General features: G+C 37.7%; 6 protein-coding genes and 1 pseudogene across 6 annotated transcripts; 5 read left to right on the top strand and 2 right to left on the bottom strand.

Moving 5' to 3' along the window:
- The first annotated feature begins 6,363 nt into the window (after positions 1–6,363).
- On the top strand, positions 6,364–7,314 carry LOC125146547 (olfactory receptor 4P4-like). Its single transcript, XM_047823258.1, has one exon. The coding sequence runs from the start codon at positions 6,364–6,366 to the stop codon at positions 7,312–7,314; it is 951 nt and encodes a 316-aa protein (XP_047679214.1).
- Positions 7,315–15,424: 8,110 nt separating this feature from the next.
- LOC125177160 (olfactory receptor 4P4-like) lies at positions 15,425–16,360 on the top strand. Its single transcript, XM_047879248.1, has one exon. It carries the CDS (start codon positions 15,425–15,427, stop codon positions 16,358–16,360), a length of 936 nt encoding a protein of 311 aa, XP_047735204.1.
- Positions 16,361–24,509: 8,149 nt separating this feature from the next.
- LOC125176760 (olfactory receptor 4C46-like) lies at positions 24,510–25,436 on the bottom strand. The gene has a single exon (XM_047878570.1). It carries the CDS (start codon positions 25,434–25,436, stop codon positions 24,510–24,512), a length of 927 nt encoding a protein of 308 aa, XP_047734526.1.
- A 10,523-nt stretch (positions 25,437–35,959) lies between these two features.
- Positions 35,960–36,889, top strand: LOC125146787 (olfactory receptor 4P4-like). The gene has a single exon (XM_047823622.1). It carries the CDS (start codon positions 35,960–35,962, stop codon positions 36,887–36,889), a length of 930 nt encoding a protein of 309 aa, XP_047679578.1.
- Positions 36,890–50,710: 13,821 nt separating this feature from the next.
- Positions 50,711–51,646, top strand: LOC125177071 (olfactory receptor 4P4-like). The gene has a single exon (XM_047879100.1). The coding sequence runs from the start codon at positions 50,711–50,713 to the stop codon at positions 51,644–51,646; it is 936 nt and encodes a 311-aa protein (XP_047735056.1).
- Positions 51,647–57,587: 5,941 nt separating this feature from the next.
- Positions 57,588–58,762, bottom strand: LOC125146548 (olfactory receptor 4C16-like; annotated as a pseudogene).
- Positions 58,763–70,654: 11,892 nt separating this feature from the next.
- Positions 70,655–71,584, top strand: LOC125177036 (olfactory receptor 4P4). Its single transcript, XM_047879049.1, has one exon. The coding sequence runs from the start codon at positions 70,655–70,657 to the stop codon at positions 71,582–71,584; it is 930 nt and encodes a 309-aa protein (XP_047735005.1).
- Positions 71,585–72,089: the final 505 nt, after the last annotated feature.

Raw genomic sequence — 72,089 nt, forward strand, 5'->3', positions numbered from 1 at the left:
GCAACAAATACCTTGGGTTCCAGTCCTGATATTACAGGTCACTAACTTTATTCATCTGTCTGCTCTACCCACATACGTTACTCTGGATAACGATGCATATTGGACGGTACCGCGTGTGTTTGGCTCTGTTTGTCTCTCCCCAAGTCAGATCTTTCTGAAGCTACTATAAAAGGAAAATTCCAAAATGGAGCAAGCAAGCCTACTTAAGATAGTCTCTTTTTACAAATAGGATCAGGAGGCCATAAGTAAGGAAGCGTTTAGGCACATCCGCATTGGAGAAACCATGAAGATTTTTGAACTTTTCAGAGAGCCTGCATTCTTTAGCCTGGACTTAACGTCCTTCCTCCTCATGACACCTGAGTCATCAGCATTCTTTGCTTCTAAAAGTGTTCCAATCCTTCATTCGCATATTAACCCAACCAATCCCAGTTACCCCAATTCCAATCTCTGTTTTGCAGAAGGGACCTGAATGAGAATTACACTCATAGCCTTTTGCCTCTATAACTCTGCCTCTCTTTGTCTTCCTGGGAACGCAGTTTAGGTTCCTACCAGAATCTGTGCCTCCCCAATTACAATTGCAGTTGCCCAAATAAATGTTTCTATGTTTTAATTTTCAGTGAATTTTTTCTTAGTCAATACTAGCTTAATACTATTCCACGCTATATTATTTTTCTTCGGAAAGTAAGACGAACACAAGGCAGGCAGAGCTTCTGAATTGCTCTCTCTGAATAGAGCATTGGGGAACCTTCAGGGAAACTGCCGGACACAGGCTAACACAAAGATAAGAAGTAAAGGGGTACTAGGGTGCCTTTCTCAGTTAAGAGTCCAACTCTTGATTTTGGCTCAGGTCATGAGATCAAGCCTCACTTTAGGCTCTGCACTAGGCCTGGAACCTGCTTAAGATTCTCTCTCTCCCTCTCCCTCTGACCACTCCCCACCCCCCCACCACCCTCACTCTCTTTATCTCTTAAAAAAAAAAGATAGATGTAAAAAGGATAAGACGTAACGTTATATCCAGAAGATGCCCAAATGCCCACAGGCACCAGGGCCAGTCTCATGGAGAGCAATACAGAGGCCTTTGGTGAAGATCTGTTCAGGAATGCCTCTGGGAATGTAATTTCTTAAGACTTTCAAAGACCTATAAATTCTTGTGTTGTCATATGTTATATTCTGCTTTTCCAAATCAGCTTTCCTTTAGGGAAAGGTATCCTATAGGCATACAATAAATGACATTCTAAAACTTAAAAGGTGTGTTTGTTTTTGTAAGAATTTCAAAATACTTCATATTTTTCTTTTCTTTTCTTTTTTTTTTTTTGTAGTCTGAAGGTCCATTTCTTACATCCCTGATGGTTAATGAATACTTAAACTCCACCCCCCTCCCCTTGCAGATGTATAAAATGTTCTAAGACATGCTAAGATTCTCAAGATAATTTTGGAGAATTGACCTACACATGTTTGCATGACTGGTGTATAAATCTCTGCCTTTTCTTTCATCTTTAGACACTGGAGAAGAATCAGTAGAGTGAGTACCTCAGGAGGGTGCTCTCCTGATTTGGTCTAAAACTAATCTTACAGCCCCTGAGATCTAATGATCAGTGAATTAACCATGCCGCTTCCTTTGGAGATGCTCCACTACCTGCTTTGAGGTGATTCTATGCTATTTAAGTTTATTCCATTTAATTTCATTCTTACACTGTATTTTCTGTGGCAGCACAAGATAATTTGATTACTATAAAAATAATGTAGCTAACTTTAGTCTTATTGTACATTATTCTCAATGTACAATTATTTCAAAATGATTTGGAATCAAGAATTCCACGGGTGAACAAGAATAGGTGAGTCGAAGTGAAGGAAATCTTCAAGTTTCAGCAAAATTTATTGAGTCCTTTTCTGGTGCTTTTATATATTTCCCCCATATTCTTATGAAGGAATAGCCCAGCTTTTATGACTGCATATCCCAATGATGAGTTATTTTCTAACTTTCAAAAATTTTGCCACCCTAAAATGGACTAGATTTGTTTGATTGAATTAAGTTAACTTTATAGCGGGCCATATTCTGGTATCATTAGGAGGAAATATGAACTTACAGTGGAAACTACTTTGAGAGCAATAATTCTTGTTTTAATAGCACAGTCAAAATGCAGCATTTTAATGCAATACGACCAAACTAATAAAGTAATAATCTGATTGGATTTTTAGAGTACAGGAAAATTGCATGCTAATGGTTAGCATTAAGAAATGACCAAAGACCAGAAGCTTTAATGTTGATGGAGTCCAATTTACCAACTTTATCTTTAATGGATTGTGTTTTTGGGTCATTCAGATTTATATATTACATACTTTTCTATACTTTGCTAAAAAGTTTTAAACACCGAAAAAAGAAATGACTAAAGACAACTAATTGTTTAGAGTAATTTTGTTTCTTTTTACTAAAAGATTGCTCCAAACTGAAATTTATCATGGTCATCCTCATTAACATATAGTGATAGTTTCAGGTTTCTTGTTTCCTTGTTAGACTGGTTATATATGTATGCATGGCAATTTCAGAAACTCCTCACTCAAAAAAAGAGAAAAAGTATAAGGAAGATAATGTGTAGTTTTGAACCACGTATGACCCTGGGGTATTTCATATTATTTTTTATTCCTCATTATATTTTTGCATTATGTAATAGTTTATCGAATCTATAAATGTGGGCCGAGAAGCTTTAAGAGGTTAGCAATAACTTCAATGTTCATAAATGACATGGAAGGGGAGACAGTGAATTCTGCTTATGAGTTCTTCTTAGAAGTTATTGGTCTATAAGAAAGGAAGACATTAATAAAGTTAGTAAGAAAAATGTTTGCATAGTGTCTTTACTCAAATGGGGTGATTGACTTCTCACAGAACATGGGCCAGATTACCCAGATTTTAAACTCTACGCTTCAATTCTAAATAACTATATTTAAAGTGAAATAAGGCAAATATAAGGGCACATTTCACTTCATATTGTAGACATATTTAGGTAATTGGTTTTCTTTTTACGTTCAAATTATTACTGTATAGAAGCACAATTTGAATCAAAACAGTTCACCATTCAGTAATTATACTTCTCCATGTTTCTACATCTTTCTTGTTCTGTGATTCCAACCACCTTTAGAAGGAGTGCATAATATTTCTTCCTCTCATCACTTATGATTTCAATTATTTGACAAATTGGAAGATGTGGTCAAGAATCTACTGCATGTTTCAATGACAATAATCCTCTCACTGGACTGCATCCACATGTCCCTTTTACTTCAACTAATAGCAGTGATTATAATAGCACGTTCCCCAGATTTCAGGATCAGAGTTTAAGAGCTACTGTGGATGAAACATCTGTGATAATCTAGAAAACAAGCCAAAATCCTATCTGAAGGAATACACATTTTGCTAAAAATGACCTAAAATTATTTCAAAATTATTTGGAATCAAGAAGGCTGGACCCCATGTTTATATCCCCCCAAATATTCACAAACAGACTCGGTGATTGGTAATCTGTGACCTTGCATACTTTTTAAAATTGGGACGCGATTCAAAGTGTTTCCCCTCACTGCTGGCCTCTGGGACACCCTGTTTTCTTGCTCTGCTCACAAGTGTGGGATACAGCCCCTGACTGACTGGGAATCCAGATATCTGTCCTCCACAGAATATTACTTTCTGATGTTAATAAATTACTTAGAATATCTTGATCTGAGTCTCTTTTATTGAAAATCAGCGGTTTGGATACGTCAAGTGATATCCATTTTACGTTGTTGACCAACCGACTTATCTCAAATTAACTTTAAGTCAATTTGTTTTAGGAAAACACATCTATCTGTCAAGTACACAGCATGCCATCTGCTACATTAGGAATCAGCATTAACTATAATAAGGTAAGGAGAAAATTGATCAATAAATCATAAAATTATGAACCTCTACTTAAGAACAGGTCACTATTGAACACGATGAACTTGATAATTATTTTTGGTTTGTTAAGAACAATACAGAGGTTAAGAAGCCTTGTAGCAATAATAAGTCATCGCGGGAAGAGACTGAGTTTTTTTCTTCTTGATGAAATGAGGTTGAATGGTAATTTAAAACAGAATTCGTTTCTCATAGTATAGACCATTTTAAATGCTACACCAACTACCCACTCACCATCTAAACTGATCTTAAGGACAAAAGTTTGAATTTGTGTGTCATGGGATTTGATGGCTTCTAAATAGTTTTGCTACAGTAGCATTTGGTGGTTTTTTTAAAAATGTTTATTTATTTTTGAGAGAAAGAGAGAGAGAGAATGAGAGAGAGAGCAGGGGAGGGGCGGAGAGAGGGAGGACAGAGGCTCTGAAGTGGGCTCTACGCTGACAGCAGAGAGCCAGACCCCGAGCTCACACTCGTGAACCGTGAGATTGTGTCCTGAGCCCAAGTCAGACACTTAACCAACTGAGCCACCCAGGTGCCCCTATAGTCTCTGTTTTCTTAATAGTCATCCAGAGTGCCAAGATAAGGTGGCTACATCAGGTCAGACAAAGGTGGAAAGTGTGGAATAGTGTTTGCATCTCATGGACTGTCAGGTCAGTCCTCAGCACTGGAGAAAACGGCTCCCGGAGCACACTCTCTCTATCCTAAACACTATTTCCCCCTACATAAATAATATCTCAAGGTTGTCCAAAAGATGCAAATTTGCGAATCTTTGATCCATTCATTAATACAACATCTAGTTGCTGAGTGTTGAAACAAATCTGTCTTGGAGCTACATTCTGTATCATCTTCCTTTGTTGAATTTTATCGCCTAGAGTGAAATTCTTAGGAAAAGTCATGAAATATGAACAACGCACGTATGCTTGGGCAATTTCTTTTTATCTTCCATTTATCACTTGCCATCACAAATTTAGATTAATTTTAACCATTTTTTAAATTTTAACTTGTAAACTGTAAGTTGGATAAATGAATAAATTGGCTTTATTTCTTACAACTTTAATCCATTGTCAGTCTATTTGCTGCTTAGTGTTCAACCTTTCTTTGCTTTTAATGTACCTAAAACAATTTTAGTATAAGGTGTGCAACTGGTATGTTTATTGACAGGACAAGGAAGTTCATCCTTTAAACAAATTAAACAATTCAAGCTGATGTATTTCTTTCCTTTTTTTTTTCAAGCTTTTTATCAAATTCTAATTAGTTGACACACAGTGTAATGTTAGTTTCAGGAGTAGAAGCTAGCAATTCAACATTTACATACAACACCCTGTGCTCATCACAGCAAGTGCCGTCCTTAATCCCCATATGTGGAATTTAAGAAACAAAACAGATGAACACAGGGGAGGAAAAAGAGAAAACCAAGAAGCAGACTCTTAACTATAGAGAACAAACTGACATATTTTTGATAAATTTTTATTCCCAAGGATACCCCGAAATCAAACAGGAAATTTGTCCAGATCATTCTGAAAAAAAAAAAAAAAAAAAAAAAAAAAGTTGACCCTATGGATAAAAGCATGCATTTTAAAATGTGCACAATTTTTTATAATTTTTTTTTTCAACGTTTATTTATTTTTTGGGACAGAGAGAGACAGAGCATGAACGGGGGAGGGGCAGAGAGAGAGGGAGACACAGAATCGGAAACAGGCTCCAGGCTCTGAGCCATCAGCCCAGAGCCCGACGCGGGGCTCGAACTCACAGACCGCGAGATCATGACCTGGCTGAAGTCGGACGCTTAACCGACTGCGCCACCCAGGCGCCCCTAAAATGTGCACAATTTTTTAAAGGATGTAAATTATACTCTTTTTGTTATCTAATTTACAAAATTAACAATAGCTCATTTTTTAACATCAAACTAACATTTAAATGTTCCATAGTCATTATTGTTAATGTTGAAAAGTTAACATCATTTTCTCCATTATAGAATTATTTACAATAGATTTCTAAAATAAGAGAAATAGGTGTGCCTGGGTGGCTCAGTCAGTTATCATCTGGCTTTCGCTCAGGTCATGATCTCACAGTTTGTGAGTTCAAGCCCCACGTTGGGCTCTGTGCGGACAGCTCAGAGCCTGGAGCCTGCTTCGGATCCTTGTCTCCCTCTCTCTCTCTGCCCCTCCCTTGCTTGTGCTCTCATCCTCTCTCTCTCAGAAATATTAAATGAATAAACTGAAACTAAACTAAACTAAACTAGACTAGACTAAAATAAAATAAAAAGAAGTGTAAATCTATGTATCAGGAATAATTAATTTTACTCATTCAATGGCGTCAATTTACTTTTTTAGTGAATTTTAATTATTGTTGCCATGCTAATTGTTTTTATAAAGATTCATATTTTCTTTCTTTTCAGGTGTTTAACCCATTCGTTTATAATATACGCCAGTCTGAAACAGATGGAGAGTCAGAGGAATGTCTCAGAATTCATTCTTTTGGGACTTTCGTATGACCATCGCACACAAATATTTTGCTTTGTGTTCTTCTTATTCTGTTATGCTGCTCTCTTGGTAGGAAACCTTCTGATCCTTATCTCGATTCGATGCAGCCCTCTTTTCCACCAACCAATGTACTATTTCCTCAGCCACTTATCCTGTATGGACATCTGCTTCACCTCTAGCATTACACCCAAATTCATTGCTGACCTCCTAGTGGGAAGAAAAGCCATCTCCTATGGTAACTGTATGTTACAAGTCTTTACCATGCACTTCTTCGGAATGATTGAAGTCTTAATCCTCACCGTCATGGCCTTTGATCGCTACGCTGCCATCTGCAAGCCTCTCCACTACCTGCTTGTCATGAACAGAGCAAGGTGCAATCTCCTCGTCTTAGCTGCTTGGGCTGGTGGGGCCGCGCACTCCTTTCCTCAATTTTTTCTGGTAATCAGGTTGCCCTTCTGTGGTCCTAATGAGATTGATCACTATTTTTGTGACATTTTTCCTTTGCTAAAAGTTGCCTGTGCTGACACCTATGTCACCGGTGTCCTTTTGGTTGCCAATTCAGGAATGGTTACCTTAGTGGCATTTGTGGTCTTGTTTTTTTCTTATGTCATTATATTATTCACTTTAAGAAATCATTCAGCCAAAGGAAGGCGCAAAGCCCTCTCTACCTGTGGGTCGCATATCACTGTCATAGTTTTATTTTTTGGGCCTTCGATCTTTGCCTACCTTCGGCCTCCAACCACTTTCCCTGAGGATAAGGTATTTGCTCTGTTTTACACCATCATCGCTCCGATGTTCAATCCCTTCATCTACACTCTGAGGAACTCAGAGATGAAAAACGCCATGAGAAATGTCTGCAATCAAACACTGGAGCTCAATATCTTTTATAAAAAACAGAGGGGCAGCTAGATACGGATAGGGGAGACAGGAAACCATCTCACAGAGTAATTTTTCCATTGGTAACATTTTATGAGTGACAGAAATAGGACTTGGAGTTTCATAGTGACTAAAAAGAAATAGTAAGTCATCCATACAAAATATAAGCTTAAAACTTAGTTCATCTTGCGGGCTTTGAGATGTTATGAACAGGTTGACATGCACAAAATCAGTTATATGCATAGTTAAGACAATATTATAGGAGCCGAGAATTGTGATGTGAAAAAGAAAATTGGAGTTATCTTGCATTAGAAAATGCAGGTTTGGTGGCTAGACCACACGATGAGCCCTTCTGTATGGCAAAGAGATGGTTAAAGTCCATGATTTTAAGACCAAACTTGGTTTATGATAGGATCGTCACCTAAATGAACTCCAGAGGTATTTAGAAATTAATTACATAGCAAGAAGTGGGCATAATGAAATATGATTTAAAGTGATTCTGTGGTTTTAACTCTGGACTTCACATTGGAAATAAAAATAAACTAGTAAAGGGGCACCTGGGTGGTGCAGTCAGTTGGGTGTCTGACTCTTGGTCTCAGCTCTTGTTGTGGTCTTGCCGTTTATGGGTTTGGGCCCCGTGTTGAGCTCTGGGCTGGTGGTGTGGAGCCTGCTGGGGATTCTGTCTCTCCTCTCTGCCCCCCGACCCCAACCCACCCCGCCACTGTGCTCACTCTCTCTCTTTCTCTCTCTCCAAATAAATAAATACACTTAAAATTTTTTTAATGATAAGAAATAAACTAGTAAACAGAGTGAAATCAATTACTCAAGATATTAAAAACACACTCACTGATTTTCTACATATTGGTCCATTAAAAAAAAATCCATACAGGAACTGAATCATAAAATGCCAGAAATTAGGAGGACGGACACTGTTTATAAGATCCAGAGTCTTTCTTATTTACACAAGAAGTGAGTTCAAACAAACAAACTTCAATCAAAAAACCCTCTGATACAAATCATGGACATGAGTGGAAATGGTCGATCATCTTTGAAACGAACATGAGGATTCTCTAGAAGAACCTGAAACAAACTTGATGAAATGTGTTCATTTGTATCTCTAATAAGATGCAAAAATAAATGCTTTCTTTGAAAACAGGAAATATCACAAAACGGAAGAGATTGTGTAACCAGATTATATGAACAGAATGACAATGAAAATACACGAATAGTTTTAGCCTATGTAAATGCAATACTAAAATTACAATGATTATAAAGGCCTTATATACAGAAGGATAGAAAAGTAGAAAACTTTATGAGGAAGATGTAATTCAATAGAGTTTTTATAACAGAGAAATTGGACAGATAATCAGTTTGTCACGTTACTAATAAAACAAAAATATTGCCAGATTTAAAAGTTCAAGCTTTACCCTTTATTTAACGTGTTGCTTTTAACCAAATTTACTCAACTTACCTTTTGGGGGTCCTAACCAGGTAGATCACCACATCTGTGATGTGAAGCCCCTTTTGAAACAGGTATGCAAAGATATTTGTGTGGTTAGTGTCTTCGCGATTGCTAATTCCGGGATGTTGGTGGCAGACATTTTGTTGCCCTGCTGGCTTACCTACTCGTGTGATTTAAACTTAAAACCCGCTCCTCTTCAGGGTACTGCAAAGCTCCACCTGCAACTCTCACATAATGGTGGTAGTTTTGTTCTTTGCCCCCTGTGTCTATCCTTATGTTCTACATGTGGGGTTTTACACAGTGATTGCCTCCATGCTGAATCGTCTCATCTCTACCCTGAGAAACATGGAGATGAAAACCAGCATGCGGAAGGCATGGTCTAAAATGGCCCATTCAGAATTCATGTACATGAGTGATATTCATCGTGCTTTTGATCCTGTGTAGCAAAGGCATTTAACATTTGATGTGTTGTAGAAAGTACATAAGCTTTGACTGGACACTTGGGCTAAATTACCCATGACTGCTGTCACATGAGCCAAAGAAACAAGTTACTGGGAATCAGATTACAATCTGTACCTTAAAAGGTCCAGCTGGTTCCACGTGTGCCCACTTGCATGTGAGGAAGCTAAAAATGTCCTGAAGCATCTCTCTGATCCTATCACTCCCCTCTCCAAAAGTTTGTAAGAAATCCCATTTTCTTTGGAATGAAATCCAACCTTCCTGCTTGTTAGAAATCTTCCATAAGTTATCTGAGTCTAATTTGCTGATCTCAGAAATCACTAGGTTGGTAGAAAGTGTGTTATTACAATGATAGGCTTTAGGGTCAGGGAGAGCTGGGTGATTCCTGACAGCTTTTATCTCTGGGTCTTGACATTGTGCTCTAATTATATTAGTCTCTCTTTTAAAACGATGTTGTAATTCGCAAAGATGTAATATTACTTTGGCTAATACGTGTGAAGTTTTAGCACGCCACGTGGCTACCCGAACCTCATGTGAGTTATTTTTCTTTTGTTTGCTTTTCTCTCTGTGTGTCCCTAAGCTCAGAAGCTTTCATCCAGGTACACTGGGTCCACGTCCATTCTCCAAACATATTCTAGAACCTATCAGCTCTGTGGCTTTACTTCAGCCATTCTTCTGCTTAGGATTCCCCACCCTCAGGCTCGAGGGTCCATGTCTTACATGTAATTCACACTCGTGGTGTCATGTCATTCAGGAAGACTAGATGTATGAATGCAGTATGAATGTTATGTGAAATGTAAAGGTATAAGACATGTAGAGTAACACGTAGAAGATCTTTGTGACCTTGAATTGGAGACAAAAATTTTCTAAACGTGTGGAGCAAAAGTGTCTGTAAAAAAAGATGATTTGTGCTTCATCAATATTAAGACTATGCAGAGGTACTACTATATAAAGACAGATGAACTAAATAATGGCAGATGTAAATGCAACTAGTAGCTGTCTCTGAAGGTGTGTACAGGGCAAGGTTAGAGATGCGACTGGCTATCTCCTGCTGTAGATTGCTACAGGCTAGCTCTTGAGTACAGCTCGGTCAACACTGGGCATAATGTTGAGGTAGACCAGTTGGAAATCACTGGGTCCTGATGTCCTTGATGCCGAAGTTGTAGAATCTTTCATTTACTCAGGGTTCTTAACCTTTTAAAGCCTGGAAGCAAGCACTAAACTTAGAACAACACGTTTTCTTGCTTTAGATCTTTACTGGCTAGTTGAGCTAGTTACTTAATCTCCAGGACCTTCCGTGTTTTTATCTAACAGTAAATCTAATAATATTTGTGTTAAAATATGTGTTATTATAAGCATTGAATAATATGATGAACCCGATCCGCCCAATCATCTCTCAGTGTATTTTTGCTACTGTTTGGCTAAGTTGTTGGATCTGAAACAGATTAAACATTATAATATTTGATTTTCTGACATTTTTTGCGTGAGAAAACTTTACATGAATGGTAGAGAGAGACTGTCTGGTTTCAGTGCCTGCAGATGAGACTGAGTCTGAACGACATGTGAAGAGTCAGTGAGCAGAGAAAGAACCGGATGTTAAACACAATAAAAGCTCTGTGGTTCTTTGCTCCCTTCCTCTGATTTTTCCATATCATGTTTGTTTTTCCTCCTTGCCAAGTTATGAGGAAGAGATGTTTACTCTTATCTTTTCTTTTGTCTTCCATTTTTCAACATGTATGTCATCAATGGTAACCTCATACCAAGTATGATATCACAAGTCATTGATTTTATTTATCTATCTGCTCCGCACACCAAGGATCTTGATAATCCCCGCAAAAGGACTGTAAGCGGCCATCTTTGGTTCTCCTTGTCCTACCTCATCTCAGATTTTCCAGAAAGAGAACCTGACCCTAGTACAGCCTAAACTTTCCCTCCTATTCCTCAGAAATTTGGAAGAACACAGGGCAGCCAGGGTTTCACGAATTGCTTTGACTGTAGCCTTTTTGGGCCTGCAGGGGAAACGGGCCAAGTTGTTTTCCAAAGAGGCAAATATGGAAAGTTCATACCCAAGAGCACCAAACACCTTACTATCGACGGTGGCTTTGGCAGCACTTGGGCTAAGATCGGTCTAGAAATGCCTTTGGGAATATAATTACACAGAGCTTTCAAAGACCTATTAATTCTTGCCACGTCAGTTTGTATTCTGTTCCTCTGAACCAAACTGTCCTCGGGTGTAGACATAAAATAAATGCACGATTCCTGGGACCTAAATACTTGTGTTAGCTTTTGCAGGAATATAAAAATACATGTTGCTTATTTTTTCTTCCGAGCTCTTACGAAGAAGTTAAATCAGCCTTCAATATTCCTGCTTTTCTGGGGGCTGAAGATCCACTTCTTCATCACTTCGTCTTAGTGAATATTTGAAGTCCGCTTCCCTGGTAAACTGTAGAAAGTTTGAGACATGTTGAAATTTTCCTGATATTTGCAGAGAATTAACCTGAACGTGTTCGAATTATGGGTTTGTAAACGCTCTGCAATGTATTCCAGATTTCGGTGCTAGAGACAAACTGGCAGAGTGAGTGTCCGAGGACGGAATGCTACCTGATGCATGCCCAAGCTAACCCGACAGCCACTCGATCTCATGGCTAGTGAATTACCCTTGTCACCTTGGTTTGGGAACGGTCACACAACACATGTGCTAGGCTAATTGTGTGTGCATATGTGTGTGTGAGACAGAGAGAGAGAGAGAGAGAGAGTTTTTAAGTATTTTGTTTGTTTCTTTTGTTTTTTGAGAAAGAGGGAGTGGGGGCATCGGAGAGGCAGAGAGAGAGGGAGAATCTCAAGCTGACAGCACAGAGCCCAATGCGGGGCTCGAACTTACGACACTGAGATCATGACCTGAGCTGAAATCAAGAGTCAGACACTTAACTGACTGAGCCACCCAGGTGCCCCAATTATGTGTACTTTGGATTTATTCTATATAATTTCATTTGAGGGCTATAACTTCTTTTGCAGCATAGGATAATTAGATTACGATAACAATGTTTTGGCATCCTTTAGTTTCAATTGCGCATTACCTACAAGCAAAATCCCCTTTCTGGGGAATAGGAGTAGAGCTAGATAAAGCATTTTTAAGTGGGCAGTGAATTTCATCGTGTCCCCAACTCTTGTTTAACGGCACCCTTCATATTACTATTAAGAAACAGACCAGCTTATACTTGAATATGTACAATAACAAATTGTTTTCTTTTATTTCAAAACATCTGCCTTCCTAAAATAGTTTTATCTGAGTCAACTATTGTGAGTTTATTTACATTCTGTTACACTAAGAGAAGATTTGAACATATGATAGTAACTTGTAGTTACATATAAGACCTTCTATTCCTTTATGGACAGCACGATCCAAAAAGTACACATAATTTGGATTCAATAATACCAAAAAATAAAGTAATCGTTTGAGCACACTTTGTAGACAAACATGCTAATTGTAACATGCTAATAATGTAACAAACAAATTGTTGTTTACCTGATCATACTTGTCAAATCCATGTTATGTATCTTCTTCTTTATTTCCTTAGTTTTTCTGCTGGTTGAATGTGTGTGCATGACAATCTGTGGTTCTAACCTAATCGCTCGGAGAGGAAAGACAGTGAGAGAAAAATGTTTTGAACCACACGTGTCTTGGGCTATTTCATATCACCTCATGTATTCCTCATCAAAATTCTGATTTTTGTAATGATATGTCAGTTGTAACATGAGTGTGATGATGCTTAAAGAGATTAAAGAATTCACTCAAGGATTGCCCTGGTCAGTTTGAGATTCCAACTCTTTCTATGTTGCTACTGTTTCGGCCACTTGTTCAGTGGTTGCCCGAAGTCCTTTATTTATCCTTTGTGATTTCAGTTTTCCCATAAGAGGGTTCCTTAGTATCGCTATATTGTTTGATGATAGTAATTCTCCTCAACTGATTTTTTCCCCTCTTCGCTTTCACCCCTGCTAACAGCATTGATCATACAGCATGGGCAGGGTTGCGCACTATTATAGATTAAATTCCAATAATGATCTAGAAAAGAAGCAGGCATTTTTTTTAGTTTATTTATTTATTTAGAGAGCCTGCACAAGTAGAGGAGGGAGAGAGAAAGAGAGGGAGAAAGAGGGAGAGAGAGAATCTGAAACAAGCTCCAAGTTCCCAGCTGTCAGCACAGAGCCTGATGTGGGGCTCGAACTCACAAACCATGAGATCACGACCTGAGCTGAAGTTAGACACTTAACTGACTGAGCCACTCAGGTGCCCCAGAAAACAAGGAGGAATCTTGATGAGGAATTTGCATTTTTGTAAGGCTGAAGGCAAAGAATTTCAAATGTTTTAGAATCAGAGGATTCTAGAATACATATCTATCTTAAATACTCCCTATCTCTTTACTTACAGAAATACTCGAAAGACACATGGGGTATCTGTGAACCCATCATCTTGCATATTTTTTTCTACTCCGATGAGGAATCAAAACAGTCTTTTCACTGCTGCCCTTCATGGCATCTCTCAGCACTCTGCTTTGGAACATAACCCCAGATTGAGGAAGAAACGGGATTTCTGACTTTTAACATTCATAGTGTATTACTTTTCAAACCTGAGAAATTACTTAGATTCTCTCGATGTTTCTTCTATCTAGAATCAGAGATTTGAATCGGTCAAGTGATTTCCACATGTATATTGCTCACAGTCTACTGAAATAATGGTTGCCTGTAAATCAATTTGTTTTATATCAAGAAGTGTATCTGAAAATTAACATTCTTTCTACCTAGTATCAGAGGCAACAGGTAGAAGGTGGGCCAATGCCCCTCACACTCCTAAAACTTTTCAGTGCTCCTTAGTGACTGCTAACTTCCGGACACTGTCACAATAATTATTTTACTTTGTTATATCAAGGGGGATGGAGAATCCTTGTTAGTGATTCTGAAAGCAAAGTAGGAACAAACTGAAAACTTATACTTTTAGGAATGCAGAATTTTGACTAGTAATTTAAAATAGAATGGATGTCTTACAGTACGGGCCATTTTAAAAATGCCGTAACTGTCAACCGTTGGCCATCTAAAATCTTGTCAAAGACTCTGAATAACATAGATATTAAATTTGTGAGTCCCTATATATATATATATATATATATATATATATAGGAGGAGTAGAGAGTGAGGGACATGTAGAATCTGAAGCAGGCTGCAGGCTCTGAGTTGTCAGCACAGAGGCCGATGCAGGGCTCAAACTCACGAACTGTGAGATTATGGGCTGAGCCGAAGCCAGACACATAACTGACTGAGCCACCCAGGCGCCCCAAGAGAGACAGAATTTTAAGCAGGCTCCACACTCAGCATGGAGCCCGCTGTGGGGCTTGATCCCATGACCCTGGGATCATGACCTTAGTTGAAGTCAAGAGTTGGGTGCTCAACCCACTGAGCCATGTGGATGATATGACAGTATATATTTTTGAAATTGTATTTAACTCATAAAATATAAAAATGATAAATGAATAGATTTCCTGAGTATTTTTCACAATTCCAGTCATTAATTGACATCTTCCTTTTGCTGTATAGTTTTCAAACACTCTTTGTTTTTTAATGTAAGAGCAATTCCATTTGTTTAACATGACCCATTGGCAATGTTTGGCCAAAAAACAATGTGTAGTATGCTTTACACAAATTAAACTCCAGGAGTTCAAACTGGATGTTTAAACAAATGTGAATCTCTTTGGGATTCATTTCCAGAAAATTAAGGAAGTGTACTCAGATAATTTTAAAAGAAGGAAAGTAGATTTTATCAGTAAGTTACAAGAATTGAGAAATACAGGAGTTTTTTTTTGTTTTAGGTCAATGCGACTAAATAATATAATTAGCAGTTCTTTATCTAAATATACAATTAATGGTATTAATGCTTTATTTTCCAAATAGCATTTAAATATTTAAGACAACTGCTAGTAATATTGAGTAAAATATATAATTATTCTCATTATTGTCATTACAAAATTATTTCATGACACATTTATAAAAGACAGCATTAAACAGTTAGCCTAATTCAAGAAATCAATTGTTATCAACTCCATTTATGTCAGCATGTATTTTAATAAATTTTGTATTATTGTGTTCATACAGTTAATTCTCACCTCCAATTATGTTCTCGTTCTTTCAGAAACAGAAGTCCTTGTGAAAGCATACACCCAACTCAAATATATGAAAAGCCAGAGAAACATCTCAGAATTCATTCTTCTGGGACTTTCCTACGACCAGAACATACAAGTATTTTGCTTTGTCCTCTTCTTAGTCTGTTATGTCGCCTTGTTGGCAGGAAACCTGCTGATCCTCGTCTCCATTCGATGCAGCCCTCTTTTCCACCAACCCATGTACTATTTCCTCAGCCACTTATCCTTAATAGACATCTGCTATACCTCTACTGTTACACCCAAGTTAATTGCTGACCTGCTGGTGGAAAGAAAAACCATTTCCTACAGTAACTGCATGTTACAGGTGTTTACAATGCACTTCTTTGGAGGCACCGAGATCTTCGTTCTTACCGCCATGGCCTTTGATCGCTATGCTGCCATCTGCAAACCTCTCCACTACGTGACTGTCATGAACAGGACAAGATGCAATCTGCTAGTCGTAGCTGCCTGGGCTGGTGGGGCCGTCCATGCCTTCCCTCTCTTTTCTACCGCGATTGGTTTGCCCTTCTGTGGTCCTAATGAAATTGATCACTACTTTTGTGATATTTTTCCTTTGCTAAACGTTGCCTGCACCGACACCTATGTCACTGGTATCCTTGTGATTGCCTTTTCAGGTCTGGTCGCCTTAGTTACTTTTATTGTCTTATTTGTTTCTTATGGTATTATCTTATTCACTTTAAGAAATCTCTCAGCTGAGGGAAGACGCAAAGCCCTCTCCACCTGTTGGTCTCATATCACTGTGGTCGTCTTATTTTTTGGACCAGTAATCTTTATCTACCTTAGGCCACCTACTACTTTTCCTGAGGACAAAATATTTGCTCTATTTTACACGATCATTGCCTCTATGTTTAATCCCTTAATCTACACTCTGAGAAACTCAGAGATGAAAAACACGATGAGGAAAGTTTGGTGTCACACATTATTTTCAAAGGAAACACACAATTAATGTGAAGAAGCTTAGTGGCTACGCAACTTTGAGAAACAAAAGGGGGAGGTGTGAATGAAAAAGGTGGGGACTATCTCATAGATTTTGTAAACCATCACTCTTGTGAATGGAATGAATGAAAGCAATGGGACTAAAGTTTAAAGCAATCACTAAGCAACTATTAATTCTTGCATGCCAAAATTAATTGGCAACTAAGTTAGTTTTGTGGTGTATATGTAGGGTAACCTACATGAAAAAAACAATTGGGTCAAAGCAAATAAACCAGTGGTATATTGATTAGTGAATTATAATGGACAATATTTTAATGATAATTTTATTAAAACTTCAGACATAGAAGCCAGACCACACAATGACAGACATTCTTGGGTAGCTCAGAAGTTGAAATCCAAAAAAGAAGGTTATAATCTAAAATTAAATGAATTAACTTAAATTTCATGTACAACATGCATATATACAGCCTCTAGTTCATGTAGAAATCAATTGTGCAAACAAATAAATATTTAGAGTAGAATCTGCTTTTAAGTAGTTCCTGGGGGTCAGCTCTCCTCATGTCCCATTGAAATCAATAATAATAAGTAGTGATGACAGAATGAGAGTCTAGAATTCAGAATGCTGAAACACACTTACTGGTATTCCACCTACTGGGCAGAGTTTAACAACATTTCCCATTAACTTCAGAAACTATATCTATTAAACTTTAAGTGTTGACTCACTGCTATTTGCCTAAAATTGGTAAGTACATGGTTGGTCACTGGATCCACAACTTAAGACTTTTCCTACTGAAATGACAGAGAGAGAGAGAGAATAGCAAAAGATAAATAAGATGTGATCTAACCACAAAGTAAATGAAGAAACAAAATGCATTTTGGGTGCACACGGGTATTCACTGCAGGTTTATTCATAATCACTAGACGTTGGGAGCAACAACGATTCCTTCAGTAGGTGAATAAATCAACTATTGGAAATATGGAGAATGGAATATAATTCAGCACTAAAAACTGAGCTATTAAGATAAGAAGATATATGCAGGAAACATAAATGCATATTTCAAAGTGAAAGAAGCCAATGTAACGTGGCTATCTTTTGTATGATTTCAACTACAGGTCTTCCTTGACTTACAACGGGGTAATGTCCCAATAAACCCATCATCTGTTGAAAAAATTTTAAGTCAAAAATGCATATAATACACCCAACCTACCAAACTTCATAGCTTGGCCTAGCCTACCTTACCTGTGGTCAGAACACTTACATTAGCCTACAGTGGGGGCAAAGTCATCAAATACAAGGCTTATTTATAATAAAGTATTGAATGTCTCATGTAACTTGTTGAATACTGTACTGAAAGCGGAAACCAGAATGATTGTACGGGCACAGAACGGTTACAGGTGTGTTTATGGTTGACCATCGCGATCGATTGGTTGACTGGGAGATGCAGTTCTCTGCCCCTGTCCAGCATCATGAGAAGATATCATAATTCACGTCACTGGCCCAGGAAAAGATTCAAATTCAAAGTTCAAAGTACAGTTTCTACTGCATGTGTATCACTTTCGCACCATGGGAAAGTTAGAAAAGTATAAGTCCAACCATTGTAAGTGGGGACCACCTGTACGTGACATTCTGGGAAAGGCAAAACTATGGAAACGGCAAAGAGATCAGTCAGTGGATGCCAAGGATTAGGGAAGGGAGAGGGGTAAATAGGTGGGCCACAAAGGATCTTTAGGGTAGTGAAACTGTTCTGTATGTTACCTCATTTGGATATTGTCATTATACGTGTCAAAGGCCACAGAATGTAAAACATCAAGGACGAACTCTAATGTAAACTGAATTTGGGGGGGGGATAATGACGTGTCAATGTAAGTTCCTTTACTTATAACAAATGTAACGCTTTGCAGGGAGAGATTCTCCCAGTAAGGGGGAGAATAGCGGCACTTTATTAATTAAAAGTACCTTGTGGCACAATACCTAAACGAAGTCATCTTGTCACTAAATGAAGAAGAGTCTTCTGAAAAAGATTTTCTACTGCGACCAGATAAAGCTTTTCAACTTTAGTGTAAAGTCTTTTCCTCATGCTTAACAGTTTTACACTTAAGATTGCCTAAGAAACACAGCAATGATAACAGAGAAGGGACCGGATAGTGGAATTTTCGGAAAAGGAAGATAGTTACCGTACTGAAAGAGTTTTAGGTTAGGCAAGTGCGATGCGGGAGGTGCAATCATTTTGGGAGAAGCGTGCAAAGAAACATAAAGAGCAGGCAAAAGTGATGAGGGAGATAAAATTAGAGTTTTTATAGCAAAGAGAAATTGGGTGAATTGCTATCACAGCGGCTACTAAGGGAAGAAAGAAAATATTGCAAGATTTGATGTTATCTTTTAAAAAAACATCACAAAAACATTTGTCAGTCGAAAGGTTGAAGGGGTATGTGCTTAAAATGACCAATTTCAAGGACCCCTGGGTGGCTAGGTCACTTAAGCATCAGACCCTTGATTTTGGCACAGGCCATGAGCTCAGTCATGATCTCATGGTCCTGAGATTGAGCCCTGCATTGGGCTCTGTGCTGGGCCTGGAGACTGCTTAAGATTCTCTCCCTCTCCCTCTCCCAACAAAAGAAAGCAAAACCAATTTCATTACTAGAAGAAAAATAATTTTCATGTTTAGAGTAGGTAGATCATTCAAACGAGCAGTATCATGAAATCAGCAATCAGATTCAGTCACAAGTTACCAGTAGACCACACCACAAGTCTTCTTTGTACTTCTGTGAAATCCTCACCTTCTGAAAGTAATCACTATCTTCACCTATAAAGTTGACTAAAATTGCCTACTTTTTGATTCTGTAGAGAAAGAGCAGTGCATACTGTGCTCCTGAGGGTCTCTTTTCTCATTATCAAGTCTGTGAGATTCAGTCTTCATGCTTTATCTATATTCTGGTCGTTTTCATTCTTTTATAGTCGCTCACTGCATGGACATGTGACAGCTGATCAATTCTCTTGTTCCTAGACATTGAGGCCATTTCTAATTTACGGATAGTATGAGTTGAGCTGTCTTGAACATTTTGAAACATGTTTTGGTGACTCTCTATCATCTGCTGATATGTACTTTCTACAAAAGATGCACCTAACCCCTAGGCCATGAAAATATTGAAAATAAAAGCATGAAAATGTTAGAGCAGTCAAAATGCTGTTGGCATTTGAAGAAATTATATATATGATATATATAATATTATACAAATATACACATATATGTATAAAACCAAACAGACTTTCAGATAAGAGCCATTCTCAATTCTTAAAATTCTTAAACAATGATAGAATGTGCAACATTGAAGCACTTACAAATCTGAATGTGTGTGCATACGGAAAGATATAGAGGATTTGATCCAAACCAATAAGCAGCCAACTCTGGATATATATAAAAATGCTACACTCATCAGCTTGTGACTGAATATAAGTTATTTAAAAGAACTCACCTAATTTGATGCCACAGATTTATTCTCAAGTGTCAAATTTCTGCACCACTAGAGCAACTTATCTGATGATAATTCAGTTAAAGTAGGAAACAAAAAATAAAGGCAACTTTCAATCTCAAACAAATGGTAATTTAAAAACTGTTTACAATAAAAAGTGAAAATAAATCATGAGAAATTAGAGAATAACTAAAAATAAAACTATAAAAATAGGATTTATCAAAAAAGTATACCAATGCTTAGAGGTAAATTTCTAGCACAAAACCATACATTCTGGCATCCATAGATGATTTGTTTCCACTTAACTGTAACTACACGTGATCTTAGCCAAAGTACTGGGTGTTGTATGTAAGTGTTGGATCACTAAACTCTACACCTGTAACTAATACTACACTGCATGTTAACTGGAATTGAAATAAAAACTTGAAAATAAACCTAATTGTATCTTAATCCCCAAAGTGTTCCGTATAAATATTTAAAATAATTATCTACAATTGTTTTAATGTTTATTTATTTTGAGAGAGAGAGAGAGAAAGAGAGAGCAAGCTGGGGAGTGGCAGAGAGAGGGAGACAGGATCCAAAGCAGGCTCTGAACTGTCAACTCAGAGCCCCGTGTGGGACTTGAACCTACAAACCATGAGATCATTACCTGAGCCAAAGTTGGATGCTTAACCAACTGAGCCACCAAGGTGCCTCACCTAAAATCTTTTAGAACAAACAACATATTGAACTGCGAAATACTAAAAGTTATTCCTTTGAAATCAGGAAGAAGTGACACTTAGCATCACCAGTTTAAACTTAACACATTTTTTTAAGTTTATTTATTTTCAGAGAGAGAGAGTGGGGGGAGGGGAATTGAGAGAGAGAGAGAGAGAGAGAGAGAGAGAGAATCCCAAGCAGGCTCTGCACCATCAGTGCAAAGCCTAATGTGGGGCTCAAACTCACGAACCCTGAGATCCAGACCTGCGCCAAAGCCAGACACTTACTACTGAGCCACCCAAATGCCCCTTAGTATCAACAATTTAAATTGACATTATTCAATATTATACTGAAAGTCCTAGCCAAGCAATAAGTCAAACAAAGAAACAAACAAAAGAATGGAAATAAGAATTGTATCAAAAATGAGTGGGATACTCTTTGTGTAGACCTACAGAAATTATGAGCCATAAGAGAATATTTTGAACAATTCTATGCTAAATTTAAAAAGACAGACAATGCCAAGTGTTGGTGAGGTTGTGGAGAAACAGGGAGCTCTCAGACATTGCTCATGAAAAATGTAACATAGCGCCACCACTTTTAAAATGCTAATATACAGTTAACATAAAACCCAGCAATTCAACTCCTAAGTATCAGTCCAAGAGAAACGATAATATATCTCCATACTAAGACTTGTACATGAATGTTCACAGCGGCATCATTCATCGTAGCCATTGACTGTACACAATTCAAATGTCCACCAACTGGTGAATAAGTCTACAAAATATGGCAGAGCCATGCAGTGAATACTATTCAGTAATGAAGAGGAATTACCATAATACAACGTGATAAATCTCTAAAACATTATGGTAAATGAAGAAGGTAACGAAATTAGACACTACGTCATTTTTTTTTAAGGAAGTCCATTTCTCTCCTGGTTGTGTTATATGGTTTCAATATTTCACATACGAATCGAGGGAAAAACTGGTGTATCTTTGAGGTTCTCTAGTCTCTGACCAAAGCTCTGCTGATTCCTATATGTCTCAGCAGTAGCTGTAAATGTGTATAAAAACGTAGAGCCTTGGGGTGCTTGAGTGGTTCAGTCAGTTAAGCATCTGACTCTTAACTTCAGCTCAGGTCATGATCTTGCTATAGGTGAGTTGGAACCCCAGGTTCCACTCAACTCACCTGCTTGGGACTCACTGCTTTCTCTTTTCTCCTCCAATATTAGTGTTCTGTCTCTCTCTCTCTCTCTCTCAAAAATAAATAAACTAAAAAAATAAAAAAAATACACACTTGTCTCCTCAGTTCCATCTTGTACCCAGAAACGAAAATTCTCAGGGTAAATGTGGTTGTCGCTGTTCACCTCAGCTCTGTGTTTACCCCCCGCCCCCCAATATTCATCTCATTCCTTCTAGTTCTTCTTCCCTTAGTAGCTCTCCAGTCTCTTTGGGGATGATTCTCTGTTTCCATCTTTTCCACCTTTTCATGTGGGAATGCGTGTCTGCTGTCAGTCACTCCATCCCACCCAGAAATCTGACATTCATATTTGAATCTGAACTGTAAAGGGTCTGCCTGTAAAATGTGAGTCTGTAGAGTTGAAGACTGAGGGAAACAGCATTATAACAGACAAATATGATCCTATTGCTCCCTCCTCGGAAAATGTGGGCAATATCCCATTGCCCCTGGGATAAAATCTTACTTTGTATAAGAGCAGTGTTGTAAGTAGAATTCAACATAAGTTGACCAAAACACACTAATTTGATCTGAGAATTCACAATGACGGATGGGGCTGGGGTTTATGTCAAGTCAAACATGGCATAGATTCTGACCCTGTCATATTTTAATTGTGAGGCTTCGCCCAATTAGTTTCAACTTCCTGAGCTTTCTTTTATCAATTCATCTGCACCTTTTGGATAAGTGGGTTACTCACGTATGTTTTCCCACAATACACCTATTAGATTGGCCAAAATGTGGGACACTGCCACCAATGCAGCTAATGGGAATGTGGAACAATGGGGACTCTCATTCATGGCTGGTGCGAAGGCAAATTGGTGCAGCCATTTGGGAAGACAGTTCGTCAGTTTCTTCCCAAACCATCATATTCTTACTGCACAGTCCAGCAACCTCACTCCTTGGTATTTACCCAAAGGAGTTGAAAACTTATGTCCACATAAAAAACTTGCATACAGATCTTCATTCATAAAGCTTTATTCATAGCTGTCAAAATAATTGGAGGCAGCCAAGATGTCCTTCAGTAGGTTAGAAGAGATAAACTGTGTGACATCAGACAATGGAGTATTATTCAGTGCAAAAAGAAATGAGCTATCAGGCCATGAAAAGATGTGGAAGAACATCGCAATGTCTTCCCCGTGTGCAGACGTTCAACTTTAACACACATGATTCTTCTTGATCTTCACTGTCGCTAATTTGCCAGTTTCACATCTTACTAATTAGACTTTTACAAGCGCAGTGTCCAGCTTATAACCTGACACACAGGATGGGCTCAGTAATTCATTATTGAATAAATAGATGAATTAATAGCCACAACCATATTGAAATGATAAGGTTTTCTGCTTATTCTTTTTCACCCAGTGGCCTTTGTTATGGGTCCTCTCCTAGAATACTCTCATCCCAACACATGCCTCTTCACACTGATGATTTCCTTTCATGCTTTGTATCCCATTTTAGTTGTGTTTTCATCTAGGAAGTCTCCTCGAACCCCCAAGTCTTTGTCGTGTGTCCCCCAAACATGCTTTCATAGCACCCTGTGCTGCCACTCTCTCACCATTTATAACATGGTGTTGTCATTTTCTGCTCCCTTCTGGGTGTCTGTCAGTGGATCCTAAGCCCTGTGAAGGCAAGATCTGGGTTCCTCTCTATTCACCACTGAAGTTCCAGCAATTATCAATGTGTCTGATGTACCTTTGGGCTCAAGAAATTACTGTTGACTAATGAGTGAGGGATGGAAGGAACAAATGGAATATATTTATCCTGAAGTTGTTTTGTGTGTAAATGGAGCCACATATTTTTAAAAACACCTTTTCATAATGAGATGTTACCAAGAAGTAAACTAATTATCAGAGAAGAATAACATAAACAGCCCACAATCGTAAGATGATGAAATCTTGCTGAGAGCAGGGGGAATATCAAGGTAAGCTATTTTCCCCTTCACTGAGAATCAGAGTTTCAAATTCTTTCTCATTACACAGGCCAAGCAGGAGTTAAAAGAAATTGTGGTTTCTCTAAGAGATCTAGCTAGGATTCATCAGATAAAAGTCTTTATCAGATAAAAGTAGGAAAAAGTCCCTTATCTCCAGTACTATTTAGTGGTTCAACATTTTATTGACTTTATTCATCTTCCTTTATACCATTATTCATTCATTCCATATCTAATGTGCACCAGACATTAAACCTTACTGTAGAAACTATTTTTAGCACGTAGTTAAGTACCCTAAGGAGAGTGACTTATTTAATAAATAGAAATTCCTGTCAAATAATAAAATATTCATTTATTCAAGTCATTGCTCTTTCTGATGGGTTAGAAGTCTATAGTGGGTGGCATGAACAATTCAAAATGGCTCTGAAATCTGCAAGGAAATGGAAACATGAGGTATCTCTGTTACCCCTTAGAGGTTAAATGGCCCTTTGCTTTTACCACCCCATGGTATTTTTTTGCCATGATTTTATACACAACATATTACTGTCAACCCCGATGTATAAAAATGAGAGAATTACTAATAAAATATATAGGATTTTATACATAAAGAATATATATATATATATATACATACATATATATATATATAGTTTGTAGTACAGTACATGTTTATGCTTTATTTCTCTTGTACACATTTTTGCTCCACTAAGTGCAGTATTTATAATTCATAGTGGTTTATTTTTTCTTTATTCGGTAAGTATTCCTTGCTGAGATCATCCAAAATGTGCTTTTGATGCTTGCCTTGGTTAAAAATGTGGATGTCTAGGCATATTTATTTCTCCCCTGAAATAGCTTTCCTACTACACAATTTCCTAATGGCATTTTTCATCTGGTCATTTCTCAAGGTATAGATTAGAGGATTTAACATGGGAGTTATCATAGTGTAAAACACTGCCACTGCTTTATCGATAGATAAAGTAGCTGCGGGTCTCATGTACTCAAATATGCAGGGCACAAAGAAAAAGACAACCGCTGTGATGTGAGAGACACAGGTGGAGAGGGCTTTGCGCCTTGCCTCCAAGCTGTGGTTCCTGAGGGAGCGCAGAATGACCACATAGGAGACCATCAAGAGGAGGAAGTTTAAGACACAGATGAAACCACTGTTGGCAGCGACGAAGAGCCCTAGAGTGTGCGTATCAGTGCAGGCAAGTTTGAGCAAAGGGTTCAGATCACACATAAAGTGGTCTATGACGTTAGGGCCACAGAAGGGTAATGGGATGATAAAGAGGATCTGTATGGTTGCATGAAGAAAGCCTCCCACCCACACCACTCCCATTAACAGGCCACATACCCGTCGATTCATGATGGTCATGTAGTGCAATGGCTTGCAGATGGCCACATAGCGGTCATAGGCCATCACCGTAAGCAGGATGACATCAGCACCTCCAAAGAAGTGTTCCCCAAAGATTTGGGTCACACATGCATTGAATAGGGTGGTCTTCTTTTCACGGAGTGAATCTACGATCAATTTGGGGTTATTGACCGAGGAATAGCAGGCATCAATGAAGGAGAGATAGGCCAAGAAAAAGTACATGGGGGACCCCAATAATGGGCTGGCAGTGATAGTGACCAGAGTGAGCACGTTTCCTACCATAGAGATGATGTAGATGGCCAAAAACACAACAAATATGAGTTTCTGCATCTTTGGATTCTCTGTGAGCCCCAGTAGAACAAACTCTGTCACATTGTTCTTCTCCATTTTTTCGTATTATGTTTCATTACATTACCTGAAAAAAATCCTTTGTGATTAATGCAACCCTGAATTATTTAAGCTTCTTCATGTAGTAAATAATAAATTCCCAGATTCTACTAAGTCATGAATTCTCATGAGGTTTGTTGAGATAGAAAATAAGTTCTGAGTTCTTGGAGATTACTGACATTATCTCCGGGGTGAAGATTCTGTTGCGTGTAGACATGAGAAACTTTTGTAAACAAATAGGTAGAAGACCATATTTGTGCACATAATCACCCGAGATGACAAAGCCTAACAGAAAGTAGTGCATCATACACATAGTGGCAGCTAAGTAAGAAAAGGGAGATGGAACATGATGTAAAGTCTATGAATGCAAAGTTAAGGAGCTTTCCCTTTACTCTTAGGAAATGGGGAACGATTGGCACAAATTGAAAATACAAGTGGAAAATGAAGAGGAATTTGAGGAAGGGGGAATAAGGGATATGGTTTTAGTAAAAATCTTACTGTGCCTTGGATGAAGTGGGGTGAGGTTCAGTAAGTAGACAGAAGCCAGAGACAGAAAGCCCAGTTAGGAGATTATTTATAACAGTTGACATAGGAGGAACAGGGCATTGGTGGTGGGTATGTGAAGAGAGTATACCAAAGCTGCTATAAATATAATTCATAATGCTTGTTGTCTAAATACAGTACCATTACAATTGCTAACAATTTTTATAGACCTCAATAACTGATTTCTATTTCGTGGCATTGTAACGAGTGCTCTGTACATATGATCCTAGTTAATATTGGTAACATCCTGTGTGGCTGGTATTATCTCATACATTTTGCGATGAGGAAACAGTCTCAGAGACTTATGTTGATGGTAATAATAACAGTAATATTAACTAAAATTAAATGTTTAGTGGATCTAAATATTTTGTAGACATCTGTTGATATAATCTCCACTACAACCTTGTAAGATAATGACTGCCATTTTTTAAATACTTGTCTTATACATTATGTAATAGAAACATAGAGAAGTTAAAGATCCTGCCAATATCAATATTCTAATTAAGGACAGAGCCAAGATTCGTTCAGATTATATTTGTTAATTTTTTCCTTAAAATTCTTACCTGTGCCCTATTTTCTTATAATTAACAACATTGAACTAGTAATTTCCTCTTTATAGGACCACAATAATTATAATTCCTTTATTATTACTTTGGAGGCAAGGGTATATAAAATGGTTTCATTAGTAGACACAAACACACACACACACACACACACACACACACACACACACACACACTGACATGTTTAAATTCCCAATTATCAAAGGTGGTATTACATTCACTGAAAAATCTTTTTATCTGGACTTCTCCCTCAGACCTAGTTCTCCCTACTGTAATCCACTTCCAAAGCAAAACACCTGCAAAATGTTGAAAAGGATTGCCATGTGGTTGTTTTGCTTTGAAAATCAAAAAGACCAGATTAGAATCCTGATTCTTCTACTTGCATCTTCTTTGATCTGGAGTATATTTCTAGCACGTCACATCTTTGTTTCCTCACCTATAAAGCAAGGTTAGTAATATCCATCTTACAGGTTTTTACGAGAATTGATTATGGAAATATATTTGAGCAGATTACCACAGTGTTGCACACATCTATTTTTCAACGTTTATGTATCTAGGATAATGGAATGGTTGACATGTTGAGTGATAATTATGCAATAATTTAATTATTCAAGCATTCAGGAAAAATCAACTCCAATTTTACTTTTAAAGAAGGCATACAGACTCCGTTATCCATAGCCTTTATTACCAAGAAGAATTCTCCACTCATGCTTGGACTAAATGGCTGATGGTATATGTCATTTGTATTCATACTTCAGTCTTTTCTATGTGAGAAGTATATTTATATTTTTTCTCTCTCATGATTAATCTAGATTATTAAACTAGATACCTCACTGCAATTGTAAGTGGTCTGGTGACAGACAGCTGGCTTAAATTCCATGAAGTTCCATTCAATTGTCTTAAATTCCATGAAGTTCAAAGTTTTCATCTGTCAACTTAGGTAAATGATATTTACCAACTATCTTTTGAAGAAATGGGGTGAGGATAAAATACTCCATTACTATGTTTGAAGGGACAGAAACAATGTTTAATACATGTGGGAAGTAACAATCTTTAAGACACATCAGCAATATTGAACACTTACCTTACAGACATAGGTCTTCCTGATGTTTGGAGAGTTTTGGAAATAATCCCATCTTCAAAGTAACCTTCTCTAGATAAGTAACTTTCAATATGAAAGATATGAGACACTTGGAAAGAGACTCTTCAAATAATTCCATATCAAATTACCAGTTTTTAATGAAGTGTTTTTATAAGTCAAAAGCTTCCCTTCTAGCCCAAAGCCTCAAAAAGTTGTTACAGAAGACCTGGGATTTGAACTTAGAATGGATTCTTTTGAAACACTTTGGAGAAAAGATCTACAGATGGCTTTGGTCCCATAGGCAAGGGGCAAGAAGTATGGAGGAAACACATTCAAATGGGTCATTCCAGCCAGAATGAATCTTGCTCTGGAAAATGTGATCAACAGAAACCATTTTCAACTTGCACTGCATGGATATTTAAAGAGGTTTCCATAAAGGTTCAAGGACCTTGTCCTGTAGCTGCTACTGTCTCTCCCAGGAATTAATTATCTCCTCAGATGGAAAGGCCTTGTGTTAAAGCCATGTTAAAGAGACATGTTTGACAAATATCCAATTGTGAATAGGGAATTGCATTCCTTGTACTTGGAACCTAACCATGTGAGAGTTCCCTTCTCTATGTGAAACTTGGTGTCTAAGAAAGCTACATGTCTTGTGAATGGAAAAATGCCATAATTCCAGTGTGGGGCTTGTGATGTAATTTATCCGTTGACTCACGTCACATAGAGAACTTCTGTCTCCTTGGCAATAATAAAACTTTTTTGGAACCTGCTAAGGATTCCTTGAGAGCTAGATGGATGAGGGCATAAGATCATGCAGCCCTTTTAAAGTCAAGACTCCAAAAGCTGGTTTTCACATGTATCAGGAAGCTACGGAAGTGAATAAAAACTCTACAAGGCTCCCAATGAGTTATCTTAGGGACTTATGGTCTGGTCAGTACAGAATACTAGGCAATATTGAAATTGTGGCGAGACAGCAGAACATGAGTGGAGAGTCCTAGTTGCTCCACATCTTTGTCACCTGGTACTGTTAGATTTTCCTTCGAGTCATTCTAGGAGACGTGTGGTGATGTATGGCTGTGGTTTTAATTTTCTTTTCCTGATGGCTAATGATGAGATTTTTTTTTTCATATTATTGACCATAGGTAACCCTTGTTTTGTGTAATTTTGTTCGAGTCCTTTGCATAATTCAAAAATAACGGTTCTGCTTTCTTCATCACTGTTACAATTGTTCTTTATATATAGTACAGGTCTTTGTCATACCTATGTTATGTATATATACAAAATTTTCTCCTAGTCCTTAGATTGTTCATTTAAAAAATGGTGTTACTTGAATAGCAGCAGTTTTAAAACTTTGATGAATACTAATTTTTAATTTTTTTCTTATGATTAATGTTTATTATTTTGTATCTAATAAATATTGGTGTACTGCTTAGGTCAAAATGGTTTCTTCTGGAATTTCTATGGATTTAACTATGGATATTTAACTTTGACATGTAGGTCTCTGTGTCATTTTGAGTTAATTTTTGTGCATGGTATGAGGTGAGATGGTTTTCTAGATTCCCTGGTATATACATAGGTGGTTCTCATAGCCCTTATTCTCACATGTATCTACTTTCCAAACCTCATTCTTCCTAAATTTTTCAGTGGATTTACTGCTTTCCTTATCTTATACTTTGCCTCAGGCAGTTGTAGCCAGTACATTTGCTCAAATGCTTTTGATAAAATCTGCCCTGCAGGTCTTTCCAGCCTCTAGAAGTCTCTAAGGTAGATGAAACAAAATCAAGCTAGTGAGCCAATTCTTCATGGCGCCCCCAAAAGTGCAAAATATACCATCCCAAGTTTTCAAGGTCAAGTTGTGTCACCAGCAAAGCCACATGAGGAAGGTGGGCCATCATCCTCTTGGCTGCAACTGAGTTGGGAAGTGGGAAATGCTGAGTAAGTTAAAATTCCACAATGTTTTCTTCCCAAAGCATATCAGGTTCTTTCTTCATGAATCATTCCACTGGTTGTAGTAGCTTTTAAATAGGTTTAATAGTTCCTAACCTTTGGGAAATCCTAGGCAGTGATTTAAATAGCTAAACAGACACTTAACATGTGGCCCAGACAGTCCGCTGGTATTTAGGTAAGAATAACAAAAGCGTATGTGCATACAAAGACTCTAACAGTTTATTTGTAATAGCCCAAAATTGTAAATAATCTCAAAATTTACTAGTAGATGAATGAGCAAATTGTGACATAGCCAAACAACAGAATACTACACAACAAATTAAAGAAAATCTTAGTTGCTTCATATTTCATTATCTAATACAAGTGTAAATCATGTCTATTTTAATTACATGTCTTATTGTTTATTGATGGCAAATAGACATGTATTGAATATTGTATATTAATCTTATGGTTGGCACTATGCAGCTCTGCTATTTCTAATCATCTCTATAAAATTTTTGGATTTTGCATGTGAATGATCATGTCATCTGCAAATAATATCAACTTTATGTCCTCCTTCCCATTACCTGCATATCAGATTTCTGTCTTACTGCGCTGCATAATAGTGTTGAATAGAAATCGCGATAGAAATGAACATTTTTGTCTCATTCGTTTTTTTCTACGTTTATTTGTTTATTGTGAGACAGAGAGCACAAGAAGGGGAGAGGCGGACAGAGAGGGAGAGAGAGGATCCCAAGCAGGCCCCGCGTTGCCAACATAGAGCCCAGTGTGGGGCCAGAACTCACGAACTGTGAGATCATGACCTGAGCAGAAACCAAGAATCCCATGCTTAACTGGCTGAGCCTCCCAGGCGCCCCATCGTTTTGTCTCATTCTTGATGTAGGGAGAATGTATCTAACTTAATCCCTTTAGGATAATGTTTTCAGTAGAGCTTTTAAGAACCATTATTTTTAGCGTCAAGAAAATTCCTTCATATCATTAACATACTTTTGAATTTAATACTGGTAAACATTTATATGATAAACGTACAAGTTTATCATGTATTTTTTCTGCATCTGTTGAAATGACTATTTGGGTTTTCACTTTTAATTTCCACTTTTGTGGGTATATTTATCAAGTTTCTAATAATAAACCTATTATAGAATGGATAAAACTTGGTAATGGAATGTTAATTTTTATACACAGTTAAAGTAATTTAATATTTTAAGACTTTTACAGTCTTAATTTCAGGAGGAAAAGCACCAGTGAACAATTGTATTTCCTTGAAACCTAGTCTTTCACAATGAATGGATGAAAGTTTGATTTTTCCTCATCTATGAGAAACTCTGTAAAAGAGTGGAGTAATCTATTTGGATAAAATGTTGTAAATCCATTTGTGACTGGTATTTCTTTTACGGGATTAATTTTAATGAATTCTGTTCTTTACTAGTTATAGACTAGCCATCTTTTGTAATTCCTCTGAAGTGAGTTTGGGTATAATTTTTTGTAGAAACAACTTTGTTTCTTTGTTTCTTTGTTTGTGTATGCCTTCAAAATTATTGGCATTTAGTTGTTGATGATATTTTATATTTTTCGTCTCCAGTTTTATCAGTAGTTATGTTATCCTTCGTTAACATTATATATTTATCTTTTTTATTTTATACTGATCCATATTGGTAAAAGCTGAACTATTTTGAAAGGCTTTTTCCAAGATCCCACATTAAAATTTGTATTTTTTGTTTCCTTTTAATTTCTACTATGATTTGCCTTATGTTTTTTCTTATTACTTTTTAAACATTTCTTATATTTATATTTTATTTAGTTAACATACAGTACAATATTGGTTTCAGGAATAGAATTCAGTGATTCATCACTTCCGTGCAACACCCAGTCCTCATCACAGCAATAGCCCTTTTTAATACCCATCAGCCATCTAGCCCCTCTCACACCCACCTCCCTCTACCAACTCTTAGTTTATTCTCTATCATTAAGGGTACGTGGTTTGTTTCCCTCTCTTCTCTTCCCCCCTTCCTGTATGTTTATCTGTTTTGTGTCTTAAATTCCACACATGAGTGAAACAATATGGCATTTGCTTTATTACTTTTTTATGTGCTCCTGTCTTCGAAAGATAGCATCTTTTTCAGATTTTCTTTGTTTCTAATGAAAATGTTAAGGTTATAATTTTCTTCAAAAACACCACTATCCCTGCCTCCTATAAACCTGGACAGGTAGTAGGTTCCTTATAGTTTAAGTCTAGGACTTTTTAAATTTTCCAGTATGATTTAATTTTTAACAAGTTAGCTATTTTGCAGAATATAGATGTAATTTCCTAATAGTATATATGTGTGTGTGTTTATATTCGGAACCACCTATATCTAAATCTTGAACTACTGTTACTATTTATTGTGCTCAGAACTTTGTATTGTTTCCTTCTTTACAATATGGTGAGACTTTTAAAAATAATCTAATAACCAATTTTATGCATATTCTATCTATGCATGCAAAAATATATACTCCTTGCTAGATGTGTAATTTTACATACATTTCTATATATTTTAAGTTCTGTTGTTCAGATCTTTTAGACCCTCTGAACTTCCTGCCTTGTCTCCTCACCAATAATTGAAAAAGGAACATTGCCATCTTCCACTGTGAAGGTGGATTCATATTTTTCCTCATGTGGATTTCTCTAACCTTGTTGTGTGCATTTAGAGGCTACATTATTAAGTGCATGCATGAAGCAGGGTCTGCAGCCAGAAGACAGAGGCAACTACCATTATTTAAGGAGTGTTGCAAGAGGTTATTTTTACGACATGGACAATTAGAGGAAAATCACAAGGAATGTGCAAGGTCCTGGGGCTCATGGAGTTGAGTATGATTGAGTACAGTGGGGGCAGAGAAGTGGCAAGCAGACGTGGAAATGAGCAATGCAGAAAAAATAAAATAAAATTAGACCTTAGATGGACCTAGAGTGAACTAAGGGCTTCAATTTATTAAACCTGATTTACTCAAAGTAAAACAAAAATAAACTAAAATAAGGAAAATAACTAAGGATGCATTGTGGCACTTTCCAAATCCTAACTTGTACCCTAATATTAGATGATACCTGGTAACACAAAACAATGTGCATGACTTCTAAGTTTCCAATGGGTGTAATTAACCATTGAGGATAATTTCAAAATCTTCATGCTAATGGCAATGATTCCATGTTGATGAGTAAAATATTAATACTCTTCTAACTCTCTTTGCATATCTACCTCATTAGATGATATGAACAATTTAAAATCTATATGTGTATGTAATACATATCTCCAGGCTTTGATGAAATTATTCTAGGAGAAGGGGGAGAGAAAAATAGATGCCCATATTACATCAGTATTACAACATTCAGAAGTATTGAATTACTAGAGATAAATGAAGTAAGCCTCAAGGTCGTCTCTATGACCGCTATAATAACATGGGCTGTATTTTTAAAATTATAATCACACACACATCGGCTTCTGTAAAATGCCTGTGGGAGATTTCCCCTCAGGACCCTCTCATGCTTTAACTCAAGGTATTCCCAACAATGTTTTCGTGAAAGGCTCTTTGGATGGAAGATTCACAGGAGAGTTGGAGATGCTCCATGTCTGCTGTAATATAACACAGACACCGAGAGTAAAGGGAACCTCCAGAAGGATCACCTTGACATTTATATACAATATTATATATAAAAATACATATAATATATAGATAAAGATGAAATCATTATGATTTCCGCAAGTCTTCGCTTAATACAAAATTTGATGTCATAATTAAAATTTTTAATTTCTTCTGTAATTTCATTGGTGTTTTTTAAAGTTTATTTATTTATTTTGAGAGGGTTGGGGGACAGAGAGAATGCCGAGCAGGCTCCTCACTTTTAGCACAGAGCCCGACACAGGACTCGAACTCACAAACTGGGAGATACTGACTTGAGCTGAAATCAAGAGGCAGATGCTTAACTGACTGAGCGACCCAGGCTCCCCTTCTTGGTGGCAATTTTGAGAGGGCATTCAAGAGAATGCTGGAGTGCAACTGATGAGGGTTTTAAGCCTTTATTTTCACTTAGGAGAAGACATCTAAGCATAGATGAAAAAAAGCATAAGCTTCCAAATCATACAGAAATGGTTTAGATGGAGATCTCCCTCTTAGGATTTATGTAACCTTGGATGCAAGTTCCCTTATTTGCAAAACAGGGGCAATAATACAGCAGTCCCCTTCACCCATGGTTCATGTTCCATGGTTTCGGCGACCTTCTGTCAACCACGGTCTGGAGGCAGACGATCTCTATCTGATGTACTGTGAGAAGGTCAATAGTAGCCTAACCCTACTTCCCTGTGCCTATCTCATCCACCTCCCTTCCTCTCATCGTGTAGGCATTTTATCATCTCCTATCATCACAAGAAGAAGGGTGAGTCCAGTAAGGGTGAGTATAGTTGATATTTTGAGAGTAAGAAGGAGAGAGAAAATGGGAAGGGAAAGGAAAGAAACAGGCACAGGGAGATTTTACGAATTCATTTTTTTCTTTTTTTCCCCAGAAGATTCCCGGCACAGAGTTTATGGGAGCTGCTTGGAAAGATCTTTTTCTATACTGATCTCTATTTTTACAATTGATATTTAAGCATTGTAGGTTGAGAAGCACTGGACCACCTGTTAGATGTTGAGGCTTATGCCAATGTCGGCAAACATTCTAAACCAACAGTTGCATTGTCTACGGTTTTGATTCTCTAGTTCTTATTCTACAACTTTAATGAAAACCTACTCTGGGATTTCTATATGTCCTTTAACTGATCATATTCTTCCATATAAACAAACATTCATCTTGGATATTCTCAATTTATACATAAAGGTACTTTGCTAAGCTCCATGTGGAAATCAGAACAAACTTACACCAACAGAATGTTTTTTCCTTAACCTCAATGTATGTCGAATATAAGTTCTTCAATCCGTCCCGTTGTGGCGGAAAACAAAATCCACAGGTAAAGGCAATCAGCTGATGAAAATGCTGGTACGTATCTTCTTATATAACCATTTGTTCCTCTTCAAACATTGTTGGGGGTACTCTTCTGTGGACCTGACAAGTTGGAATGATAAGGCCTTCTATTGTATATTCTTAAATGGACTTCATTTTGCTCTTGGATCCAGAAGTTTTAGTTCCACGTACCAGCTGAAGGGAGAGGATCAGGGAGAATGGATTGCTCAGTGTGAACAAAAAATAGTTAACAAGACACGGGAGCCTGGATGCTCACCTGCATGATCATTAGATGAGGGATCTGTCCACTACATCATATTGTTCCACCGTTGGTACCATCAAAGTAATTCCGAGACATCAATAGTCTTTTAGGCAAATCATGATTTTGCCGTGGAGGATGCTTGGTTATGGGTAAAAGGTGTTGTTTCCACATATTCACTCTCTGCTTCTGGGTCTCTGCGTCTAAGTGGTTGCACTGTTCTAAACGCAACGCTAAATATGCAGGACATTCTTTAATCACACTGGGTTCTTCAGTATGTACCAGACAACAACTACCTGTCCTCAGTGTTTCTAACATGTTAACAGCAACCTCTGAAATGTGTATTTAGAATGATTAGGAAAAAGAGAAAGCTTTTATATAACAAGAACCCGTGTTCCTGTTTTCAGAGGCCCAAATAGTGTTTCCAAATACCTATTTTCTGTATCTCCATGTCCTGACTCTTGACCGAACTGCCAAGAAGGACAGTCACTGGATTTGTTATCAATGAATTCAGGTTATTTATCTGATACAATTAAGAACCTTGATTTTGCTTTCATTTGAAGAATATTAATTCCACTCAATGCACAGAATGTGGTGTTAGGTTGGGATTTTATAAATTATTATATGTGGCATAGAGAAGGGGAGGGGATTACTTACAGTTATTTGTGTGCTAATGCTAGAGATGAAAAAAAAAACATACTATTTAAGGAGGTGGAAAATAGACGGAAGTCCATTTGGTCAGTGGATAATGTAGCATAGCTCTCAAGAGCATACAACTTAGCATCAGATACAGGATCATATCTTCGGTTGCTACTTAATATCTGAAAGAATTGGTATTATTATCCAAACCCACCCATTTTTGTTCCCCCACTTGTCAAATGAGTATCAGAATAGTAACTATTTGGATATTATGAATTAAATGCATGCAAAATGTTTATAAAACCTCCCAGCATAAAGTATGCTCTCATGAAGTATCATTTGAAATATAATAATGGCATCAAACCAGAGGGATTTAAAAGATTAAATGCAATAGTTCCTTTGTGACCTACATATTTTTCAGTGTAAATATCCTCCAAAAAAGTACTCTTAAACGTGTCGTATGTTCTGTATCATTTCAGATGAATTAAATTTCTATTGTGTCCCTGGACTCACCTCAACCTCATGGAAAATCAGAACAATGTCACAGAATTTGTTTTCGTGGGTCTGTGGGGTAATAAGCAAATGGAGCTCCTGTTCTTTTTCTGGTTCCTGCTCTGTTACCTGGCTGTCTTAATGGGCAACGTCATCATCTTGCTCACAATCACCTGCAGCCATCTAATCGAACAGCCGATGTACTACTTTCTCTGTCACCTTTCCCTCATGGATCTCTGCTACACCTCCACCGTGGTCCCCAGGCTACTCAGGGACTTAGGCGCCGCCAGAAGAAACATCTCCTATAACAATTGCATGACCCAGCTCTTCGCTGCCCACTTGCTGGCGGGTGTGGAGATATTCATCTTGGTGTCCATGGCTTTTGACCGCTATGTTGCCATTGTCAAGCCCCTGCACTACACGGTCCTCATGAACCGGCAGAGGTGTAACCTGTTGATCTTCACGGCCTGGGCTGTGGGTTTTTGGCACTCCATTGCTCTGTTGCTCATGGTACTCAACTTACCTTTCTGTGGTCCTAATCAGATAGATCACTACATATGTGATGTGAAGCCTCTTTTGAAATTGGTGTGCAGAGACATTCGTGTTGTTAGTATCTTAGTGATTGCTAATTCAGGGATGGTGGTGGTTGTCATTTTTCTTGTCCTGGTGGCTTCTTACATACTCATATTATATAATCTTAGGACCCGCTCCTCCGCAGGGCGACGCAAAGCTCTCTCCACCTGCAGTTCTCACGTAATGGTGGTGGTTTTATTCTTTGTGCCCTGTATCTATACTTACGTTTTACCTGCAGGGAGTGAGAACAAGGATAAGGAAATCTCCGTGTTTTACACTGTGATTGCCCCCATGCTGAATCCTCTCATCTATACTCTGAGAAACACGGAGATGAAAACCGCCATGCAGAAGGTATGGTCTAAAATGGCACATTCAGAATGCAAGTAAATCAGGTCATATTCATTATGCTTTCAATCCTGTGTGCCCAGAGAATTTATCATTTGAGGTGTTATAGAAGGCATATAAGGTTTCTTTGAGGGAGCTGGGCTGAATGATTTCTGACATCATATGAGCCAAAGACACAAGTCACTGTAATTTCACATTGCAGTCTGCACTTTAAAGTGTCCAGTTAGTTCCAGACGTGAGCACTTGGATTTGAGGAATTTAAGAGATGTCCTTCTACAGCACATCTCTGATCCTATCACTGCTAGCTCCAAAAATATATATATGGAATCTTATATTCCTTGGAATAAAATCCAACCTTCTCACTTGTTTATCATAAATCTTCCCAAGTTGGACCTGGTCTGACTTGCTAATATCAGAGGTCACAACATTGGGAGAAAGTACGATGTTACAATGACTGGTTTTGGGTCAAGGAGAAATGGGTGACATACTGTCTCTGGGTCTTGGCAATTTGCTTTAATTATTTAAGTCGCATCTTCAAAGTGTCTATGAAATGGGGTAATATTAAACCTCATGAAGGTGTAATATCATTTAGACCAACACATGTGAAGCAAGCTTTAGCCTGGCATAAGGCGTAATGAAAACTCAAGTTATGCATTTCCCTCTTTCCCTGCCTTTCCTCCTGTATGTCCCTTTGCTCGGATGCTTTCATCCGCCTACACTGGGTCCATCTATATTCTCCAAACATACTCTGAAATCTATCAGCTCTATGGCTGTATTTCAGCTCTTCTTCTGCTCGGAATTCCCCACCCCCATGCTCGAAGGTCCATGTCTTGAGTATAATTCACATATTTAATGTTTTCTTATTCGGGAAGATTTTGCAGATCCAAAAGACCAGATTTCTGCCCTGTTCTTTTGTTCCTATTCAGCAGTATGTCTTCTCCGTTTCAAATAATCCTATGTCCTATACTAGTGGCTTCTTCGTGTGGACTGCATTTTTTTCTAGTTTGAGCAGGAAGAGTATGTGGTATATCTTTAGTTTTTTATCTTCCTTTTTTCTTTGCTTTTTTTTTAATTTGAGAGAGAGAGAGAGAGTGTGTGAGATAGTGTGTGAGTAGGGGAGAGGGGCACAGGGAGAGAGAGAGAGACACTCTTAAGTAGGCTTCATGCTGAGCGCAAAGCCCATCACAGGACTCGATCCCATGACCTTGGTATGATCTGAGCCGAAATCCAGAGTTGAATGCTCAACCATGCAGGCACCCTTTTCTTTTTTTCTAACAATAAACTTGGCACAAATTAAAATGGTAAACAAAGTAATTGAATTGAAGTAAATTCAAGGTAATATCTTTTTTTTTATTTGATTGCAAGTATTGTTCTTACATATCTAGAGCTTCTCCTTTTGTCATGAACAATCATGCATTAATAACAAAATAAATAGTATCAAAAAGCCTTAATATTTAACATATAGTGCCATGTACCTATTAGGGATATAACGAAATTCAACAGACTACCAGAACTTTAAAATATTTTTACTTATTTATTTTTTGTATTTTTAAAAGTTTATTTATTTATTTTTTTTTGAGAAAGAGGGAGAGACAGAGAGAATGAGAGAAGACAAGGGGCAGAGAGAAGGAATCCCAAGCTGATAGCATGGAGCCTGATGCAGGGTTTGAACTCAAACCGTGAGATCATGACCTGAGCCGAAATCAGGAGTTGGGCGCTTAAGAGAGATACCCACGTGCCCCTAGAATATTTTTACTTATTTATTTTCTGCATGAAGGAGGACTTCTCTCCTAATTATTGTTTACCTCTTTGTCCACTGAATGACGTAACCCAATCTCAGCTCTGTGCTTCCATTCGTATTTGTCTGGACATCTCTCACTGCCCAGAGACTTGTCTTTTCTCAGCAGAATGATTACAGTGCTTCCACACAAAGGTTGCTTGATTCAAATATTCCTACCCCAGAGCCAAAGCAAAATCCAAGGGAAATCATGAAGGTAATGGTGATTGGCTTAGGGGCTGGCACCACTCTTTTGATACTTGAACTCTTAGAAACTTTCACAGATGTAACTAGTATTTTGTTGTTGTTGTTGTTCCTCCCGGAGCCATGCAAGCCTCTGGAATATGATGGGAAAAAGTTCTGTCCCTTCCATAGGAAATGAGCTTTGACAAGTTGATGGTTTAATGTAGACTCTGTCCAAAGGGGTTTTGGAATTTTTTTTTTTTTTAGTATACAAATGTCACGTGCCTGTGTGTGCATATGTCTGTGCATGTGAGTGTATGATGATTGTGTCTGTGCATGTATTGTTTGGAGATTCTTGGAGTTCTTGAGGACAGGTCAGGGAATTTCCCACCCCATCAGAAAGCATGCTATGCAACAAAACAAAACAAAAAATCTGTTACTATCATATTTTCTTCTCTTTTTCCAAAGGTCCACAAGATATCATTGGCAAAATCTGATGATATTATATAAAAATCCAAAAAACAAAACACAGCAAATTAAATTACTAATCAACTTGTGAGGTAGACTCTATCCATCTACAAAGGAATTTATTGCTAATTTAAAAATTCATCTTTAATTAAAGGAATATCTCTAATCAGTTAGGAAACAGTTATGTTACATGGGCTCTTTCTTTAAGCCTCAGTGTTATCAGAAAACACCAGGCTGGAAGAAGCTTGATATCTTGCAAGAGGCCTAAGAGAAAGACTGGTGGCCCCATCTAGCTGCGGGTGACATAGTTTTATGTGATTTCCCATCCCAGCACTCTCTCCTAATCCTTCATCCCTTCTCAACCACATATCTGTCTTCAGGCATCCATTGTGAGGGCTGATTTAGATACTTCTAGACTCTTCTAGTATTCTTGTCAACACCAGAGAGACCCTCATGATCATGGAGTCACATAAAATAAATATATCAAAGCCATCAATTTCAAATCCTTCATCCTTTACTCTGTACCCAAATCATCAACTTTTCCAGAGAATTTGGATTTTACCATAAATATTTCTTAGACGAGCTGCTGCATCTGAAAGTGTATGAAATAGTCATATTTTACTTCAAGTTCTGATATTTTTTACTGTCCAATGAACCACAATCTGAATTGCAGCCACCACAATAACAACTGGTCTAGCAGCTAAAGGTGTCAGAGGAGCATGGAAAGTCTGTGTTTGGCTTTGGGCCTTCACATTTCTGTCCAGTTCATATATTAGAGCCTCAATTATTAGAATAAGTTCTCATATGCAGGTGACTCTGAGGGGATGTGATGTGCCAGGTGCATTGTGGTAGCCAGGAACTTAAGGTATCAATTAGCAAGACCTGGGTAGGACAGGCTAACTGTGTGATTTTGAATGTAATTGACATGATATTCCTAGTTTAACTCCTGGGATATAATAAATATCCTATAATCACCTATAATATCACCTTTAGAGGTGATGAACCGTGTGACTGGTAAGAGGTTGTATCCAGACTTTCTGAGTCTGAAGTTTCAAGTTTTTAAAACCTGTGCTCCTTGCCAGCCTATTAACAGCGGCAAAAGTTCTATTCTTAATCATTAAGTTAGTAAAAGAAACACCGATGCTTCCTGGTTGTCTCTCCAGCTGAAGGCAGGTGGCAACGTTGGTGATTTTCTTTGTGAAGGTAACTGTGGTCTTGACTGGAACTTGTTTTCTGAGGAACAAGAGGGTACCCTGACTTTATTTTTTTCCTAGAAGGGAGGAAACACCTTGGAAGCCTTTTGAGTGGTCTTCTCCATTTACTAAATATCCTCAAGGTCGGCCATTGGTCTCTTCATGCACGTGCAACATTTTCTGTTTGGATTCTCAAGCACTGTTAGCATATTATGCTCGTCAGATGCTTTATCTACAATGTTTTACTTTCAGTAATATTATTTAGCTCTCCCCCCACCAATATTTTAAACTCTATGGTAAATTTATGAGATAACGTGTATAGTGATTTGACCATACCTTTTACACTACGTGTTTTACATAAATATATTTCTTTTTTTCCAAATGAAAAAGTTTTATTACTGTTTTAATACTGTCTTGAGAGCTCCTTCTTTGTTTCTAACTAATTCTTTGTCAAGCTGCTTCTTAGTCCTTGCGCAAATATGCTTTCCGTAAGCTCTTCCTTCAATCTATCCAAATAAGCAAGTTATACTTGAATTCACCTCTGAATCCAACTGGAGAGGTTTCAGGCAATAGTCACCAGGCCTAGTAGGCACTTGAGAGTCCAGAATGCCCGCCCTGTCCAGTTTTCTGAGGTTCCTACCCCATGTGTCTCATCCAAATGGGTACATGTTGTAAGAAGTCTGGCCTCAGAGCTCTTGGTTTCTGACTCTGAAACAGCTCTATAATCTCACTTTTAATGGCAAGTATGATTTATTTTTCCATACTTGAGCTTAATTTGGTCGTTGGCTCTTTGAAATGCATGACAAGCAAGGTCTGGTGCTTTATATGTGAGCTAGATCCTCATGCAATATATTGCTTCCAAAGACCAGGTATGAATCCATTTCTAATGAAGTTCCATCTATATCTGACGATAACTTGGTGCTAGTCATGCAGTGTTATGGTATATTACACAAATATCTAGAGGCGGAATTGCTGGAGAGTAGCTTATAATTCGCTTGAGTAGATATCGTCAACATCTATTTCAAAGATTTTGTACAAATTAACCCTAATTTTCAGCAATGTCCCATTCTTCATATTAGTAATCTGCATTTTCTCTTTCTCTTTGCTCTTAATTGATCTTGATGGCATTTTCTGAATTTTATTCATTCTTTTAGAGAACTAACCTTCAGCAGTTTTTTGCTATTCTCCATATGAGTTAGTTAGAATTTTAGCAATGCCACTGATTTCTTCCCTTAGTGTATTATATCATGATTTCTATTTTGTTTGGATTTAATTTGTTGTTAGTTTCTTGGATCTCAATTCCTGAGATATTTATAATGCTTAGTGGTTACCACACAGCTTTTCTTAAAGTTTTTATTCAAGTTCCAGTTAGCTAACATATGGTGTAATGTAAGTTTCTGATATACAGCCGAGTGGTTCAACATTTCCATAAAATAGCCAGTGCTCAACACAAGTGCCCTCCTTAATCCCCACCACCTATTTCCCCCGCCCCCCCACCCCATCCACGTCTCCTCTGGTAACCATCAGTTTGTTCTCTATAGTTAAGAGTCTATTTCTTATTTTGCCTCTATCTCTCTCTAGAATATTACACTAAGTGAAATAAGTCAGAGAAAGACAAGTACCGTATCATTTCACTCATATGTGGAATTTAAGAAACAAAACAAGAAGCACACATAGTTGTTTTCAATAAGAGAGGTGATATCAGTACACATTCTCCAGGTTTTTTGTTTTATTTTATGTTATTTTTTATTTTTTAAAATTTACATCCAAACATTCTACAGGTTTTTAAAGGAATAATAAAAGGTACAGTGATCATAATAAGGCCAATAAGTTCAACACTTTAGATTGAAGGAAAACATTCTTGAAATGATATAAACTACCCAGGGTCTTTAAAAAATAAAGATACATATGCTCAATAGTTCATTTGCATCTCAAAGTAGTTGAATTTATTGTACTATCTTCATACACCCATCCAGAAAACTTTGGTGGTGAATTCTACTTAACATTAAAGAAAAATAATTCTTATTCTCCACAAACTCTTTTCATAAAAGTATTTTTCACAAAAGTAAAACAGAATTGAATATATCTAAACTAATTCCATCTGTCCAGCATTTCTCTGATACTGCTAAATTATGATAGCTTTTCTATACATTCCTTAGAATTAAAAAAATTTTTTTTTTAAATGTTTATTAATTTTTGAGAGACAGAGAGAAAGAGAGAGAGATTCAGAGAGAGACAGAGCTTGAGTGGGGGAGGGACAGAGAGAGAGGGAGACACAGAATCCGAAGCAGGCTTCAGGCTTTTAGCTCTTAGCACAGAGCCTGACACGGGGCTCGAACTCACATGCTGTGAGATCATGACCTGAGCTGAAGTTGGACGCTTAACCAACTGAGCCACCCAGGTGCTCCGTTTCTCAGAATTTCCTATATATACAATTGTTTCATGATGAAAACTGTCAGTTCCACCGCTCTTATGCAACATGAGAGACTTTCTTTTTAATGTGAGCTTAGCCTGGTTGTGCCATATAAGATCGATATGTAACATCAGTTGCATGGTTTGTACTGGAAACTACCAAACAGAAATTGGATTTTTAAAATTCCTTCTCCAACAGCCTCAAATATACAATGTACCTAGGAAGAATGTGACAAGAGAGGGGCAAGACACATACTGAAGACTAAAAACTATGTTGAGAATATACGAAGAACTTAATAAATAGAAAGAAATATTGTGTTCATGGGCCAGACGACTCAATACCATTTAGATGTGAATGATCTCCAAATAGATCTTTAGATTCCAGCAACCCCATATGAAATGTGACCAGGAATGTATTCATTCTTTTTCCAAGGTGGTCTAAAATGTATATAGAAATGTAACGAAGATGAACTCACACAACTGCAAAAAGAACAAATCTGGAGCACTTACACTATCTCATTTCAAGGTGTATTATAGAGCTGCTGTGTTCAAAACGGCGTGTTGTTTTCACGAAGATAGACAATCCTGTCAACGGGTTGGACCAGAGAGTCCGAGATAGACATGCACATACTGGTCAGCTAATTCTCATTGGAGGTCTGTAGACAATTTCGTGGAGAAAACATAGTCTTCACCACAAATGGAAGTGAAGTGTTGGACATTCATATGTGCCAACAGCAACAATCCCACAAAACACATGTATCACAGCTCGTAAAAATTTATTTCCAAATGAATCATAGACCAAGACGTAGAATGTGAATGCATAAAATACTTAGAGTAAAACATGAGGCAAGGTCTTTGTGATCTTTGCTTAGAAAAATAATTTTAAAAAATTTATGTTTATTTATTTTTGAGAGACAGAGAGGGGCAGAGAGAGAGGGAGACACAGAATCTGAAGCAGCTCCAGGCTCCGAGCTGTCGGCGCAGAGCCCCACATGGGGCTTGAACTCATAAACCGTGAGATCATGATCTGAGCCTAAGTCGGATGCTTAACCAACTGAGCCACCCAGGTGCCCCAGAAAAAAAAAATTTAAATATAGCATCAATAGAGACACCAGAGCAGTTGAGTCGATGGAGCGTCAGACTCTTGATTTTGGCTCAGGTCATGATCTAACGGTTTGTGGGTTTGAACCCCATGTCTGTCAGTGCACAGCCTGCTTGGGATTCTCTCTCCCTCCTTCTCTCTCTGCCCTTCCTCGCTTGCACACACTGCCTCAAAATAAATATAAATAAACTTTTATAAATAAATACAGAAACAAAAAAATAAAGTGTCAACAGTGTGGTCCGCATTAAATAAAGATAAAATGCACCTCATCATGATTAAAACTTTTTCAGCAGCAGGGGCGAATTTATGACCGGGGGGCGAATTCAAGATTTGAGGATGTTAATGGAACACCTGTATATGTCTCCAACCGGAGTCCTTGGGTGTGTCTTTCAGGGGAGGGTATTAGTGATGTGACCAGCTATCTTCTCTGGGGACTGATACAGGCTAGCTTGAGTAAAGCTTGGTCAACATGGGGCTTAATGTTGGAGTGGGCGATCTGTAAGTCATCTGGCTTTGATAACCTCTGTGCTTGAGTGCTACATAGGGGATAAAAAAACTTCTCCCTTCTTCCCTTTTCCGTTCTCTGGCTGGTCTAACAATTAAATGGACATGAGACAAATTAACAAGAGAAAAACAAATTTTAATTTCATATGTATGGGAACCCCAAAAAATGAGGTCCCTGATAGGTTTATATGCTATCCTAAACTATGGAGAAGGGGGTAGGGATTTAATGGGCCACCGAGGGGAATTTGAACCAGGAGGCCCTGCAGAGTCCCCCTGTTTACCAAGCCCACCCCACACTCTTTGTAGTTATCTCCTTCATAGACCTTGTAGTTATCTCCTTCATAGACTCCTTGTAGTTAGCTCTCTTCATAGACCAGACCAGACCCTCTGTCTAAATTCTCCAGGGCAGTAAGTGGGGAAGAAAAAACTCCTCTTCAATCCTTTGGGCCTGATTCTTTTCAGCTCGAAGGGGTATGCTCTGGGACACCTGTCCTGAAACCCTTCAGTTACAATCTTCATATCTCTCAGGATACTAAACTTTCAAGCCTGGAAGCAAGTGTTACATTTACACATATCCATTTTCTTGCTTCTGTTGCTGACTGGCTATTTGAACTAGGCATTTAACTGCTAGAATCTTCTGTGTTCTTATTTGTATAATAGAAGTAATAATACTTATGTCAAAATATGCATTAGTGAAAACATTAGATAATTTAATGAATTTAAGGTAAGTTGAACCAACCAAGGCTTTTTCATTGTTTTTTTATGTTTATTTAATTTTGAGAGAGAGAGAGAGGGTGAGAGTGAGCTGGGGAGGGGCAGAGAGAGAGGGAGACAGAGGATCCAAAGCAGCTCTGTGCTGACAGCAGAAAGTCTGATGCGGGGCTCAAACTCATGAACTGTGAGATCATGACCTGAGCTGAAGTCAGAGGCTTAACTGACTGAGCCACCCAGGCGCCTGATTTTTCCTGACATTTTCAATATAAGAGAAAACTTTAGGTGTATATTTGTATATGGTAGAGAGGTAGAGACTAATTAAACTCAATATGGGCTGATGAAATGGAGTCTAAGCAACTACTGAATACTCAGTGACAGAAGAGAGAACTCTGGCGAAGAATGAATGCTTTGCTGTATTTGAATGCTTCCCTCCTCTGAATTGTTTTTTCTTCTTTTTTCCTTTCCTTTCCTTTCCTTTCCTTTCCTTTCCTTTCCTTTCCTTTCCTTTCCTTTCTTCCCTTCCCTTCCCTTCCCTTCCCTTCCCTTCCCTCCCCTCCCCTCCCCTCCCCTCCCCTCTTCTTTCTTTCTTTCTTTCTTTCTTTCTTCTTCTCCTACCTTCCAAGTTCATGGGGAAAGAACTATTTCTTGTTTTATCTTTCCTTCTTTTTGCCTCCCATCATCCAACCGTCTATTCCAACAATGTTAGTCCTGAACAAGAAATAGTTTTGCAGGGTGCCTGGATGGCTAAGTCAGCTAAGCATCTGAATCTTGACCTCGGCTCAGGTCATGATCTCACAGTTCATGAATTTGAGCCCTGCACTGGGCTCTATGCTGACCATTGGGAGCCTGCTTGGGATTCTCTCTCTCCCTCTCTCTGTCCCTCTCCTGCTCACTCATGCATGTGGTCTCTGTCTCTCAAAATAAATAAACTTAAAAGAAAAAGAAATAGTTTTTCACCAGTTCTGATATTGCTGGTCCTTGATTTTATTGATCTTTCTATTCTACTCGCATAAGATCTTGATAATGGCTCGCATTTGGACTACAAATGCTTGCGTGTGATTCTCTTGGCTCTATTTCGTCTCACATTTTTCCTGGAAGCTAACCAAATACTGCTACAGGCTACCCTGGTTTCCCTCTGATTATTCAGAAAGCTGGATGAATACAGAACAGTTTCTTGAACTGCTCTATGGCCTTTTTGGGTCTCCAGAGAAATGGTGCCTGAGGCAAGTTAATGCAAAGATGGAAAAACACCCAGGAGAATCAGGGACATTACTCTGGACAGTGGTTTAGCAATACTTGGCCAGAATCTGTTTAGAAATGCCTTTGGGAATGTAATTATTTACAACTTTCCACGAATTATGAATATCTGTGCTGTCGCTTAGGTTTACATTCTATTTTTCCCAATGAAATTTTCTTCAGGAATAGGTATAAAATAGATGATTTTCAGGACCTAAACACTCTTGTTAGCTTTTGCAAGAATTAAAAAATACTTAAAAAGAATTTTTTTTTTAAGTGAGCTAGCATTGAGATCTGAAATCATCCTTCAAAATTCCTAGCCTGCTTTCCTGGGACAAAGCAATACATTTCTTCATCACGGATAGTTTCAGTAAATGTTTGAAGTCCGTTGTAAACCTGTCGAAGGTTTAAGTCATATTGAGATTTCCAAAATATTTGCAAAGAATTAATCTGGATGTATTGAAATTACTGACTTATCATTCTCTTCATTTTATTCCAGATTTTGATAGTAGGGATGATTTGGCAGATGGAGTATCTGGGGGTGGAATTCTTCCTAATGTAGCCTAAAACCAACCTGACAGCCACTGAGATCCGATGGTTAGGGAGTTACCCATGTCATGTGGGTTTGCTAGGGTCCCACCAACCATGTGCTTAACTATTTATATGCTCGTATTCCATATAATTTCATTTTAAAGACTGTAACTTCTTTCGCAGTGTGTGATAATTTGGTTACGATAAAAATGGTTTAGCATACGTTAGTTTTAGTTATGCATTATTTATAAGCAAAGTTCTAGTTAAGGAAAATTAAAACATTTTCAAGTTGGCAGTGAATTTCCTTGTGCCCCATTCTTGGGCTTGTCTACAATCCTCCATATTTCGGTTAAGATACAGCCTTGCTTATGCTTGAATATCTACAATAATGAAGAATTTCCTGTATTTCAAAAACACTTGCCATCCTAGAATAGACTAGTTTCATCCGAGTCAACGAAGGTAAGTTCATGCTACATTCTTTTACACTAAGAGAAAATATGAACTCAAGCCAGGAACTGTGCAATCATGACCTGAGCCGAAGTCAGACGCTTAATGGACTGAGTCACCCAGATGCCCCTAACTATACTTTTATAGTGTAAAAAAAATCAGGCTAAGGATTGGGGTTAAACATTCCCTAAGAGGACCAATCTGCCATTAAACTAACCTAAATGTTTTCCCTAGCAGATTGTTGAAATTCAGGTTTACCTCATCAGTTATTAAATCCGTGTTATGATTTTTTTTTTAATTTTCCCACTGGCCTTGGTTGCATATGTGTGCCTGACACTTTGTGGGGTTCTAAACTAATCATTCAGAGAAGGAAGTTTGTAAAAGAAAGATGAATGTTTTGAACCACGCGTGTCATGGGCTATTTCGTATTGCCTCATTTATTCCTCATTAAAATTCTGAATTATGTCATGATATCTTAATTGTAAAATGAGTAAGATGAAGTTTAAAGAGATGAAGTGATTCTCTCAAGGATCCCCCTGGTCAGCTTATTGAAGGTGCCTCAATGTTTTCACCTCTTTCTCTGTAGTTACTGTTCTAACCGTTTGTACAATGGTTGGCTGAAGTTCTTTATTCACCAACTGCAACTTTAGTTTTTACATAAGAAGGGTGCTTAATATCTCTGTGATCAAAATGTTTTTATGACAATAACGCTCCTCTCCTGACGTTTCCCTTTTATATATTCTCACCGCAGCGACCATGTCTAATGTTGCATCAGATTACAGGATGAGATACATATTAAGAACTATTGTGGATTAAATGCCAATGATGATTTAGAAACAAAGAAGAATCCTGATTTAAGCAATTTACATGTTGGTAAAACTGAATGGAAATTGTTTCAAAATGATTAAAAATGAGAGAATTCCAAAAACATGTATATTAAATAGTCCACATATCTTTATTTACATAAATACTCAGAAAGACAGACTGGCTGTCTGTTAACCCATCGTGCATATTCTTTTCTACTCAGATAAAGATTCAAAATGGTCTTTTCACTGCTGCCCTTTATGACATCCATCACGTCCCTCTCAGTTGTCCCCATGAAATTAACCCCAGATTGAGGGAGAATCAGGATTTCTGTCTGCCCACATCTCCAGTGTATTACTTTCACATCCTGAGAAATGCTTAGATTCTCTTTTTTTTTTTTTTAATTTTTTTTTCAACGTTTATTTATTTTTGGGACAGAGAGAGGCAGAGCATGAATGGGGGAGGGGCAGAGAGAGAGGGAGACACAGAATCGGAAACAGGCTCCAGGCTCTGAGCCATCAGCCCAGAGCCTGACGCGGGGCTCGAACTCACGGACCGCGAGATCGTGACCTGAGCTGAAGTCGGGCGCTTAACCGACTGCGCCACCCAGGCGCCCCTAGATTCTCTTGATCTGAGTCTTTTCTATATAAATTCAGAGATTTGGATTGGTCAGGTGAATTCTGCCTTTAAACTGTTTGCAGTCTTGTTGTATAATAATTATTTTTAAATCAAATCATTTCAGGTAAATAAATGTATCTGAAAAATTCACATTGTTTCCACTTCAGTATCAAAGAATCAACATCAGTTGCCATGAGTAGATATAGGTCAATGAACTCTACCTTCCTGAAACTTGTCAATGCTCTTTAGGAAAGGTGAACTGCTGAATACTCTGTAACTGATAATTATTTTCAAAAAAAGTAAGAAAAAACTAAAAATTACTCTTTTGTGAAGTTAGAGTTTTGAATAACAATTTAAAACAGAATTGCTGTCTTACAGTAAGGACCATTTCCTAAATGTCTCTTTCTTAAAAAGAATATATATCTATATCATCTGTATCTAAAGCTATATCTGTAGAGATATACTGCACATATTTGTGTATATATGTATGTGTATGTATAATAGTCTCCAAAACTATAAAATGCATAGATACTGATTTTGAGAATCCCTAGAGTTGATGGTTTCTGTGTAACTTTGCTACAAAAGCATTCTCTTGTTTTGTTTTGTTTTAAATAGACACTTGATGGCTCAGATATGACTGTCATATCAGGTCTGGAGAAATGTAGAAGGTGCACTAGCTGTCCAAACCCACTGGGGACAGAGAATTCCTCATCAATGAGGAAGAAAACTCCTGGAAGGCCATTCTCTCTCAGTTCTTGACTAATTTTGTACTGATTAAATAATGTCTTAAAATTATGTATCAGATACAAAAGATTCAAATACAAGAGCCATGACGTGTGCACCATTCAAATGTACTTGGGCAACTTATTTTATTTATTTATTTATTTCCTGAGAGAGAGACAGAGAGAGAGAGAGAGAGAGAGAACAAGGGAGAGAGGCAGAGGGAGAAAGAGAGAACCTTAGCAGGCTCCACACTCAGCACAGAGCCTGATGCAAGGCTCAATCCCACAACCCTAGGGTCATGACATGAGTCCAAAGGACACTCAACTGAGCCACCCAGGCACCCCCATAATTGGGCAATTTAATGATTTTTATCCGATCTTTAATGTTTGTTATCACAAACAGTATTTGTATCTTTAAAATTGTCTTTAACACATGAAATGTAAATAGAAAAAGGAATGAAATTGCTAAATATTTTCCACAATTTTCAGCCATTAGTTGACATTCTTGTTTTCTTGTATACTTTTTCACTGTTCTTTGCTTTCTAAAATAACAGCAATTCCATTGGTTTAGTATGACCCATTGGCAATGTTTGGTCACATAGCAAAAAAAGAGTGTGCTTTAGACAAATTAAGTTTAGCAATTCGGTCTGGTATATTGGCATTTCCTGAGGATTCAGTGCCAGATAAGTCAGGGAATTTGACCAAAAAATGATAAAAATAGGAAAGTGGACCTCAGTTATAAGCACACACATTTAAAATACATGCAACAAAGCATTTTTTGACTTAAGCTCATTTTTAAAACTCTTCTTTGCTACATAATAATGTAATTAACAACGATAAATAGTTTTTAATTTTTAAAATATTTAAATATTTAAAAATCATTACCAGTAAGATTGAGAAAAATACATCATTATTCCCATTATCCCCATTATAGAATTATTCTGCAATACTTTTATAGACTAAAAGACTTAATGAAAATGATAAGACGGCTTAATTTAATAAATTGAGAATAATTAATATTAATATTATATTCATGTCAAGCTACTTAGTAAATTTTATATCATTGTGTTCATACTGTGTCCAACAAATTTATGTTTTCTTTCCTTCAGATACCTAATTCATTTCAGTGTCACATACAGCAAACTCAAGTATATGGAGAGCCAGAGAAACACCTCAGAATTCGTTCTTCTAGGACTTTCGTATGACCAGAACGTACAAATATTTTGCTTTGTGCTCTTCTTATTCTGTTATGTTGCCCTGTTGGCAGGAAACCTGCTGATCCTCATCTCCATTCGATGCAGCCCTCTTTTCCACCAACCCATGTACTATTTCCTCAGCCACTTATCCTGTATGGACATCTGCTATACCTCTAGTGTTACACCCAAATTCATTGCTGACCTACGAGGGGGGACAAAAACGATCTCCTACGGTAATTGCATGTTCCAGGTCTTTGCTATGCACTTCTTTGGAAGTACTGAGGTCTTTGTCCTCACAGTCATGGCCTTTGATCGCTACGTGGCTATCTGTAAACCTCTCCACTACCTGCTTATCATGAACAGGACAAGATGCAATCTTCTAGTCTTGGCTGCTTGGGCTGGTGGGGCTCTACATTCTCTTCCTCAATTATCGATGACCATCCAGTTGCCATTTTGTGGACCGAATGAGATTGATCACTATTTTTGTGACATCTTGCCTTTGTTGAAAGTTGCCTGTACTGATACCTACATCACTGGTGTCCTTGTGGTTGCCAATTCAGGTCTGGTCGCTTTAGTGACCTTCATTGTCTTATTTGTTTCTTATGTCATTATATTGTTTAGTCTAAGACATCGTTCGGCCGAGGGAAGACACAAAGCCCTCTCCACCTGTGGGTCTCATATCACTGTGGTCATCTTATTTTTTGGGCCTTCAATCTTTGCCTACCTTCGACCTCCGACCACGTTCCCCCAGGACAAAATATTCTCTCTGTTTTACACCATCATCGCTCCTATGTTCAATCCCTTAATCTACACCCTGAGAAATACAGAGATGAAAAGCGCGATGAGAAAAGTTTGGTGTCAAACATTATTTTCGAAGGAAGCACACAATTAATCCGAGGAAACATACAGCTAAGCATCTTTATAAACGAAAAGGGCCTGATGTGACTAGAAAAGCTAAGAAATATTTCTGGGTGGAGCCTGGGTGGCTGATTCGGTTAATCATCTGACTCTTGGTTTTGGCTCAGGTCATGACCCACAGGTCATGAGTTTGAGCCCCGCATCAGGCTCAGCACTGACAGCGTGGAGCCTGCTTGGGATTCTTGCCCCTCCCCCCCGCCCTGCTCTCTCTCACTCAAATAAAATTTTATATATTGTTTTTTATTTTTAATGCTTTATTTATTTATTTATGGAGAGAGAGAGAGGGAGGGAGAGAGAGAGAGAGAGAGAGAGAGAGAGAGAGAGAGAGAGAATGCACAAGTAGTGGGGAGGGACAGAGAGAGAAACTGAAATAGAACCCGAAGCAGTCTCTGAGCTGTCAGCACAAAGCCCAGTGCGGGTCTTGAGCTCACAAGCTGTGGAATCATGACCTGAGTCAAAATAAGATGCTTAACCAACGGAACCACTCACGTGCTCCAAAATAATTTTCTTTTAAATGCTGAGATGGGGCTCCTGGGGCGCTTAATCGGTTGAGCATCCGACTTTGGCTCAGCTCTTGATCTCACAGTTCGTGGGTTACAGCCTGTGTCAGGCTCTGTGCTGACAGCTCGAAACCTGGAAACTGCTTTGGATTCTGTGCCTCCTTCTCTCTCTGCCCCTCGCCTGCTCACACTCTCTCTCTGTCTCTCAGCAATGAATAAACATTTAAAAAAATTAAAAATTTAAATAAAATTTAAAAATGCTGAGAAATATTTCATAGACTTTATATAACATCATTATCATGAATAGAATGCAGAAGAAAAAGAATTAGAAAGAAATTTAATGGAATAGCTAAATGAATATGAATTCCCACTTACCGGAATTAATTAAAAACTTAATCTTATGGAGTATTAAGGAGGTGTGGATAGAATCACCTGCAGAAAAAACTGTCTGAGCCAAAGCAAATAAGGCAATGTATTAAGTCAGTGAATTATAAAGGCAAAAAATTTTAATGATAATTATAGTAAATAAACGGCTTATACACCAGTCCTCAAAATGATACATGTTCTGCAGTAGTGAAGTTGAAATCTACAATTAAAATAATGACTTTAACTCATCATGAATATCTTTATGATAGAACATTCACTTATTTCTCCTCTAGTGGCACCCAGAAATCATCTGTGTTACAAAGTAATCAATAGTAGAACCTGTTTTAAAGTGTTCCTGGTGATCAGTTCTTCTGATTTATATTAAAAATAACAAAAATGTCTAGTTAAGACAGAACAAGAATCAATAATTTAAGATAGTCCAAACATAACTATTTCTTATTCCACCTACTGACTAGAATATAAAACATTTGCCATAAAACTTAAGGGACTGAATAATAAAATGTAAGTGTTGACTAACCCCTACCTGCCTAAAATTGATAAGTGTAAAGTTATTTGATCCAGAACCAAAGACCTTTTCTGCTATAAAGACAAAAAAAAAAGCCTAGAAAAAGACAAATTAACATATAGTCTAACACGAAAAACAAACCAAAGTACATTTTGCAAAGTACATTTTGCAAAGTCATCCATGTGGACAATTATTATTATTATTATTATACTGAATATTATAATTATATACTGAATAATATAATTATATATTATAAAGTGAATGAAGACAATCTGGAAAGACTACATAGTTACATGATTTGAACTGTAGGAATCCTGGAAAAGGCAAAGCAATGGAGACATCAAGAACATCAGTGTTTGCCAAGGGTTAGCAGGGGGATCACAAAGCACTGTTAGGTATGTTACTACAGTTGTGGGTACATAAAATGTACTACACCAAGGGTGAAGTCTAACGGAAACTATAAATTTAGGGAGATAACGATGTGTCAATGCAGATTCCTCTGATTGTAACTAAAGTATCACTCTGGTGGTAGGGCTTGTCTGTGTGTGGGGACAGGGGGTATATGGAACTCTTTGTACTTTCTGCTCAATTTTGCTGTGAAGTTAAAACAACCTTAAAAGATAAAGTTGGGGCACCTGGGTGGTTCAGTCGGTTAAGCCTCTGACTTCAGCTCAAGGTCATGATCTCGCGGTTCGTGGGTTCGAGCCCCACATCAGGCTCTGGGCTGACAGCTCAGAGCCTGGAGCCTGTTTCAGATTCTGTGTCTCCCCCTCTCTCTGCCCCTCCCCTGCTCACACTCTCTGTCTCTTTCTCTCTTTCTCAAAAATAAAGATCTTTAAAAAAGTAAAAAAAAAAAAAAAAAAATAAAGTTTATTGGGGTAGCTAGGTGGCCCAGCGGTTAAGCCTCTGACTCTTGATTTCAGCTCAGGTCATGATCTCATGGTTCCTGGGTCTGAGACCCACTTCCTGCTTTGCACTGACAGCATGCGGAGCCTGCTTGAAATTCTCTTTCTCCTCTCTCTCTGCCCTTCCCCCTGCCCACATGTATGCTCTCTCTCTCAAAAGAAACTTAAAGCAAATTTAAAAATATAAAGTTTATTAATTAAAATATACACTATGGAACAACAGATACATCAAATCATGTTGTAACTGGAATGAACAGACATCTGAAAAAGATTTTCTACAGAAGCCAGAAAAAAAAATTACGAAAGACCTTTTTTGCGTGCTTAATAGGATTTAAATAAAGGTCACTTAAGAAACACAGCAAATATCATTGTAGAGAAGACGCTAGATAACAGAATTTTATTAAAAAGAAGATGTTATAAAATGGAAAGTGTTTTAGAATATGTAAATAAAATGCAAGAGTTACAATGAGTCTGTAGACAGTGTATAAAGAGGCATAAAGAACAGAAAACACAATGAGGAAGGTAAAATTAACCAGAACTGTCACAGCAGAGAGGAAGTGGAAAGATGGTTTCAGGATTTATTCATAAAGAAATAAAACTATTGCCAGATTAAAACTCTTCTAGGCATGTTCTAGAATGTTTAATTACTTAGTTGGACCAAATACAGTTGTCACTAACAATGAAATAATGGTTCAGATAATTAAACAACAGATTCATTTTAATGGCCTCTTTTAAATGGTGGTTATTTATTTTCATGACCATGCTTTCTTAATAACATGACTTTCTCTTTTAAAACATGATTAGTGGTCAAAATTATTATTTGCAATCAATATTGATCTAGTGTTAATGACGTTTTCTGATACAAATCTAGACACACATTCCAAGTTAATGAGGCTTTAGCATTCTATAATACTAACAACTTTCATAGAAATCACTTTGGACTTCTTACAGTGAACGTTATGTTCAATAAGTTGAGAGCATTTTCTTTTTTTTTAAAATAGAGATATAAATGATGTATAGCATTATATTAGTTTCAGATGTACAACAAAATGATATGCTTTATTGCAAAATAATCACCACAATAAGTCTAGCTAACATCCATCCCCACAGATGTTTGCACATTATTTTCTTGTGATGAGAGCTTTTAGATTCTACACTTTCTCACTCATTTTTATTACACAAAATCCTGCCAGAGGACTTGAAATTGTAGAGTTTTTAATTATTCCATATCAGAATTTAAGATACATCTCGAGATTTCAATAGTAAATTCCAAGCATATTTTGCTATCATTTGAGGCTTAAACTATTTACAAAAATTATATCCGCTTCTATGTTTATGGATGTGAATATATTGACAAAAATTGCATGTTATAAAAAGAAAGAAAACATAAATGGAAAAAAAGAGAAAGACCTATTTTTGACATATAAACTCAAAAGCATTAAAGAGTATCCTGTGAAACGTAGCTAAAGCCTTTTGCGGCAAATTCTTCTTGAGTTGTTAACAGCATTCAAATTCATGCTTGCAACTTTAGAATATCTCAATTTTTTAAAAGTCACACGCAGAAAATATGCTATTTTATATTCATGAATGAGCTTTGTACAGCGCATCAGCATAAACTGTCAAGGATTTCAGGGCATCAATATGCGACTTAAAAGAAGTACTTATATGATACATTTGTATAGAATTTTAAATAAAATATCTTAAACATTGTAATGGCATATTCTCATGAATAAGTTTTTACATGGATTTAATTTTTTAATTAAAAAAATTTTAATGTTTACTTTTATTTCTGAGAGAGAGAGACCGAGTGCGAGCAGGGGAGGGGCAGAGAGAGAGGGAGACACAGAATCGGAAGCAGGCGTCAGGTAGATTTTATTTTTTAACTGATTTAGGTTGGCAGAAACATTACACAAAAAGTACAGTGATTTCCCATATAGAAGTTCAGCACCCTCACAATTTCTATCACCTAACATTTCATATTAGTGCAGTACATTTGTTATCACTGACAAACCAATATTGATGCTGTTTTCCTAAAGTCTGTAGCTTACTTTAGGATTTGTTCTTGGTGTGGTCGGGTTTTGTGGATTTTGACCTATGCATTATATCACATATCCACCACCGTCCAAAACAGTTTCCTTTCCTGAAAAATGCCCTGTGCTCCACTGACTTACCCTTTTTTCTCTCATTCTGAATCTCTGTCACCCACTGATTTTCTTTTTTTTTTTTTAACAATTTCCACAGTTTTTCTTTTTCCAGAAAGGGAATTCATAATTCATTTCTGTGATATCAATATTTCTGTTTCAAAACCTAAATATCCTCCTTGGGATTATCTCATGTATTGCTTTAATAATTAATATTTTAAAATTCACTATTGTCTCTTGCTTGCACTCTCCCCCTCTGCCACAAAAATATGTCAATCGTCCTTAATTTTGGTCATCTATGCTACAGTCCTAATAACTAATATTATAAACAAATTACTATAATTAGTATGATTCAAGGGGAACCTAACACCCTCAAAGTTAGGTGGAATCAATATGAAAGCATGTAGATTTTACCAAGAGGATACAATTATGATAATAAACCCAACCATCAAAGCCTTCCCAGTATCAGAGAACTACCTCAGAAACATGAATTTTCTCACCAACTCCTGTTACTGTTCTAGAAGGATGTCGGTAAACACATCATAAGATTTCAGAATATAACCCCAAGGACTGGAAGAGAGATTATTAGATTGCATACTATCCTTTACAACTTGAAGCTCCTGTTATTACTTGAATAATTTCTGTAGTAATTATTAATATTTAATAATTTAATAATTAATAATTTAAATTTATTAAATTAATACTTTAAATTTAAAATTTTAATAATTTAATAATTAATATTCAAGTAATAATTATTACTTGAATAATAATTACTTGATACTTTCTGTCAAGTCAGGAAGAACAACTAAATTGAAGGTTAACGTTCAGATACGATGAGACGGAAATGCCTGATGAAGGACACTGGATGAGGGAAAGCCTGCCAGTCTGTGGTTGTGAGTCTATAGGGTGGTACAGAAGAGCAGAAGACACCAGGAGTCGACATGAAGAGGGGCAGGGAAAGCACTAGATCAAAACCACAAATTTTTAGACGAGACAGGTGGAGACAGAACGGTGAAGGATATCTAAGTTGTAGACCTTACATACCTGTTTGTACCTTACGCTATCTATTCCTCTACGTAAAACCGACTTAACACCAACCGGTCTGTGTTCAGATTGCTTATTTTCCTGAAAGAAGTGGTGTTCTTGCCCCCAGGACAGGATTATATTAGCTCAACCATGAGAAGATTATATACTTGGGGCATCCGGGTGGCTCAGTCGGTTAAGCGTCCGACTTCGGCTCAGGTCATGATTTCACGGTTCATGGGTTTGAGCCCTGTGTGGGGCTCTGTGCTGACACCTCAGAGCCTGGAGCCTGCTTCACATTCTGTGTCTCCTTCTTTCTCTCTCTCTGCCCCTCTCATGCTTGTGCTCACTCTCTCTCAAAAATAAATAAATAAACATGAAAAAATATTATATTCTTTATAGGCTTCTAGGTATGCCCAAACTATGAAGAAATACTTGAAGCTTCCATTCATGTTTAGCCATCTGAGATCGACTTCTTGTGCCATAATTTCCCATGGTACTTTTCACTGCTGCATTCTTCAGCATATAAATCAGAGGGTTGAGCAAACATTTCCCATTTGTATAAAACACAGCTATCATCTTTTTTTTTTAAGTTTATTTTTGAGAGAGTGACAGAGCGCGAGTGGGGGAGGGGCAGAGACAGAGAGTGAGACCCAGAATCTGAAACAGGGTCCAGGCTCCTTGTTGTCGGCACAGAGCCGGTGTCAGCCGGATGCTGCTGGTCGAAGCCCTACGGTGGGGCCTGACTATGGGGCCGGACCCTGGGGCTTGAACTCATGAGCCGCAAGATCATGACCTGAGCTGAGGTCGGACCCTTAACTGACTGAGCCACCCAGGCGCTCCAATCACAGCTATCATCTTATCCATGGGGAAGGTGGTTGCAGGGCGTGTGTATATAAATATGCAAGGACCGAAGAACAAGATGACCACAATGATGTGGGAGACACAGGTGGAGAGGGCTTTTCTCCTCCCTTCAGCACTGTGGTTTCTCAGAGAATACAAGATATTAACATAGGAGCACATCAGCATGACAAAACTCAGGGTACAAACGGCCCTGCTATTGGACCCCAAGAGTAGATTGATTACGTAAGTGTCTGTACAGGCGAGTCGCAACAATGGCTGCAAGTCACAAAAATAGTGATTGATCACATTGGGACCACAGAAGGGTAAACTCAAGGCCAGAAAAACCTGAGCTAAGGAATGTACACAGGACCCCACCCAGGCCATAGCCACCAGCACAGCACAGACCCGTCAACTCATGATGGTTGTGTAGTGCAGGGGCTTACAGATGGCCACATAGCAGTCAGCGGCCATGAGGATTAGAATGAAGATCTCCAGGCAGCCAAAGAAATGGAACGAGAAGACCTGTATCACGCACTCACTGAAAGAGATAGTGGTCTTTTTTAAAGGGCATCCACAATCATTCTAGGGGCTACGGAAGTACAGAAGCAGGTGTCAGATAAGGATCGGTGGGCTAGGAAGATACACACGGGACTCCTGAGTTCCCCGGGGGGCCTTGACAGTGGTAATGATCAGAACGTTACCCAGCAACATCCCCAAATAGAGAAGCAAGAAAATGACAAACACTGTTTTCCTCCTAACAGGATCCCCTGTCAACTGGAGCAGAAAAATTTAACATTATTCAGCTGCATGATCATGAGTGAGAAGGGGAAGTGTGAAAAGATTTGTCTGCGAAAAAATAAAGAAATTGATTTACGGTGTGCTAGGAGACGTTATGGAATATTTTAAGCAAAATAATTCATGATACCGTGTGTGATTGTGGGATATTTTCAGCAAAAATAAATATTCCTCATCAGGTACATTTTGTGGGTGTTTTTTTTCCATGTCACTACAGTATTTTGTTTTTAATTTTTAATGACCACTTCAATGGGCATTATGAGTCCCAAATTATCTTACTAGTGTGATACCTTTCTCAGCACTCCTCAATGTTTATTTACTTTGAGAGAGAGAGAGAGGGAGAGGGAGAGAAGGGGCAGAGAAAGAGGGAAACACAAACCAAAGCAGGCTCCAGGCTCTGAGCTGTCAGCACAGAGCTGGACACGAGGCTCCAACTCACAGACTGTGACAGCATGACCTGAGCTGACGTCAGATGCTTAACCCACTGAGCCACCCGGGGAACCCCTAGCACTCTTCAAATATAACCCCCTGCTAGATTTGACATGATTCTGATTGATTTTGCCAATTCAGTGATTATAATAAATTAAGTTATGTGGCCCCATACTATTATTTCCTTCTTTATTTATATTTTAAATACATTTAATAAATACTGGGGTCCTGTTTTGCATCGTATATCGCTCAACTTATAGGATTTGACTGTTCTTGGAGGTTCATGAAGATTCATGTGACCTCACATGCCACTCCCAATCTTATAAAGAATGTCCTTTTGATGCATATGTTTATATATCACGTATTTGTTACACATATTTTTATAAATGTATTATTTGTAAATCCAACATCTTCTGCCTCTCTGCATACCTTCTCACATATAGCAGCTTTAAAGGAGGAACAGGAAATACAGATTTAAATAATATGCCGGAAATTTCAAGCATATTTGTGATATGTAGGACTTGATCAATACAAATGAACAGAAGTGAATATTCTTTCATATTTGAAAATATCTCACATATCCCTGTTTCTGTTTTTCTTTCTCCAATTTCTGAACGGCAACCTGAGAGCCCTCAGAGCCTCTGGATATACATTTGTAAGTGAAAGGAGAGAGATAAACTTCATCGTTCTATATTCACAAATCAACTTTTTAACGTAAGCATCTCAGATCTTGGGTGGCTGTGTATGGGTATCACCTGGCATTTGATGTAGGACCAGATCATGATTGTAGCCCCTTAAGCTGCACATTCGCGGAATAGAGCAGAGAAGCAGAAATGGGAAGAAGATGTGATTTTAAAAAGGACGTAGCATATAGTCAGTAACTGATTGATCCCTAATTCTTTTCAGTCCTGGCAAAGTCAATGATCACTTTGAAATGTTGGGGTGGTTGAGTGACTCAGCTGATTGAGCATCCGACTTCGGCTCAGGTCATGATCTCGTGGTTCATGGGTTCGAGCCCCCCGTCGGGCTCTGTGCTGACAGCTCAGAGCCTGGAGCCTGCTTCGGATTCTGTGTCTCCCTCCCTCTCTGCCCTTCCCCCGCTTGTCTCTGTCTCTGTCTCTCTCTGTCAGAAATAAACATTAAAAAAATAATAAATGTTATTTCTTTCAATGAAGATATCTTTTTTTTTTAAATTTGAAATGTGTTCTTGACCAAAATTTCAAGAAAAGCCTTTCTTTAAGGTCTTGCTTATCAAGATGATGTTGGAAGGGGCACTATATGCAAATACCAATATAAACTGAAATGTGGTGTATTTAAATATAACTTGGAGGACTTCCTCTTCCTATTGTGTTCCTCCCCAATCTCATCCATACTTCCAATAAATTGTCTTACGATATTTTCATGACCATCATTTCAAGAACAAAACCCTTTTCTTTTTTTCAATTAATTATGTATGTGCTTGTGACAATTTTAGAGACTCTCGCTCAAAAAATAAAAAAAAAACAAATAAGAAGGAAACTAACACATGTGGTTATGAACCACGTATGACACTGGGGTATTTCATACTATTTCTTGAATTCCTCATTGTATTTCTGAGTTATATGATATTACCTAATTCTATAATGCAGAAAATGAGGCTTGGAGAGTTTAGCAATTAGCCCAACATTCACAAAAGTTATGGAAGAGAGCAAGTTAATTCTGTTTCCCGAGCTCTTTTTAAGATTTGGCATCTAGGAAATAAAGACATTTAATAAAATTGGTAAGACTAATGTTTGAATACTATCCTTGCTTATACTTGGTAGTAGGTTTCTCTTACAACCTTGGCAAGATTGGTCAGGTTTTAAATTCTACATATCAACTCCAAATAATTACAATAAAATTTTTAAAAAAAGATAAATCCAAGGGGACATTTCACTTAATATCAAACTTCTTAATATAAGAAATATTTGGGGAACTGGTTTCCTGTTTTAAATTATCTATCTATCTATCTATCTATCCGTTTTGGGGGAGAGAGAGAGAGAATGGGGGAGGGGGAGAATCCCAAGCAGAGTTTGTTTTGTCAACACAGAGCCTGATGTGGGGCTCCCTGCCCCAAATTATGAGATCACGACCTGAGCTGAAATCAAGAGTTGAACGTTTACCTCACTGAGACACCCAGGTGCCCTGGTTTTCTTTTTATATTCAGATGGTTACTGCTATAGAAATGTAGCAGTAATAAATCAGATCAACTCACAAATCCTTTTATTTTCTACATCTCCACATTTTCACCTCTTTCTTGTGGCTATTGTCACCACTTTTGGAAAGGGATAGGGAAAAAGGATGAAGCAAAATACTAACGTATTTCTCCTAATGTGCAAACTCATCTAGATGAAAATGTGGATAATCTTGGAAAACCTGTATAGGCACAGAAAGTTTTCTGTATAGATTTCTCCCTTAATTTCTTGTCAGGGTCCATTTACTGTGGAGCCAACCAGAACCTTGATTAAATAGTCATCATTTAGGGGCACCTGGGTGGCTCAGTTGGTTGAGCAACTGACTTCAACTCAGGTCATGATCTCATGGTGTGTGAGTTTGAGCCCCGCATCAGGGTCTGTGCTGACAGCTGGGAGCCTGCAGCCTGTTTCGGATTCTCTGCTGTGTCTCCCTCTCTCTCTGCTCCTCCCCTGCTTGCACTCTGTCTCTGTCTCTGACTATCTCTCTCAAAAATAAATAAACATTAAAAAATTTAAAAAAATAGTCATCATTTGATGTATTTTGAAAAATGATATAATACTATAGGGGGCTTACTTTGATGTTGGTTTTTACGTGAGTGAAAAGGTAAATTAGGAAAAGGAAGCTAATCAATGAGAGAAGCAGATGTCTAAGACACTACAGAGATTAGGTTTTCTCCTCAAGGTTGGCATTTATCCATGTGACACTCTTTGAGCAAATGCGTGTTGTGTGCCTAATGCCAAACACAGACATCAGTGCCATGATATTCAGTCTCTTGAAAATATGGGCAGTCTAGCAGAGGAGAAAGAGAGAGAGATGCAAAAGATCAAAAGGAGGTCCTAAAAGGTGGTACAAGAGTATCTGTGATAATTAAGAGAACGTGCTCTTTTGGCCAAGAGGAATGAGAAGTCCTCATGCAGGAGGTGTGTTTGAGATCAGCTTTAAAAAAGGATAGGTCTGAAATAAGAGAGCATGCTCACTGGAAGGAAACCACAAGCAAGAACCAAAGGTAAAGAACTACCAGGCTTGAATGGGCAACAGTTGAGAAGGTCAGTTTGGTTGGGGGTTAAGGAACAATGCTGGGGAAAAAAGCTGAAAATCCAGATGTGACCTAATGTGCATTTTGCATGACGTTGGGGATAATAACAATAATAAGAATAATAATATCCTCCCAGAGTCTTTGGAAGCATTGGGCATAATAAAGGAAAAGTCCTTGTGCAGTCCCTGAGCACACGTGCAGTAATGTTACTATGACTGGTTTTAGGAGGGCAGGGGGAGGCTGTTCCCTGCATTTGAGCTGAGAAGTGCCACAGTGGAGGCTGTGTGGTGGCTAAACCAGGAGCCCAAAGGGATGGGCGGGTGGGGAGAGAAATGAGGCGGCTGAGAGACCAGCGAGGTAACAGGTATGCTCTCTGCCTGACAGAATCCATTTCTGGATTTGGCCCCTCTCTTGAGTTGGAACTCAGGGATAGACGATAATGAGAGAATTGGTGAGAGGAAAGAGGAAGAAGAACCAGCGAAGAACAGAGGAGGCAAAAAGCCCTCATCCTTCTTGACCTTTGGTGAGAAAATCATTTTTTGTTTTCTTATTGACTCTCCATCCCCATTTGCATATTCCATCTCAGAATCTGGAAATGGCTTGCACACTGTCAGGGCTGGGGGCATGACTCAGGGCTGAAATTAGGTTTGCATCTTCTTTGTCTGGTGGAGGCATGAGGAGAACCCTGGTTTCCTGGGGACTCTTTTTCTCCCCGGAAATGGCTGCCTAGGCATTGTGTCCTCCTGTTCGTACTGATCAAGCTGATCAAGTCCCTTTTACCTCCTCACATTCTCATGCCCATTTTGAAGCCTGAAGTTGTAAATGATACTGAGTTAACCACAAGGTAAGCTTGTCTTTCAGGGACGTAACAAAGTGGGGACCCTTCCTTGCAAGAATATTGATTCTATCATGTTCTTTCTGTCTGGCCCGGCTTTCCTGTGAACTTACTTACGTGGCTCCTCAAAATGTAGTTGAGTTGGAGGCTAATCCAGGCAAAAGGCTGACTGGATGCAAAGGAGTGTTTCCAAATGGTGCTTACTTCGGCATTTCTGTTACACTGGGATTCTCACTGGGGATGGGCAAGAATCTTACAGCTTCACTAACAGAGCTATTTGCAGACCTTGCCCAGGGTGGAGAGCCACTAGCTCAGACATGGCTGTGCACCTTGCTGAAACCAGATGTCTTCTTTAGCTTCCTGGCATGACTTAGAGGGCTCACATGTCCTACAATGAAGGTTTATTCTTGTGAATAAATAAATATTTATATATATATAAATATATATAATATATATTAATATAATAAAATAATAAATAATAATTATATATAAATAAATATTATTGTGGCTTATTTGGCTGGGAAGGTTAAGTGTAAGAGGCAGAAAGCAGATGTCTGCAGGTGTTTCTGTGTTGACGTTGCCTTTGTATAAACTGATGGAGATTCGGCATATTTACAACCAAAGGAATTCAGAAAAAAAAAAGATGTCATATGGGATTCTTGATAGGTAAATGTAAATGTAATTGCTTATATTTTTGAAGTACTTTGTGAGGCAATTTACATGAATTTCTCATCTCTTTTGTAAAGGTAAGGAGACTGAGTTTGGGAAGCTGGGTATTCAGTCCAAATAGACTCACCAGCACGCAGTGGAGCTAAGATTCAAACTCAAGTCTCATCATTAGTTCGCTGGAACTCTTTGTTTTTTAAGTTTGCTTATTTATTTATTTTGGTGGGGGTGGGGGGAAGGGCAGAGAGAGAGGGAGAGAGAAAATCCCAAGCAGGCTCCACACTGTTAGCACAGAGCCTGACAAGGGCCCCAACTCACAAACTGTGAGATCATGACCTGAGCCAAAAATCAAAGAGTCTGATGCTTAACTGAGTGAGCCACCCAGGTGCCCCAAGGTTGCTGAAATTCTTAAGTGTGATACTATACTACCTTGAAACGTTGCATAATAAAAGAAAGAACAAAGTATACCATTACAGAATGCTTAATGAATGGTCATTTCTTTAATAAATAAAGAAAATAATATCGGGTAACACCTACTATGGGTAGCTTAATAGTGATTGGTGGTTTGCTTTAGGGGAACATGCTGTGTAATGCATGAGATTCCTATTTCTTGTTGTATCCTAATGGTAACTTTAAAAGGTAGATGTAATTATTTCCACTTTACAAAGTTGAAAGCTGAGCTCTGAAGAAGTAAAATGACTTCCTTAAGATCACCCACAGTTTGTTGCAGAGCTCAGCTTTCACCCAGATCCACCTGCCTATCTTGCTCATTTCCACTCTTTCCACTGTGTCATGATGCCTTGAGGTAGTAGGTTAATAGGAAAGCAGCACTCAGCATTAAACTTTTTCCATGGGGGAAGGGAAGGAAAGAAAAAGTAAAAAAGAAAAAGAAAAAAGAAAAAAAAAAGAGGTTAGAGTGGGAGAGAGCCAAAGCATAAGAGACTCTTAAAAACTGAGAACAAACTGAGGGTTGATGGGGGGTGGGAGGGAGGGGGGGGTGGGTGATGGGTATTGAGGAGGGCACCTTTTGGGATGAGCACTGGGTGTTGTATGGAAACCAATTTGACAATAAATTTCATATATTGAAAAAAAACTTTTTCAATAAAAAATACAAATATAATGTATAATATATTTTTGATAACAACAGGATTCTATTTATGAAAAAGAATACAAGAAATGAGAATGAAAGACCATTATTTCTCTTGAACACAGACATGAAAAATTTTAACAAAACATTAGTAAATCAGATCCTGCAATAAAAACCAATACACCACAGTCTAGGGGGTTCATCCGAGCAATAAAAGCCTTGTTTGACAATTAAAAAAAACAATCAATGTAATTCATCATATTAATAGACCAAATTAAGAGAATCATAATATCATATCAGGAGATGTAGAAAAAGCTTTCAACTGAATTCAACATCTTGTTGTGATTAAAATCCTTGACAATCTAGGAACAAAATGAACTTCATTAGCCAAATAAAAAATATCTAGGGATAACCAAGAGCTAATACAATATTTAATGGTAAGAGACTAACTTATTCTCCTCTGTGATCTAGAACAAGGCAAAAATGTCCTTTTTCACCACCGACTACTCAACATTGTTCTGAAAGTTCTAGCTGATTTATTAGACCAAAAAAAAAAAGTCATACAAAGTAAAAAAACAAGTAAAACTGTCTTTATTTCTATGCAACACAAGTGCCCATGTTAAAATCTCAAGGAATCTACAAGTATCTCGTGAAACTAATAAGTGAGTTAGCAAGTTCATAGGATACACTGTCAACATGCATAATTGATTGCCAACAATAGAAAAATAAAATCTAAAAATTTTAAAATTATAATAAAACTTTTTTGCATATAAATTTAATGAAATATGTTCAAGATCTGTATGCAGAAAATTATAAAACAATAATGAAAGGAATCGAGAAGATCTCAGCAAATGGAGAATATACACCATTCATAACTAGAAGACGCAGTAGTGTTAAGGTGTCAATCCTAGCAATTTTTATTTTTTTAGATATCAACAAGGTGATTCTCAAACTGATATGAAAAGGCAAAGCGACTAGAATAGCCAAAATAATTAAAAAAAACCCCACATGTTGCAGGACTAATATTACTATTAATTTAGAATTAATTACATATTGTTAGAATTAATTAATATTAATTTAGAATTGCTATAAAGTTACAGTAATCAAGATAGTGTGCTATCAGTGGATGGTCTGGTATTGGTGAAAAGCATATACACAAAGATCAATGGAACGAAAAGAAAAAGGTGATTTGGTGGAGAAAAGATAGTGTTTTTAACAAACAGTGCTAGAACAACTGGATGTCCACATACAGAAAATGAACTTACACCCATGACAAAATTTTGTTTACACAAAATAGCTCAAAATGCATCATAGATATGAAAGTATTTTAAGGGACCCAGGAAGATACACTTAGATTCTTTTTCAAAGGGGAAGAGCATCCACGGAGTAGATGAGTTTTTTGAGCAAACAAGTATGTAGCTAGAAGGAATGGGAGAGTGAAGGGAAAGGTATGTAAGAAAAGAGAAGAGGGATAGGGGATCCCATGGAGAAAATTCTGAGGTCTGAAGGAGATGTAAAAACATACTAAATCAAGTTTGAGGGAGACCTCTAACCACAAGAGAAAAAGATTGGAAAAAGAAAGGTTTAGTTGGATTGTAGGAAATAGACTGATCACGAGGAGATTCCCAGAATCCCTTGGTAATTTGTATTTCAGAAGCAAAACGTACTAACAGCTTGTGCCAATTTTCAAAGGCTATGACCTCTGGCTAGTTTTATACTTTTTATAAATAAGACCCCCAAAGAACCATTAATGTAGAAAATAACAAATGATTGTAAACCCATTAACTCTTAGGACAAAAGATAGTATTTCTGTCCTTCCATAGGCTCGTGCTCTATCTCGTTGTATCACCTCTGTTTTACAGGAATCCTATGTATTATCACATTGTTATGCCCCAGTTCCTTCATATGTGAAATGAGGTTGGTAATATTATTTATTGCGTAGAGTTGTTATAAAGTGAAATAAGCTCAACCCCACCAGTGATTCATGGCTGACATAAGGCACATGTTTACTAAGTGTTTCCTACGGTTAGTGGAGCTCAGAGGGCAAAGCAGAATCAAACATCAGTTTTGAATATAGATGTAAACAGAGGAAAGGTTATTGAAAATGACATAAGACTAGAGCAAAATTATAGAATGTTCACCTCCACTGTTGGCAAATTATTTCAGTGAGTCTTTCATAACCCTCAAAGTACATGAAAGAAAGTTCTATGCCTGTAAGTTTCCTTAAGGTTTGCCTAAATGGAAATTAATTTACCTTAAATGGAAATTTACCTTAATGGCAATACATCCTTAAAAAACTTACCTCAAATGGAAGTGTGTTAAAAAATACATGCATCTTCTTCCCCGAGAGAATGATAAAAACACTATATGGGAACGGATGGGTATCATTTCTTAACATAACGGCCAGATCTAGAGTTTGATCCCCAGATGATAGCAAAGGGTAAAAGAAAGTCAAATTGCATCAACAGCAGATCTCAGTCACTAAGGACCAAGGATCTCAGTCACCAAGGACCAAGGATCTCACGCTGCAGAGGTACCTTTTTTTGCAGGGCATTTGCCATCTGGTTGTAAATCTGCTGTAGTAACTTGGATCTAAGAGGATAATGACTGGTGAATTGATTACTTGGGGACATACAATAATTAACTAAAACTAAATAAGCAATACCTTGGGAGGAAACACATGTACTTGGAGGATATAAACACTATTTGAAATTTTATTTAGCATTGGCTTCAAGGCTGAAGCCCTGAGCAATAATGCAGTGATACAAATACTGGGTCTGTATAAACTAGGATTTGACTAGTTTTGGAAAACTAAGTACTCGTCTTGCCTTCAAGCTTTTTTCTTTCCTGAGGTGTGACCTCCTATCATTTATTTGAAATGAAGGTATGATAGGTGGCGGTAGTGAAAAAAAAATGCATGAATTTTCTAACTTTTTATGTGTGCATCGAAGGAAATTAGGCAGTGAAACTCATGGGTAACACTCACTGAGCTGATTAAAATTCCAAATCGGAAACTTGAAAGATAGTCATTCAAACAGTTAAAGAATGCAATTTCAGTGAAGAGAGGACATTAAAAAAATATAAAAGGACAGACTCAAAGTCAGTGCAAAGAAAAAAAAAACGGTGAGTAATATTTTACCATTATTCTGCATAAATCTGTAATACTTTTGAAAAAAATATTTTTAACTGTTATGTTAGGAAAACATTAATTAGCAGCTAATTTTAAAGTAGACTTTGCTGCGAATTCTATACTCTAAAACTTTTTGGTTTAAGAGAAGACTAAATTGAAAGATCTTGGTTGTCTACTGAGGGTAGCATGACACATTCTAGAAAACTGAGATCAAAGTCATGTGCGAATTCTGCCTTTTTTATTGAATGACTGCACATCAAAAGGACCAATTATTATAACTTTAGGGAGATGGTCAGTAAGACATTGACCACAAATAAAGTAATTTTATTTCTGGAAAAGACATATGATAGGATAATCGAGGCTAGTGCCTTCATTCTTCCTAAGAAACTTATTATCCAAGAGTGTATGGGGTCCCGAATGCAAGGTGTGGCAATATTAGGGCATGCAATCAAATATTTTTCTCCAACTATTTTTGTTACGTGGCCAATAGCTAAGCATGCAATATCACTACTCATGCTTGAGAGAATAAGAAATATATGGCTTCCCACAAAAGCACGTGAGCTGTACATTTGTTTCTTTCTAGAGTTGGCTTATTTATTCCAGAATCCTGAACTGATTTGGTGTGCGGTTTTTCATGAAGACTTGAGCCTATCTTATAGTTCTGTGTTTCCATTGATGCATTTTCCATTTAAATGTGAATGGCTAAAATGGGACCATGATCCATTCAGGAGAGATCCTGGTTTTGTCTGGAACACTCAGAAATGTATGCAAATTTCCGAGTTGGGCCAGCCAGGGTTCGTGTTAAATTTATGTTGTTGCTTCATTATTTCTCCCTTGAAAGGATGTAGAATGAGGTATTAAGAAACACAAGCACTGGAGTTGGAAAACTCAGGTTATAAACCCTTGTTTGCTATATACTAATGTGCTACTATGTACAAGCGCCTTAACCTCTGTAAACTAGAGTAATTTGAAGTTATTTTTCTTTGTATACATTAATTTAAATACAATAATACTATCATATGTGCACTATTTTATTTTTTTTAAAGATGTTCTCATCTATAATCAAAGCTGAGTCTCAGAACCAGTCTGAATTATATAGAGCAGGGTATATTTTCCCAGGTTTCAAATGAAGAAAAACTTCTTAAAAGAAATTAACTGCCTTGCGAAGGTCCTATATGAAGTTAGTGGCTAAATTAAGGCATGTAACCAGGGATTTACCTCAATTTACAATGAATGATTTGATTATACACATAATATTTTTAAAGAGATTAAAATATGTGCCAGGCAATCATAGTACAGTAGCCGTATATCTGTGAAGAAGTTGAACTGATGTCAGGAAATTAAGCATAGCTGTAGCCTTCTGAACCGAGACAAATAGAGATTAAGTAATATTATTAGCGAAGTCCTAATAAATGCAGACGGACTGATGAAATGGCTTTGCTTGAGAACATTCTAAGCCTTTCTTTACTTATAGACTTAAAATTATGTAAAAAGCCTTTATGCTTGACCAAAGATAAGAAACATATTTCAAGTGTGTTTAATGAAGGATTCAAGCCAGTAATATATTCAGTATTATAATTTTATGCAAATTAAAATAGCCTCTTTAATTTATTGGCTAATCTCAGTATAATCTGATTTGGGGAATCATCCTGAAGTTATTTCTCTACATTTTTTTCTTAAACTCATTCAAGTTCTTAAAATTCCACTATGGAAATTAATGTTTTTGTTTTAAAATTCCATCTGCCTTACAGCGGGATTATTCATTGTGTGGGTGACCATGTTAATTTGTTCAGTAATAGAAAAGGTTGAAGAAGAAACTTAAATAGGAGTTGATAGAGACGCCAGGTATGGTATAAAGTTAGGACTGAAAATACATAGGATGAAAATGCAGACCTCATGAAGATATCTGGTCAAGGTTGAGCATAAGATTATAAAAATACTTGGTGGCACACATTGCTAAACAGTCAGTGCCATGTTTTCAGGAGCATCTAAGATTTGATTGTGGATTGATCACAGGTAATCACAATCACAAGCTAGACATTGATCACAAATTGCTATTAGTTCATGGAGTCTCCTTAGAGAGTCATTTTAATGGAATACTTGATTTTTTTAATATTTATTTATTTATTTATTTGTTTATTTATTTATTTATTTTTGGGAGCTGGGGGGAGGGTCAGAGAGGGAAGGAGAGAATCCCAAGCCTACTCCACACTGTAAGTGTGAAGCCGGATGCAGGGCTTGATTTTATAAACCCTGAGATCATGACTTGAGCCAAAACCAAGAGTCAGTCACTTAACCGACTGAGCCACCCAAGCGGCCTTTTAAATACTTGATTTTTATTCTCTGACATATTTGAATGAGGCATATTAAAGCTAGTAAATTCCTTGAATAGGATATGATTATGATTCTACCCATGAGACGCTTCAAATATGGCCTCATGAATTGTATATTTCAGGTGATTTCATGGATGTTATCTACGTTGGACCATGGATCAAAGCAATAATGTCACTGTATTTATTCTCTTGGGACTTTCCAGAAACAAGAACATTGAAACCCTTTGTTTTGTATTATTTTTATTTTGCTACATTGCTATTTGGATAGGAAACTCACTCGTAATAATTTCCATCATGGGCAGTCAGCTAATTGAGCAACCCATGTATTTTTTCCTTAATTACCTCTCACTCTCCGACCTTTGCTACACATCCACCGTGACACCCAAACTAATGACTGACTTGTTGGCAGAGAGGAAGACCATTTCCTACAGTAGCTGCATGACACAACTCTTTAGCACACATTTATTTGGAGGCATCGAGATCTTCATCCTCACGGGGATGGCCTATGACCGCTATGTGGCCATCTGCAGGCCCCTGCACTACACGGTCATCATGAGCAGACAGAGGTGTAACACAATCATCACAGCCTGCTGTACTGGGGGGTTTGTACATTCTGCCAGCCAGTTCCTTCTCACCATCTTCTTACCCTTCTGTGGCCCCAATGAGATAGATCACTACTTCTGCGACGTGTACCCTTTACTGAAACTAGCCTGTTCTAATACACATCTCATAGGTCTCCTAGTCATTGCCAATTCAGGCCTAATTGCTTTGGTGACCTTCGTCGTGCTGATGTTGTCTTACTTTTTTATACTGTGCAGTGTCAGGGCTTACTCCGCAGAGAGTCGCAGCAAGGCTCTTTCCACCTGCAGTGCTCACATCACAGTTGTGGCTTTGTTTTTTGCACCTGCACTGTTCATCTATATTAGACCAGCCACAACGTTTCCAGAAGACAAAGTGTTTGCTCTTTTCTATACCATCATTGCCCCCATGTTCAACCCTCTGATCTACACGTTGAGAAACACAGAGATGAAGAAAGCCATGAAGAAAGTGTGGTGTCGTCATATACTCTTGGAAGGAAAGTAGTTTTGCAGATGCTTTTCGGATTTTCAGGCCATGGTTCCTCGAAACCCAGGACTTGGAATGAGATCCATTCTTATCAGCTCCTGGCCTTGCTGCTTGGAGAGATAAGTGGGCGAGCAGGAAGCACACCCTTCTGTTGTTTTATGATCCTATGGTAGCAGCTCACCAACAAATTGAGTATCATTCTTATTCAGATGTTCTTCCACTTGACATAGTCATTAAGAATTGTGTTTATGTGATATGAAATTAATGATACTTTAAAGGCGAAAGATTATAGCACTATTTGGCTCTTGTGCCAGAAAAAAAAAGATAAAATGGAGCATGCGTGTTTTCACACCTTAAAATGCTAAAGAGCTGAATAAAATATCACCTTCCATTTTTCAGCTTTTTACTCAACTCTAAATACAGAAAATTGCACTTATTGTTTTTGTATGGTTCATGCATTCCCACAAACTGAGCGGTATCTGGTAATCAGTAACCAGATGAAGGGTTAGAGATTACCAGTGCA

Source organism: Prionailurus viverrinus, chromosome D1 (assembly GCF_022837055.1).
Source record: "Prionailurus viverrinus isolate Anna chromosome D1, UM_Priviv_1.0, whole genome shotgun sequence".
Taxonomy (NCBI): Eukaryota; Metazoa; Chordata; class Mammalia; order Carnivora; family Felidae; genus Prionailurus; species Prionailurus viverrinus.

What these genes read in the sequence shown, in the direction of transcription:
- LOC125177036 (XM_047879049.1), top strand. Translation starts at nt 70,655, where the DNA reads ATGGATCAAAGCAATAATGTCACTGTATTTATTCTCTTGGGACTTTCC.
- LOC125176760 (XM_047878570.1), bottom strand. Translation starts at nt 25,436, where the DNA reads ATGGAGAAGAACAATGTGACAGAGTTTGTTCTACTGGGGCTCACAGAG.
- LOC125146787 (XM_047823622.1), top strand. Translation starts at nt 35,960, where the DNA reads ATGGAAAATCAGAACAATGTCACAGAATTTGTTTTCGTGGGTCTGTGG.
- LOC125177160 (XM_047879248.1), top strand. Translation starts at nt 15,425, where the DNA reads ATGAAAAGCCAGAGAAACATCTCAGAATTCATTCTTCTGGGACTTTCC.
- LOC125146547 (XM_047823258.1), top strand. Translation starts at nt 6,364, where the DNA reads ATGGAGAGTCAGAGGAATGTCTCAGAATTCATTCTTTTGGGACTTTCG.
- LOC125177071 (XM_047879100.1), top strand. Translation starts at nt 50,711, where the DNA reads ATGGAGAGCCAGAGAAACACCTCAGAATTCGTTCTTCTAGGACTTTCG.